General features: G+C 36.6%; 1 long non-coding RNA gene across 1 annotated transcript; it reads left to right on the forward strand.

Annotated features, from left to right (window-relative positions):
- Positions 1-19,333: 19,333 nt before the first annotated feature.
- LOC131383273 (uncharacterized) lies at positions 19,334-50,130 on the forward strand. The gene is made up of 3 exons (XR_009213172.1): positions 19,334-19,543; positions 20,580-20,819; positions 49,997-50,130. It is a non-coding gene; the product is annotated as an uncharacterized LOC131383273 (long non-coding RNA).
- The last annotated feature ends 21,959 nt before the right edge of the window (positions 50,131-72,089 follow it).

Consider the following 72,089-nt stretch of genomic DNA (forward strand, 5'->3'; position numbering starts at 1 on the left):
GAGGGTAGAATTTCAAAATCAAGGTGTCAGCAGCATCATCTCCCTCAAGCATGTGTGGGAGACTCCTATTTAGTCTCTTCTTGCTTCAGGTGTTTGCAGCAACCCTTGTCATTCCTTGGCTTGCAGATGCAATACTCCATTCTCTGCCTCCATCATGACATGTCTGTCTCCTTTGTGTAAGTCTTTACATGATCTTCATCTTTTTTTCTGTATGTGTCTGTCTCTGTGTTCAAATTTCTCCTTCTTAAAAAGCCCTAAGTCATATTGGATTAGGGCCCATACTAGTGACCTCATTTTAGCTTAATTATATCTACAAAGATCCTGTTTCCAAAAAGGTCACATTCAAAGGTACTGTAGGCTTCAATATATCTTTTGGGGGACACAATTCAATCTATAACTGACCCACTGAGAATGTGACAACTAAAAAGCAATATAAAGAACAGCCACGTGGACAGCAGGAGAGATGGCAGCATTCACTGTCAACTAACGGGGTGGCCTAGAGAAACCTTCTAGAAAACCACTTTGCAATCTGAGTGCACAGATTATTGTCAGAAATAGGAAAAGTGGCACTAAGTGAGTTTAGAAATTATGTAGTATCCATATTATTCGGGGCTTTTAAATCTTACTAAGAGCTTGAGAGTTACCATGAGTGCGATAGGTTCACCAATGGATTCTTTTGATAGGTTTTAACATAGGAATGATGTGACCCAATTCAGCATTATGAAATTCACTTTTTGTTTCTATATGGAGAGGCTGGACCTGATGATTCCAAGAGAAGAGGTAAAAAGAGGTGGACATATTCAAGGTACCATTTAGAGACAGAATCAACAGAAATTTCTGCTGCTCAGATTGAAGAGATAAGGGGAATATTAAAATAAATCCTGTTTCTGGTTTGAATAAATGAGTGAATGATGTTGTTATTTATTGACATAGAGAAAGGTGACAGTAAAGACACAATAGGAAAGAGAAAAGACAATTTGGCCAGGCATGGTGTCTCATGCCTTTAATCCCAGAACTTTGGAAGGCCAAGGCAAGAGGATGGTTTGTATTCAGGAATTCAAACTAGCCTGAGCAACACAGCAAGACCTCACTTCTAAAAAACATTAAAAAATTAGGTGGGTATGGTGGTGCACACCTGTTGGCCCAGCTACTCAGGAGGCTGAGATAGGAGGATTCCTTGAGGCTGGGAGGTCAAGCCATGTTCTTACCACTGCATTCCAGCCTGGGCAACAGACTAAGACCTTGTCTCATTAAAAAATAAAACAAAACAAAAACAAGCAAACAAACAAAAAAGCAATGAGTTGTGCTTTCAACATGTAATGTCAGAACTATATGTGAAATACCCAGGTGATGATTCCAGGTATATATTTGGTATGTTTGTTTTCAGCTCAGAGAAGTGCTAGGCCAGAGGTATAGGTGTGGAAAACTTCAGCACAAAGACACTGTTTATATCCAAGAAAACTGACAAGGTTTTTTTTTTTTTTTTAGGTCTTGAAAAAAGTTTCAAAAAATTCTAATATTTATGGATGGGGTAGGGTAGAAGAAGCCAAAAAGCCAAAAAAAGAATAAGGATCAGTGAATTTAGAAGAAAAATATAGAGTGGATGGTGAGACAGGAGGATGTTTCAATATGAATGTAAGAATTCACTGTCAAACACTACTGAGAAGTCGAATGAGATGGTGAGAATAAACTGGACTTGGCAACTTGGTGGTTGTTAATGACTTTGAAGAGTGGTCAGAGTAGAATAAGAGCACTTAGAGGTAGGGAATGAATTGGAGATGAATTAGGGAGAATAAGGGAGAGAATAAATTTTGCTAGAAAGGGAACGCAAATAATGCAGAAGTAGTTGGAGACAGATATGAGGGCAAGAGATGTTTTTATTATTGCAGATGGTATATACTAGAGGATATTTCTTTACTTATGGGATGATTTGGAAAAAAAGTGGGAGGCAAACGACACTGAAGAGACAGCAGCCAGGAGAAGGGTGAACTATTGACAGAGAGGCATGGGATCCAGTGAGCATTTCTTGTGAGAGAAAAACTCCTTTCATTGTGGAAGATGAAAGGAAGACATTTTGGTGAGTTTTAGGTTTAGTGCTGGAAGGTAAAGACACCTGAGAGCTTTTATTCTTAACAACCAAGTATGAGAAATGATCACTCATTGAGGGCAAGTACATTACGGAATGGAAACGAGAGGGTACGGGGGAATGAGATAGAAATTATACTATGACACGGCTCAATTCTCAATGTCTTTTGCTTGCCCCTTTTCTTCTTCTGCCACTTAAATGCACTATGATTAAGGTCTTATTAAATATCTGTGGGTCGGGCATGGTGGATCACCCCTGTAATCCTAGCACTTTGGGAGGCTGAGGTGGGTGGATTCATTGAGCTCAGGATTTTGAGACCAGCCTGGACTACACGGCGAAATCTCATCTCTACAAAAAAATACAAAAATTAATCAGATATGGTGGTGCATGCTTGTAGTCCATCTACTGGGGAGGCTGATGGGGAAGGATGGCTTGATTGCAGGAGCTTGATGCTGCAGTGAGCTGTGATAACACCACTGCACTCCAGCCTGGGCAACAGAGTGAGACCCTGTCTCAAAAAAAAAAAATCTGTGTTTCCTTTAATGAGAAATAACATCTATTCCTTTGGAAAGTCAAATATTTTCTCACCATCACTTTTTTGAATAAACTAACACATCTTTATAACCCAATATAGATTGCCTGCTTAATATCTCCATTCGGTGTTCTGATGGTATCTTATTGTCAAAAATGTTCAGGAGTGAACTTTTTAAATAGATTATTTTCTCCTTCCAACTTCACAATTATGCTAATTATGGCGATTTTAAAAATTGTGCATTATAATGTTATATTATGAATTGTAATGAATAATATTGTATTAACTATTAATGGCATCCTCGTTCTTCCAGTTTTTTCAGAAGCACCTTTGATCTTTAATGCTCTCTTTCTCTATTTGGGCAGCAGTCATGCCACCTGGGTCCTGTTCTCACAACGGTTTTCTCCTCTCTTCCCATGCTGACCATCTTTGATGCTTTAGTGATAATTTTCTTTTCACTGCATAATTGCAAAATGCTCCCAAATAATTTTTTGCCTCCTTTCTCTCATCCCAGCACATCACTGTAAATAATGCTATCAAGTAGCCAATGAACATGTGAAAATATATTTAATTTTGCAAGTAATCAAACAGATGCAAGTTAAAGCAATGATAATAGATTGGTTTCTTTATAAAAACAGTAAATAATGTTTAACCAAACTATTGTTGAAAGTATATCCATATTACATAAAGATGTATATATAACATCTTTGTGTGTATATATATATATATATATATCTGTGTTTACTTATAGAAGCCTAGAAAAAATCAAAGAGTTGTAGCACATTGATTAAAAAATGGCTACAATTTTGTTACTATTTTCTGAGTCCATACCTGTGATGATTTATTATAGGTGTCAACTTGACTGGATGAAGAAATATCTAGAAATCTGATAAATCATTATTTGGGGGTATGTCTGTGAGGGTGTTCCCAGAGGAGATTCGCATATGAATCTGGGAGGACTAGGTAAAGAAGAGCCACCGTCGATGTGGGAAGGCACTATCCAATCTGCAGGGGATGCAGAGAGAACAAAAACAGAAAAAAAGGCAAATATGTCTGTCTTCTGGAGCTGAGTTACTCTTTCTCTGCTATCTTGGAAAACTCTAGGCTTCTCAGCCTTTGGAGTCCAGAACTTACACACCAGTGTCCATCATCTCCCAGGTTCTCAGGTTTTTGTCCTTGGGCTGAGAATTACAGTACTGACTTGCCTGATTATGAGGTTTTTCGTACTTGGACTGAGCCAAGCATCTCAGGGTCTGTAGCTTGCACATGCCTGTCCATGGGACTTCTCAGCCTCCATAATTGCATGAGCGAATTCCCCTAATAAATCCTCTATCTATCTATCTATCTATCTATCTATCTATCTATCTATCTATCTATCTATCTCCTATTTGTTCTGTCTCTCTGGAGTACCCGAATACAATATTCTTTGAAATGTGGCTTTGCATCTTCTCCCATGAAGAGATCAAGACTTGAAGTCAATTTCCCCAGGTCTTAAATCTGGGCTGGTCATCCAACTTGCTTTGTGCTGATACACCAGTCATGGGTCTAGACCTCAAGGGCCATTGCATACTTCTGTCTTCCCTTTTTGAACTGGATTGCTGGCATGTTAACAAGCCCAGGACAACCCATTGGAGGAGGAGAGACCATGTGTGAGGAGCCTGTGGTACCCTAGAAGTCGGCCAGCCTACCCAGAAGCAAAAGTACCCAGCTGGACACAGAAGCATGAGAAAGCCCACCAGAGAAGCAGAAGAGTCCCACTGAGCCCAGTCTAAAGGGACAACCCACACGCGCGTGAACCGAATAAATGGTTGTTATTTTAAGCCACAAAGTTTTGGAATGATTATAGCAATCGTGGACAGATACGGGGACATACACAAATGAAAGATTGAATACATCTGAGAAGTAGAAATATAGGCCTGTGTGTTTTTTAATATCATTTTGCTTTACTGTGTTTTCTAAATTATTCAAGAAATAATGAGTTATTTTGTAATTCACAATAAAATTTACCTGCTACCAAAATCAAATTTATCATTCTTAATGTACAGAATCTGGATGCAGGCAGACCTAATTGAATATCTTTATTTATTTTTAAATAGAGCTGTGTGAACTTAGCAACATTAGCCTCTATGAACTTTATTTTTTATAATTCAACTTATAAACATGATAATATCTGCCTCACAGGGCTGTTGTGAAGACTGCAAAAATAAGCCAGTAGAATATTCAGAGTAGGGTGTATCCTTAAATTTGCTGCTTGCCCCTACTAGAAATTAAATTTTAAGTTCTCTATCTCTCTACTACCTTGAAGAGTGCCTGCATATAATATGATAGCTCTTCACTTAATCTTTGTTTAATGAATGAACAAATGAATGAATAAATAAATGAAGAAATGATAAGAAAGGTGAAATTTTAATTGATCTACTCTGCTACTATAGTAAAACTGACCCTATATATATTATGTGTAAAAGAGGGTTGGGCAGTGTTAGAGACAGCCACAAGTACTGTGCTATTTCTCCCATTGAGAGGTTGAGTCTAACTCCTATTCTTGAATTTGGGCTCACCTCAGTAACTTGTTTCACCAATACAACAGAGCAGAAGCGATATTCTAAGATTTTGAGTGTAGGTCATAAGGTGCCTTGCAGATTTCTGCGAGGTTACTTGAATTGCTGTCTCCAGGACCTCTGAGCTGCCATGTAAGAAGTTGGAAAGTCCTAAGACTGCTGTCCTAGAGATGACATTTGTGTACACTCTGCCGGACAGCACAGCTGAACCTAGGTTTCAGCTGTCACTGAAAAAGCACCAGATATGTGAATGACAGCTCTTCGATCCTCTTAAGTAGCTCATTCGCCAGCTAAATTCCATCAAGCAAAGCAATTATCATCACTTGAAACAGAAAAATCACCCAAAATAGCTCTGCCCAAATTTCTGACCCACAAAATTAAAAGACAATGACACGATCACTATGTTTAGCTACAGAGTTTCAAGGAAATTTGTTATAGAGCAAATAGACACCAGGAACAAGCAGTCGGTGTTTCCAGTGATAAAGCTGGTTCAAATATTACATGGTAATTGAAAACATAAAGCCACTTTTTGTTCAAACCGTGAAAAGACTAACACCACTTTGGGAGATATACCCAATCTCCAAAAGGAAGAGTATGCAGTCCAAGGAAGGATATTAGTTTTGAATCTCCAATCTGCACCTCCTGACTTTAGGTGTGCTATAGTCATTCAAGAGGCATTGGTTGGTCACAGAGTGATAAGCAGAGATTAAGCGTAAGAGAGCACAATGTAATTCACAGTAGTCCATATGGAGCCATCAACTTGTAGAGCATTTGCTCCTACAGGGATTTAGAAGGCTTACTGGAGGGACATAGGGGTTAATAAATATTTTAGCTAGGCCTGGAAGTTCTAATCACTAAGCAGGGTAACACAACCTAATCCTGAATTGAGCCTACTTTCATGTTGTCTTAGCTCGTCACTCCCCAGCTACAGAAAACTGCCACTGAATATAATAACTAAAAGAGTTCAAGCCAACACTTTCATTTCTGCTATTTGAGAAAGAAGTATGGAGAAAAACATATTTCCAGTTTCTGGATCATGAATTAAAGGATATATGTGTTCAGGAAGGTTACCATGAATCCTAAGGGACAGGTTGTAATTGACTAAATAAACAAACAATTGCACAAACAAATTGACCAGAAAAGGCCAATGTAAACTGGTTATGAACTACAGAGAGTTCACAGGAAATTCAGTTGCCTTCTTTTCATTGAAAATATATTAATTCAGCGTCTAGGCTGGTACAACTCAATTTTCTAGCCATCTAATGCTCCTGGCTCTTCTTCATTTCAAACTAAGCATGCCATACATATCCTAGTTCTCATACACTGAACTCGAAAACTCATTCCTAATCTTTCTTCCTTATTAATGCTTCCCGTTAGAAATAAAAAGAGACATATGAATACATAAAATTGAATCCAACATCTTCATGACACAAATACACAAGGGGAAAATGGTCTGGGAATAAAGCTACATAATAAAAATGTGGCATGCAGAGATTTTTTATAGAGTTGAACATACTCCCTCTACAGATGATATCATCCTTTACTATATCCTTTTCTTTTAGGACATAAAAGGTCAAACATCTTATGATTGGTGTAGGATATTTTTAATCTGTGTCAAAATGGCACTGAGTTTAAAAGCTAGCTAGAAAATGAGGAAATGACTATTAAAAAGAGAATGAAAATTTTTAACCTTTTCTAAATAGTGCAGTGGAATCTTAGTAATTATTTGAAAGCAAAGTCATTGAAATATTTTACTTGAAGCATAGGAAATATCCTAAATGCAATTAACACATACAAAATATTATATCTTCAGAAATGTATGCTAGTTATCACATTGTAGGGCTGCTTGCGTTTTAAAGCATGGAAATCGGTAGGGAGTTAGAGAGTTCTAATTTCCCATCGTATCAAAAGTCTTATTTTAGAAACAATGGCAGAATCTGCTGAATCGACTCATTTGAATTTCCTTTCTTTTAATTGTTCTTACAAGTAGACATATTCTTAGATATATTATACAATTACAATTGAAATTAAATTAAAAAATTAACCCAACATTAACAAATCTGAACACTCCTTTATTTCTTACAAAACTTGGTATATAATTCTCTTTTTTGACTTTTTGTTGTGGAATTTTACATTCCAAAAGCAAATCTAGGCAACAAACAAGCAAATGGCAAATACGAATAATGGTAGTTGTAATAATGGCTATGAGGAGATAAAGGTATAAGATATTGAAAAGAAAGTGCCCTAATTCAGGTAGTATTGTCAGAGCAATTCAGGGAGGCTGACATTTAAACTGAGCCCTTAAGGAAGTGAAGCTGTTGGTCATGTAGACTGTAGAAATGGTGCATTCCAGGCAAAAGGAGTAGAGGCAGGAGTAGAGGCTAGAAAAGGTTGACTTGCTTTAGGAGCTGAAAGAAATTCAGTGAGGCAGATAGGGCAGAGTGGGAAGGTGGGGTGGCTGAAGAGGGAGTTCACATGGTAGTAATAATCAGAAAATCCAGGGCCTTGTAGGATGGCAAGAGGTCTTCCTTTTATTCTTGATGATACAGAAAACCACTGAAAGTTTTGAAACCGTTGAGTTGTGTAATCGGATTCATGCTTTTAAAATATATTATTTGCTCTACGTAGTGAGTGAATTGGTTAAGGGTGGAAGCAAACTCAGTGAAATGGTTGTGAATAAATGGAAAAGAAATTAGCTTGGCTTGAAATAAGATCGTTGCAGCAGGCATAGAAGGAATATTGAATCAAAAGACTGAAGGGAGAACTGACAGGACTTGCTGTTGGATCTGTTAGAAGGAATAGGAGGATGGTGAGAAAAAGTGAGAATCCAAAGACACCAAAGTTTCTACTTGAGAAAATGGAAGATGGTACCATTTACTTAGATGGTGAAGATTCAGGAAGCACAAATTTGGGGTGAGTAAAGAATTCTCTTTTCAATATTTTATGTGAGACTCCTTTGGCTGGTGGCATCAAATTAAGCAGTTAGATATGTGTCTCTTTCTACTTAATAGGATAAAGTCAGAATCAGCAAAACTTACTTCAGTTCAACAATTTCTTTTTAGAAGTTTTCATTACACAAAGTACTCTGCAAGGCATTTGCATTACGGAAGATTATCATTGCCTTGGGTGAGGGATGGACATTATTACTGCTAAATAGAGGAAAACGTATTTTGTGACTGAATAATTCTGAACATGTTGGGGCATTCACAATAACAGAATTCACTGAGGAAATACATTTGATCTGAATCTTGAAGGATAGAAATTTGTTTTGGGGCATTGGTGGGGAGGTATAGATGGCAAAGAGGGATAAGAAAATTCCACCTTGCAGGGGCAGCAGAAGCGATGGCACGGACGGAATAAATAACTTCCAAGTGCTTTTATCATAGCTAAATCAGGTACCAGTTCTATAGTTGAGAACAAAGGCAGACTCAGACCCTGTCCTTAAGGAGCTTATAATTTAGTGAAACAAATTGGAATTCACCACTTTTAAAAAGTGTTATCACTGTTACCAACCCCCCTTCCCTCAAATATTCAAGGCAGTGTGCAAGTATAATACAGGAAAAACCAAGCCAAGTTTGTATTTGGGCATTACCTCTCTGAGAAAGTGAGGTTTCACATGAAAACCGTATACAATGCCTAAATTGGATCTAGGCAAAGAAGAAAATAAGATTGCAATATCACCTTGATTATACCTAGGCAGATGAATTGGAAGAAGGGAAACTCATGTGGGAACGCAAGTTTGCAGGCCACAGAAGTGTTCTGAACAGAAGATGATGATGTATAAGAGTGGAGGCAGTGATGATTGAAGGAAGTATCAGAAATGAAAGGATATTTAGGAATTAAAACTGGTAAGACTCAATGATTCACTGTGGGAAGTAAGGAGGATGGAAAAATAGAGGTTACTTAAGCTTCCTGACTTAAGTAACTCAGAAGATGATGCCAGCTATTGAACTATCTGGAACACTGGGGAAGAGGTAGGTTTGCAGTGGGCATGGGAAAGATGACTCACGCCCTTTGGAGCATTTTAAATAGCAGTGCTTTGAGAGTCTTCAGGTAGACTGTGATAATCTGTTAATTAGACTGGAGGCCTCATGAAACCAATGACCACATCTGTGTTGTTCAGTGCTATATCCCCAGTGTCTGTCACAGCACTCGCTCTCTGGTCGGCTCTCAGGAATATGTCTCATTACGAATTATTAATGAAACAAATTAATATGTCTCATTAATTCCAAATGAGCTGCTCTAAGTTATTTTAGGAAACATCTGGCGTCAAATACTTACAGTGCAAATAATGATACTAATAACTTTGCTAATTTAAAATATCCTTTATTGAGGGAAAGTTTGCAGTGTGCACATGAAAGCTCTGAAGAACAAGGTTCCTATTTATTTATTTATTATTTTATTTATTTATTTATTTATTTTTGACATGGAGTTTCGCTCTTGCTTCCCTGGCTGGAGTACAATGGCGTGACCTCAGCTCATTGCAACCTCCGCCTCCCGGGTTCAAGCGATTCTCCTGCTTCAGCCTCTGGTGTAGCTGGGATTACAGGCATGCACCACCACGCCTGGCTGATTTTGTACTTTTAGTAGAGACAGAGTTTTCCATGTTGGTCAGGCTGGTCTCAAACTCCTGACCTTGTAATCCCCCAACCTCAGCCTTCCAAAGTGCTGGGATTATAGGCGTGAGCCACTGCATCCGGCCAAGATTCCTTTTTATGTGTTAGTATTTTATGACTTAAACTACTAAGAAGGCTGAGCCACATTAGTGCCTATGATAATTATTCTACTGAGTGATTCATGGACCATGATTCCTGGTAGAACTAGTAGTATCCTGAGAAAAATAATTATCTGTGTTCCCTTTATAGAGATTTAAGGTGAACAATAATGTATAATAAGCTTCACAAAATCCTGTAGTATAAACTCCTCCTTAACATTGTTTTTCTACACCAATTTAAGCTTCAAGTTTTCTTATCGCCTCTCCTTTTTTTCCCTCTAGAGTATACTGCAAAGCTATTTCTGTGAAATACTAATTTGTAATTCACTATCCTACAGCATTGCTGTATGATACTCATCTAAAACTGCTACATGGTGAGAAATACGGACTTGAAAAGTAACTTTTATATCTGAGATTCATCAATATCATCATCAAAGTCAGATTTCCAAGTGTGAATATTATGGATGGTGAGTTTTTAAGATGGAAAGGAAAAAAGCCTATAAATATTAACTAATTATTTCATCTTTGTAATATTTTAAAAGATCACACTTCAAATCTCCTTTTTGGGGAGCTATCAAATAAAGACACATGTATTTCTGTGAATATCACATTCCAAATATTGCTTGTTGTTGGGCAGATATTTCACAACAGGGAATTTTCAAAACTCAAAGTCATACCTTTAGACATTGCACAACAAAGTAGAATGTGCCAAATTACCCAGAAACAATTTGGATAGCTGGCAAACACGGCTGCCTGCTGGTTTGTGAACAGTGTAGGTAATTTGCCACTCAACTCTCCTCCATTTGCCTCAATAAATTGTAGGGTACTTAGAACCCTACTATCTGTTATCCAGCTGTCTACATTTCTCTGCTCTGTCAGTGTCTGACAATAGAAAGGCTTCATCTTGTCTGTCTTTCTCTTGCAGCTGGCAGGGAAGATATAAAAGAAATAGACTGACTTTGGAGTGGGAGGGGAATTACAATTAGCATGTAAAATAGAACATAGTTAGCTAGGAGAAAAAGGTAATAAGCCCAAAATAAAAATAGAAAAGAACATTAAGAAGGAGGAAAAATCCCACCAGATGACCCAGCAGGATGATCAAGCCTCGTATTTTCTAATCAACATATTCATAAACCAGATATTTACAAAATGTCATTGACAGCTACTTAGCCCAAACATATCGACATTGCTCACCATACTATTTCAACACTAATCTTCTGTTTAAGTGGAATTGAATTCTTTCAAGTGAGTATAAGTTTGAATAGTTAGAATTAGTCCAATTGTTTTTGAAAATGACAGGTCAAAGAATGTAACTTGCATTTTCTTCTTTTATCCAGATGAATAACCTACACAATCAAATTTAAATGTTTATTGTACCCAATTTAAGACACCATCTCCTTCCAAAAAATGTTTCTCCTATATAATAAAGGATTATCTTCTTAAATCTTTAGCAAAATACATAGAGCTTTTGAGATGTGTACCTGACATTAGACATAAAAAATGGCAATGAGTGAAAATAATGAGAAATACACACTAGTATTAATACAGAAATTTGTAGCTATAATTGCATTCACTGAAAACAATTTTTTTATTGTTTTCTGAAAAGATTTGGAGACTGTGGCAAAAACTAAAATGATGAAGATACGACTGCAATATAAAGTACAGAGAATAAAGCTTTTAATAATAAAGGAGCTCGGTTCAAATTCTAGTTTTACCCTTTAGTAGTTGTATAGTTTTACAGAATCATTTAACTTCTCTACACTTGAGTGTTCTACTATAAAATGGAAATGACATACACATATTACTGGATGGTTATAAAGATTAATAGAGACTGTTAATAATGGCCTTTATTAATAACGGGTTTTTGAATATTATTGATTGTTATTTAGCTACCCTTATTCAGAAATAAGTAATCAAGTAAGAAAATGAGCAAAAAATGCCAAAAATGAAAAATAATTAAAAGGAGTATTTTTATTTGTCTCCCAGATGATAACAGAGTTTTGAGGAACCTAATATCTCCCTCCTAACAGATCCATTGTTTAGACCTTAGAGAAAATCTTTTCCGATTTTTTTTCCACAAATCTCACTGTTGTGTACTCCAAGTTTTAAATAATCAATATAAAAGTGTACCATTCTGTATTCTCTTAGTACTTCCTGGCTCCCTTTAGTGTAGAAGTTTATCATGTGCTACTGTAATATTCATGACTATCCACAAAATTTCTATGAACAACTGGAAGGCTGTAAAATAGTTTTATTTATCCCTGTCCTTGGAGCACAGCAGCTATTCAAAAATATGTTTTCTGCGTAATAATACAAAAGATACCATATTCAGAGGTTTTCACACACTATTCAGAGTACGAAACAATCACAGTCAGCTCTATTAGGCTGTGAGGGGGGCGGTGGAGGTGGTGACAAAGATGGGCTTGCATGGAGGAACAAAAAATAAAGCTGTGCCCTTGACTTCCAGATTTTACTAATCTGGGAAAAAAGGGAAAAATTAAAATAATGTATAACACAAACACCATTTTAGAGAAGCAGCATGTGTCCCAAAGGACACATGGATTTTATTGTTTCCATAAAACATTTTTGACAACTTATAATGATATCAATACAATTCAGAGGCAGCCACTAAGAACTATAAAGAAGAAAAAAAATAAAAAGTACTGGCTGAGTGAGATTGCCACATTTGAGCATATGTAATACTTCTGAATTTTCTACTAAAAGGTGGAAAGAAAAACTACATAGGATGAGAGAACTTCTCTTGCCCAGAAAGCATATTAATCCATGAGGGAAAAGTAATGTTTTCCTGGCCCTGATTTCTGAGATGAATCAGTCATGGAAGTATTACTGTGGGTTTTGGGTAATAAATACACACAGGGTAGAAGTTTTCAATAAATACAGACTTGTTCCATGCAATTGTTCCTTTTATTGACTCAAGGTATAAACAAAAATACTAGGGCAAAGTCAGGAACCAGCAGTTCTAGAGATCCAAGAGGCAAGGATAGGGAGTATAGCTTTCCGGTAACCTTGTTACAGACATATGGTGTAGAAAAAAATTTTGACCATCTTTCTCTAGCTGAGATCCCTACATTATGTCATTATTTGCTTCATGAGCAAATGAGTTGCATGTTTAAACTTTTAGAGAAAATGCATTATAAATTTTATTCTATACGCTAATTATCTCAATCAACATTCAGACTAGAACCCCAAATATTTTTAAATATAGGTCTGGAATAAGACACTAAAGCTTAAAACAATTAGCATGCGTAGAAATAAATGGTATTCAAATAGAAAGGGAGTAAGTCAAATTGCAATCATGTCATCTGTTTGCAGATGACATGATTGTATATTTAGAAAACCCCATCATCTCAGCCCCAAAACCCCTTAAGCTGATAAACAACTTCAGCAAAGTTTCAGGATGCAAAATCAATGTCCAAAAATCACAAGCGTTCCTATACACCAATAATAGACAAGCAGAGAGCCATGTCATGAGTGAACTCCCATTCACAATTGCTACAAAGAGAATAAAATACCTAGGAATAAAGTTTACAAGGGGCATGAAGGACCTTTTCAAGGAGAACTACAAACCACTATTCAAGAAAGTAAGAGAGGACACAAACAAATGGAAAATAATTCCATGCTCATGGATAGGAAGAATCAATATCGTGAAAACGGCCATACTGCCCAAAGTAATTTATAGATTCAATGCTCTTCCCATCAAGCTACTATTGAATTTCTTCACAGAACTAGAAAAAACCTACTTTAAATTTTATATGGAACCAAAAAAGAGCCCATATAGCCAAGACAATCCTAAGCAAAAAGAACAAACCTGGAGGCATCATGTTATCTGACTTCAAACTATACTACAAGGCTACCGTAACCAAAACAGCATGATACTGGTACCAAAACAGATATATAGACCAATGGAACAGAACAGAGGCCTCAGAAATAACACCACACATCTACAACCATCTGATCTTTGACAAACCTGAGAAAAACAAGGAATGGGGAAATGATTCCCTATTTAATAAATGATCCTGGGAAAACTGACTAGCCATATGCAGATAACAGAAACTGGACCCTTTCCTTACACCTTATACAAAAATAGCTCAAGATGGATTAAATACTTAAATATAAAGCCTAAAACCATAAAAACCCTAAAAGAATACCTAGGCAATACCATTCAGGACACAGACATGGGCAAAGACGTCATGACTAAAATGCCAAAAGCAATTGCAACAAAAGACAAAATTGACAAATGAGATCTAATTAAACCAAAGAGCTTCTGCTCAGCAAAATAAACTATCATCAGAGTGAACAGGCAACCTACAGAATGGGAGAAAATTTTTGCAGTGGTTCCATCTGACAAAGGACTAAAATCCAGAATCTACAAAAAACTTAAACAAATTTACAAGAAAAAAGCAAACAACCCTATCAAAAATCAGGCAAAGGATATGAACAGAAACTTCTCAAAAGAAGACAGTTATTCGGCCAACAACCATGTGAAAAAAAGCTTATCATCACTGGCCATTAGAGAAACGCAAATCAAAACCACAATGAGATACCACGTCATGCCAGTTAGAATGGTGATTGTTAAAAAGTCTGGAACAACAGATGCTGGCGAGGATGCGGAGAAATAGGAATGCTTTCACGCTGTTGTTGGGAGTGTAAATTAGTTCAACCATTGTGGAAGACAGTGTGGCGATTCCTCAAGGATCTAGAACCAGAAATACTATTTGACCCAGCAATCCCATTACTGGGTATATACGCAAAGGAATATAAATCATTCTACTAAGACGACGCATGAAAACATATGTTTACTGCAACACTATTTATGATAGCAAAGACTTGGAACCAACCCAAATGCCCATCAATGATAGAATGGATAAAGAAAATGTGGTACATATATACCATGGAATACTATGCAGCCATAAAAAAAGAATGAGCTCATGTCCTTTTCAGGGACATGGATGAAGCTGGAAACCATCATCCTCAGCAAAGGAACACAGGAACAGAAAACCAGACTGCATGTTCTCATTCATAAGTGGGAGTTGAACAATAAGAACACATGGACATAGGGAGTGGAATATCACACACTGGGGCCTGTCAGGGGTGGGGGGCAAAGGGAGGGAGAGCATTAGGATAAATACCTAATGCATGTGGGGCTTAAAACCTAGATGATGGGTTGACAGGTGCAGCAAACCAAACCACCATGGCACATGTATACCTATGTAATAAAACTGCAATTTCAGCACATGTATCCCAGAACTTCAAGTAAAATAATAAAAAATAAAAATATAAAAATAAAAAGTAAAAATAAAAGAAGATTAGCATGTATTTTATGTATGTTAGATAGACTTATCTGAATTTGATACATAAGTATGTGTGTATGTATACGTATATACATACACACATATATACACACACATATATATACTCACACACATATATATTACCATTAAATCCTTACAACAGCTTATGAAGATGAATAAACGTAGATTCAAAGAATTTTGTATCTTGTCCAAAGTCACAAAGCTAGTTATGCTCGAAATGAAATGTACATAATTCTCTACTGTAATGCCCATCACCTTACACCATGTGGTCATATTTCCTTTGATGAATTTTACATAGTTGGGTCAGAGACAGCGTGCTCTAATATCAGACATTTTGTGATTTTTTTTTACTGAGCTCCAGTCATCCTACCTTTGCTTGAAGCTTTATATATATATATATATATATATATATATATATACACATATATATGTATATATATATATATGTTTACATGTTTCACTGACCTTTTTTCTCAACTGCAGTTTGCACATTAATTCAGGTGGTCGATTTTTAAAATTTAACTTATTATATTTTTCCATGGCAAAATTTCCATTTATAACACAGCTTTTATTTTTGTAGCCAGAATTTCTATTTTTTAAATTGTTTCCAGAGTGGTCACTTTTACCTCATGAAGTGTGGCTAAAAGTCATGATCTGATCATTACAGAATCTTGGTTATTTCAGATTAGCATCTGTTTATTTTAATGTCTTTTCCCCTGAGATTTTGTTACTTCTTTTCTTAGTTGTATGTTCAGTAATTTTGGATTGTACAGTGAACGTTTAGAATATTGTGTTTGAGAATCTAGGTCCTGTTAAATTTCTGTGAAGAGCGTTGGTTTGTTTGTTCAAGCACGTAATCCGCTGATTAAGCCCAGATTGCAAGGTTTGCGTTGTCTTTTATGGGCAGTGGTTTTCTTTTCTTTTTTTTTTTTTTCTGCTTTTTCTTTTCTTTTTCTTTCTGTTTTTTTATTATACTTTTAAGTTTTAGGGTACATGTGCACAACGTGCAGGTTTGTTACGTATGTATACATGTGCCATGTTGGTGTGCTGCACCCATTAACTAGTCATTTAGCATTAGGTGTATCTCCTAATGCTGTCCCTCCCCCGCTCCCCCCACCACACAACAGTCCCCGGAGTGTGATGTTCCCCTTCCTGTGTCCATGTGTTCTCATTGTTCAATTCCCACCTATGAGTGAGAACATGCGGTGTTTGGTTTTTACGCAGCCATAAAAAATGATGAGTTCATGTCCTTTGTAGGGACATGGATGAAGCTGGAAACCATCATTCTCAGCAAACTATCGCATGGGCAGTGGTTTTCCATAGCAGTTTAAAGTTTTGCTGTGTGGTTTGGGCCTGCTCATTATCTGAAAAGCTCTGGAGTTGGCCTGGAATTTGGATGGAGTCATATATTCCTTCTCTTCTTGAAGACTTGGGAATGTTCTTCACAAGTACAGCTTAGGGCTGAGTTTAGGACTTAGGTTGGTATATATGCAAAATTTAGGGATTCTCTTCACTAGACATCTCTTCTTCTGAGTTTATGCCTCACTTTCTGGATTCTAGAATCCCTTTTGCTGAGTCATCAGCCAAAAATAATAGGGTTCTTTAAGATATTTAGCTTTCTATATTCTTATGAAGCTCTGAACAACTAAAGACAGCAGTAAGATGAGAGAAAGAGAAATAATAATTTTCTCCCCACCCTCATTCTTTTTGCACAACAGGACCTCTTTTGCTGATTCTCCTACCTAAAAAAAAAAAAGGGATTTTTCTTTTGGGTCTTATGCATGTGCACCTACCACCCTGGCATAATGTAGCTACATCACTGGGGTAGGTTTCAGGGCAGTTCTGGGAGAGAAAAAAGAGGAAAAATAAATGAGGACATACTCCATAATCTACAGCTCACACAGGCCCTTCTTCCTGGTCCTTTGACTGGATTTTGCTGACCATAATCATTACAAAGTTCCTGGTTTGGCCTGCCCTTAGTTTAAAGACATAAAGGAAAAACAAACAACAACAAAAAAAAACAAAACAACTCATCAATATGGCTCTTCGAGTTTTGACTTCCCTTTCCCATCTGACTGCGATTATTTTTCAGAATCCTCAGAGGTTTTTTCTTCTTCTTCTTTTCTGTTTGTTGGTTTTTTTTTGGGAGAAGGAGATTTGGGGTCCAGAGTTTTTAGTTATAATCAGTGGAAGAGAAGCTACAGTGGGCTTACTTAATTAGAAAATTTGTTAAAATCTCAAATTTTATACCAGAAATTGTGACGATAATGAGACTATGACCTAGGAAAGTTTAAGGGCAAGCGTCTCTGATAATCTAAACTATCAAGGTTCCTGGGAAGAGAGGGAGATCTTATATCAGACTATGGCATGAATTAAGTTTGGATCTTTACCAGACATCTCTGAAGGCAGTTATCTCATCTGTTTAATGGTATAGTAACCCTTGCCTCTGTGGGTTTTAATGTGTAATAAATGAATGTGCATACAGCACGTATCAGCAATGCCTGGCATACAGAAGGTGCTTAACAATGATCACTATATTAGCATAGAACATTTAAGTTTAGAATAGCCACATACTAATTGTTCACCAGGGTATTTTGAACTTACAAAGTTCAAAATGAATAGCTACAAAAATACCTACCTTAATTTCAATAGCATTATTTGGCATAATCTAAGTGATATATGTATGTATGATTATTCTGGTATCCAATCACCTTAAATTATTTTTAATATTTAATTATTTACAGCAGTTCTATAGGCCTAAGAACCATTACTATTCTCATTTTTCAAGTGCAGATAAACATCTTAGATGAGACAAGTAACCTGCTCCAAATCAACCTCACGAATGAAAAAGCTGGCTTGAGAGCCGAAACAGGTACCCTGATGCATTTTGCCTGTATTTGTTTCACTGTAATGATGTCTAATTTGCCTAGTATAAAATTATTGGCCAGTATCATTTGCTTTTTGAGGAAACACCAAAAACTGGAAGGTAGGGCCTTGTCAACAGTATGTTTTGGGCTTCTAGACAGAAAAACACATTTAATATTAAGTGGCCTCAATTTGTAGCTGCACGTAAAAAGTTATTCTAAATTAATTTTTCTACATTTAATTCAACTATTTTAAAGGAAGTCAGAATGTAAGACTAAGATGAATGGAAAAGCCTGTATAGCAAAGGGATTTTAAAAGGGAATTGGAAAATGCCAGTTTTGGTTGTGTTATTTTACCATTCTATTAACTGCATATATGTGAAGATTCCAGGAAAACAAACCCTGTATTACCCATGCTAAATAAGAAGTTATCTTTAAAATGGCTGAAGAAAATGGAATATGTGGGAATGAGTAAAAATTTTTAAAAAAAATCCTTAACAATGGCCAGGCACAGTGGCTCACGCCTGTAATCCCAGCACTTTGGGAGGCTGAGGTGGGCACATCACAAGGTCAGGAGATCGAGACCATCCTGGCTAACACGGTAAAACCCCACCTCTACTAAAAATAGAAAAAAAAATTAGCCGGGCGTGGTGGCGGCACCTGTGTCCCAGCTACTCGGGAGGCTGAGGCAGGAGAATGGCCTGAACCCGGGAGGCGGAGTTTGCAGTGAGCTGAGATCGCGCCACTGCACTCCAGCCTGGGCGACAGAGCAAGACTCTGTCTCAAAAGAAAAAAAAAAAAAAAAAATCCTTAACAATAACGAAACTATCTAATCTGGTAAGAGGCATAAAGTCATTATTTAGGAGATTACTAGCTTTAGTCAAACAAAATCCACTGTCACTGTACATCAATAAATTATGATTTATTATCAATGATTTATTATTCTCAATGATTATGACCACCTGTAATGCAATATAGTCAGATTCAGTGGCAAAGAGATATATTATTTCCTGTATTGTATATTTTCTATACCTGGATAAAAAGCTTTCATATTTTGGGAGGAAGGTTTATTTTTCTCCTATTGAAGTACATGATCAAGGGCCTTTCATTAGGCAAGGAACTAGGATGACGTTATTGATAGATTCTCATACCGCAAAGACATAGAAGTTCTTCCTGTTACTTAAAGCCCCACTCATGCTACCCTTCATATCACAGCTATATACAAAATGTTGTGCCTCCATTATTATTGTCAGTGGGTGCTGGAAATTCATCTGCCAATTTTCATAGCTTGTGTTTGAAAGAGCACTCCAGGCAGATGTAAGACACTTCTTTGATTATCCAGTTGGCTGATGGCAAGCAACCTGTGTATTTACCGTGAGCCTCAGTTTTCTCATCGATAAAGTGGGAAGAAGAAATGAACCAGAGGAACAGCAGAATCTTGAAGATACTTTCCAAGGTAACTTCTAAAAAGAAAATTTATGTTTTTTTAATTTCTTCTAGCAGCATACATCGTATAGTAGATCACATGCTACCTTCTTAGGAACTTTTCGAGTTTTAAAGAGAATGGATTATGCACCTTAATTTTAGATAGTACTACAAGGAATCATTAAGTGCACCTTTTAAAAGTTAGGAAATCAATGAAAATAAATAATCAATATAAACTCCTTGAAAACAAAGACACAAATTTATACACATTTGTATATCTCAGTGCTTAGCAATGTCCTATACATACTAGATAGGCAATCAATATTCACAATTCCCATTAAGGCAGGTTATTATTCTTCTGATCTCTTAAGGATTCCACAATTTTTACATTGCATTACACTTATATTTTATTTATCATAATTATATTTTATAAGACATTAAGAAGACAACATTAAGATGATAATGATAATACTAGTATCTACGTTTTTAGTTAAGAGGCTTGTGTTAATCTTGAAGAGTGTTGTTTAGTATAATTAACCTCTCAAGGTACTGCAAATAAAGGAATACAGGTCCGTTTTATGAGGATATGTGGATTTGTAAGGGATGATGAGACCTAAATGGAATAAACAAAGTTGTAGCCCCCAAACTCCATTTTCTATCATTTGGAATACAGAGAGAAAATACTGATACCTAAGAAGAACGGACAATGACAATCCAATAAAACTAGAGATTAACAGAAAAGAGAATAAATGAAAAAAAAGTCAGGCATAATTGACAAAAGAGAAAACGGATTAGACAGAAGGAAAAATAAACAAACGAAAATACAGGATAAAAAACATTCTTTCAACAATATCGTCACCTCTAAGAATATTACCTTTGAAGTTCAATATGTGGTAGGTCAAAGAGATTATGTACTCTTACTTGAAATAAGGGTAAAGGTATCATGTGTAATAGTTTGAGGGTTTGACATTGAAATGACAAAGGTTTACTCTAAATGCCATTGTAATAATTTCTTATTCAGGAACAGTGACCTTACCTCACTCTAACTTGCATCTCTTTCTCCCTAGGTTTCTTTCCTTCAGCAGTTAATGAGTAGTTTGGCAATACAAAAATAGACAAAGGAAACAGAAAACAGCATTAGTCCAAGTTGACTGGATCATCTACTTTGCCTAAAACTGTTACCACTGAATGAGCAGGGCCCACAGCCGCTACCAGTGCTTCCAAGAGATTTGGAGCCTCCGTTAATAGACTCCCAGTGCACCAGGAATGATTACCTTACACGCTGATGCAGAGAGTAGCAATTCTAGGTAAACCGGCAAAAAGTGAACAGAAATCCTAACAAATTATACATGCCAACCTATTGTTTCCTTTAGAACACAAATCTACAGTTATTAAGCAATATTTTAATTTTTAGATTTCAAATAAAATATGTAAAGAAAGTCAACCTTTTCAGAAATTCCATGATCTTTAGGTAAAAAATCTAAGTACTATAATAAAAGAACTGTAAAGTGAAGGAGACAAATAGGTGCTAATTTATAAGCGAAGTTCTTTGAGGGATTTCCATGTTTGAGGTTGCTATTTTTTAGGAGTTTTCAAATTAGAGGAAGGGCAGAGAAGTAAGCATGCATGCATGATGCGCAGGATATGACAGTATAAATACCACAATAGAAGGATGCACAAGATAACACGGACACCAAAGAAGATAAATTTAATCCAGAGGGACATTGTCTAGGGACACGGTCAAGGGAAGGCTTAACAGAACGGCTGGTTCCTCTTCTGGGTTTAGAAAAGGAAGAGGAGCTTAATAGTCCAAACAATAGCACCAAGGTTAGCTCAGGGAGAGCAAACTACTTGAGCAAAGAACAGAGATGTGAGCAAACTGAGTGATTCAGAAAATTGCAATCAATTCAATAAAACTCAAGTGTAACACCGGGTGGGTTGCCTTACTCCTGTAATCCCAGCACTTTAGGAGGCTGAGGCAGGCTGATCACATGAGGTCAGGAGTTCCAGATCAGCCTGGTCAACATGGTGAAATCCCGTCTCTACTAAAAATACAAAAATTAGCTGGGCGTGGTGGCACAGACCTGTAATCCCAGCTACTTGAGAGGCTGAGGTGGGAGAATCACTTGAACCTGGGAGGCGGACCAGTGAGCCAAGATCGTGCCACTGCACTCCAGCCTGGGCCACAGAGTGAGACTCCGTCTTAAAAACAAACAAAAACAAACAAACAAACAAAAACTCAAGTGTAATTTGTGAAGGGGCACAATGACCAGTGAGATTTAGGACTTAATAAGTGCACATGTCAGGCCAACTTAAAGCTTCAAGTGGGAAATCAGAAGAATTTTATAGAGGGAAGCCAGCTAAGGCAGCCGAGGTTGAGGAATTATATTTATTTATTCAAACAAGATTTCCTTAGAACAAGAGTCAAAAATGAATGTCATCCTTGAATGTACGCTCTAGTGTATTCTCACACATATTATACTGGGATTTTTTTTTTTTTTTTGATATGTGAGTTAGCCTTGGGGATCCATCTGAAATTTAACTGGAAATTATAACTGAACGGGGCTATAATTGAATCTCAACTGCCTGAATTTTGGAGTTAGGTAGCTGGATAGTTAGGCTAAATTAGGATTTATTTAGAGGTTGAGGTAATTCGTTGTAGAGAAATGGGAAAGAAAATAGAAAAACGCTGTGAAATTAGAATGCGACGGCTAAATCAAAGAACCATAAATTAGATGATGATGATGATGATGATGATGATGGAAAAGGTGGCCTGAGAATAAGAAAATGAGCCGAACATGGCAGCTAAAATGAACACATTGCAGCCTAAGATTTAAGAAACTGGCCTTTCAAACTGTAATGGGATCATCCCTGTCCTATGTATTGGGACACTTTAAAAAATTCACAATTCATATTAAAAATATAAAAAGGATACCAAAGCCAAACCAAAAACATGTACACGTGTATCTCATTTGATTGTACATGATTTTATTGCTCTTTGCAGATATTGTGCTTTTCACAAATTGAAGGTTGTGGCAACTTTGTGTCCAACAAGTCTATTGGCTCTATTTTTTTTCAATAATACGTGCTTATTTTGTGTCTCTGTGCCACATTTTGGTAATTCTTACAGTACCTCAAATATGTTTACTATTATTGTATCTGTTGTGGTGATCTGCAATCAGTGATCACTGATGTTACTGTTGGAATGGTTTGGGAATGCCCCAAACCACTCCTTATAAGACAGCAAACTTGATGAATGAATTGTGTTCTAACTATTCCACTGAATACTTGCTGCTTCACCTTGCATTTTTTTTTTTTTTATACTTTAGGGTTTTAGGGTACATGTGCACAATGTGCAGGTTTGTTACATATGTATCCATGTGCCATGTTGATTTCCTGCACCCATTAACTCGTCATTTAGCATTAGGTGTATCTCCTAATGCTGTCCCTCCCCCTTCCCCCCACCCCACAACAGTCCCCGGAGTGTGATGTTCCCCTTCCTGTGTCCATGAGTTCTCTTTGTTCAATTCCCGCCTATGAGTGAGAACATGCGGTGTTTGGTTTTTTGTCCTTGCGATAGTTTACTGAGAATGATGTTTTCCAGTTTCATCCATGTCCCTACAAAGGACACGAACTCATCATTTTTATGGCTGCATAGTATTCCATGGTGTATATGTGCCACATTTTCTTAATCCAGTCTATCGTTGTTGGACATTTGGGTTGGCTCCAACTCTTTGCTATTGTGAATAGTGCTGCAATAAACATACGTGTGCATGTGTCTTTATAGCAGCATGATTTATAGTCCTTTGGGTATATACCCAGTAATGGGATGGCTGGGTCAAATGGTATTTCTAGTTAGAGATCCCTGAGGAATCGCCACACTGACTTCCACAATGGTTGAACTAGTTTACAGTCCCACCAACAGTGTAAAAGCGTTCCTATTTCTCCACATCCTCTCCAGCACCTGTTGTTTCCTGATTTTTTAATGATGGCCATTCTAACTGGTGTGAGATGGTATCTCACTGTGGTTTTGATTTGCATTTCTCTGATGGCCAGTGATGATGAGCATTTCTTCATGTGTTTTTTGGCTGCATAAATGTCTTCTTTTGAGAAGTGTCTGTTCATGTCCTCTGCCCACTTTTTGATGGGGTTGTTTGTTTTTTTCTTGTAAATTTGTTTGAGTTCATCAAGGACTTCATGTCTAAAACACCAAAAGCAATGGCAACAAAAGCAAAAATTGACAAATGGGATCTCATTAAACTAAAGAGCTTCTGCACAGCAAAAGAAACTATCATCAGAGTGAACAGGCAACCTACAGAATGGGAGAAAATTTTTGCAACCTACTCATCTGACAAAGGGCTAATATCCAGAATCACCTTGCATTTTTATGTTATGGAGACGGCTTCTTTCCTTCAACCGCATGAGCTAATTTCTGCTAGCTTCTGGCTGTTTCCCATTCTTTCTCCTCCTCCAGCCTCCCTATTCTCTGAGATACGACAATATTGAAATTTGGCCCATTAAGAACCCTATAATGGTCTCTACGTGTTCAAGGGAAAGGAAGAGATGCATGACTCCTGCTTTAAATCAAAAGCTAAAAATGATTAAGCTCAGTAAGGAAGGCATATCAACAGCCACGGGAGGCTAAAAGCTAGGCTACTTGCACCAAACAGCTATTCGAGTTGTGAATACAAAGGAAAAGTTCTCGAAGAAAATTTAAAGTCCAGTGAACAAATGAATGTTAAAAAAGACAAACAGTCTCATTGCTAATATGGAGAAAGTTTTATTGGTCTGGATAGAAAATCAAACAAGCCACAACATTTCCTTAAGCCGAAGCCTAATCCAGAGCAAGGCCCTCTCTTCAATTCTCTAAAAGCTGAAAGAGATGAGGAAGCTACAGAAAAAAAAAGAAGGGAAGCTAGCAGCAATTAGCTCATGAGGTTGAAGGAAAGAAGCCGTCTCCATAACATAGATATGCAAGGTGAAGCAGCAAGTGCGGATGTAGAAGCTGCTGTAAGTTATCTAGCAACTCTAGCTGAGAAAACGATGAAGATGTTTACACTAAACAACAGATTTTCGATGGAGACAAAACAGCCTTATATTGGAAGAAGATTCCATCTAGTACTTTCATAGATACAGAAATTTCAGTCAATGTCTGGCTTCAAAGCTTCAGCTTTATTTTTTTCCTTGGTAAAAAATAATATATGAAACTGTATGTTGTCAGATATAGTTTATACATTTCTTTTCTTGGCAAAGCTTTGACTATTTCTAAGGAGACTATGCAGCTCCGTGAGTACATGGCACAGGGGGCTGGGTCCATGGCCAGTCCTAGCTTGGCTTTGGATTGGTTTTGTCCACGGTCCCCTCTGTGGCATGGTTCCAGCATCCCGCAGGGGCAGCCCCAGCCAGGCCCCAGGCATTTCTTGGTAGGGGCTAAAGCAGCTGGTGACTTTCAGTTGAATTCAGTGCTCACTGACCATTTCAAAGACCCCAGGGCCTTAAAAATTATGCAAATATTCTCTGCCCGTGCCCTGTAAATGGATCAACAGAGCCTGGATGATGGTATATCTGTTTACTGCGTAATTTACTGAATATTTGAACCCCACTCTTGAGACATTCTGCTCAGCAAAAAAGATCTCCTTCAATATGACTGCTTGATAATGCCCTTGGTCATCCAAGAACTCTAACAAAGATGTAGAAGGACATTAATGCTGTTTTCACACCTGCTAACACAACGTCCATTCTGCAGCCATAGGTCAAGGAATGATTTTACTTTCAAGCCTTATTATTTAATAATGTGTTTCATAAGGCTATAGTTGCCATAAATAATGAGTCCTTTAATGGATCTGGGCAAAGAAAACTGAAACCCTCCTGAAAAGAATTCACCATTCTAGATGTCATCAAGCACATTTGTGATTCACGGGAGGAGGTAAAAATATCAACATTAACAGGAGTTTGGGAGAAGTTGATTTCAAGACTGCAGTGGAGGAAATAACTGCAGATGTGGCAGAAATACCAAGAAAACTAGAGTTAGAAGTGAAGCCTGAAGATGTGACTGAATTGCTGCAACCTCATGATACACGTTTAATGCATGAGAAGTTGTCTCTTATGGATGAGCAAAGAGAGTGGTCTATTCATGGTGAAAATGCTGTACACATTGTTGAAATGACAACAGAGAGTTTAGAATATTATGTAAACTTAGTTGACAAAGCAGAGGCAGGTTTGAGGGGATTGACTCCACTTTTTAAAGAAATTCTGCTGTGGGGAAAATGTTATCAAACAGCATTGCATGAGACAGAGAAACCTTTTGTGAAAGAAGGAGTCGATTAATGTGGTAAATGCCATTGTTATCCTATTTTAAGAAATTGCCACAGCCACCCCAGCCTGCAGCAACTACTACCCTGACCAGTCAGCTGACATCATCAAGGTATGATCCTCCACCATGAAAAGATCACAACCCACTGACGGCTCAGTTAATCATTAACACTTTTTTCAAAAAAAAAAATTTAATTATGGGATGTGGACTTTTACACATAATGCTATTGCACACTTAGTAGGCTGTAGTATATTGTAAACATTGTTTTGATATGCATTGAAAAAAACAATAATTTCTTGTGACTCGCTTTATTGCAATAGTCACTTTATTATAGTCATCTGAAACCAAACCTGCAATACTTCTGATGTATGCCTATATATGTATGTATATACATATAATACAAATATATTCATATACAATATAACATTATATAAATATAATATATAATACTTAGTTATATATTGTATATACAATATATAATATAGGTCAATCGCACATACAAATATCCGTATAAAATACTATCATATTAATTTCAATACCACGTTATAATAACATTTTGTCACTGTTAAGTAGGCTTACAATAAGAATTAAGGTATTCTCAGTATTAGAAAATCTCCATTATATAAATAAGTTAAAATTCTCTAACCTAACAAATATAATCTTTTGGAACAAGTAGCTAATATTATATTGACTGATGAAAAACTAGAGGATTCATCATAAAATTTGAAGGTAGAATATGGTGGGCCCTGTTCACCATATTCTTTAATAGTTTGAATATTAGATTTCCTAGGCAAAGTTATCAGATGCAAAGAACAATGATAAATATGATAAAACAATTATTATTTTCACTTGTTATGATCCTTCATGAAGAAAGACTCAAAATGTTTTAGGCTAATGGGAGATTTCAGTAACCCTGATAGATTCTTTTTCTCTTATGTTCAAGTCCTGTGGCAAAAGTTTGTCACCCAGTAATCCATTCTAAATAATTAGTCGCAAATGTGGCAAGGTAAAAATAGGCAAGCATGTTTTTTATAGCACTATAAAAACAAAAAACTAAAATAATCTGGACATCCAGTGATAAGAAAAAGAGATAACTATCAAAATATTTTGTCCATATAATAATATGAAGGAGTAGTATAGGGATGTCTAATAAGAAAAATATCAATATACAAAAGTGTACACATGTCCCAATTTCGGAATCGACATGTACTTATTGTTGAAAAAAGATGGGCATACTCTAAAATATGAATAGTTACATTTTATTTGCAGTATAGACTTATAAATGATTCCTGTATTTCCCTATATCTCTACAATGAGGAAATAACATAATAAAACAAAATAGGCTGGTCCCAGGGGCTCATGCCTATAATCTCAGCACCTTGGGAGGCTGAGGCAGGAAGATTGCTCATGGCAAAGAGTTGGAGATTAACCTGGGCAACATACGGAGACTCCATCTCTACAGAAAACAAACACACAAAAATTAGCTGGGCGTGGTGGACTACATCTGTAGTCCCAGTGACTCAGCAGGAGACGGGAGGATCACTTGAGCCCAGGAGTTTGATGTTACAGTGGGCTATGATCATGCCACTGAACTCCAGCCTGAGTGAAGAGCAAGACCCTGTCTCCTGAAAATAAATGAAATAAAACACAACAAAGTAGTATGCTCATGCCAAAGAGGCTAGTTAAATCAAAGCTACTTCACTTCCAAGTTCTTGCTCGTCACGGATATGCGGTATGAACAGTATGTTACTTTATGCATTGGTAGTCCCCACGTCTAGCACAATGCCTGATACCAATAAATATATTGAAGCTATCAAGGAAGAAACCAATTATGCCAAAATCTCTCTGCATAACTTCTGTCCAAATTAGTTAAAACCCTACTTTTTTCAGTCATGACTCATGGTAGCAAGAACTCAAGGCTATCAAAACTAAAGATTGTACATAATGTTACTTAACTACACAAACTACATGGCCACATATGTTTCAATTAAACTGAGATAAAAATTCAGATGGAGACTTTTAAAAAATTTCAAAGGTCACCCTTTCATTTAACATGCTCAAATGCACATGCAGTATGACGTGACAGATTCTGTAACAGATATGGATGAGAATCATCCTCTTGTGGAATTCAGAGTTGAAGAGAAGAGACAGAGGCAGGTAAAAGACATGGTGAAATGGAATAAATTTTACAGCAGAGTAAGAACCCAGGGCATCATGGGAAACATGTGAACATAGGGAAAACTTGTATGCTGCAATTTAGATAAAAGACAAAAAATGCCTAATATGCCTGAGGGACTCAGGAAAGGTTTATAAAATAGACCTCTGAGTAAAAGAAAGGGTCTGTCAGAGAGCCAGCGTGCCACAATTCTCTAATGACCCTGAGAGCACCCTCTTAGCAGGGCTCCTTCATGTGACTCACTGGTTTGGAGACATTGGTGATTTAACCTGGAATTCTCAATACTTTAGCTCACATTCAGATATTGTACTGTCGATCTATCTCACTTTATTTTTACCAATGATGTGTTTTAGGATTTTTCTTAAATCCATATATAAATGTTCAACAATAAGCACAATAGAAAATAAAATAATTCCCTAAGACAGAAAAATAGCTCGAGAATAAACAGATTAAGAAAGTTTATAAAGAGTAGTTCTTTTTTCCTTCACAGGGTTCAAATTTGATTAGAAACTTTAATGTATTCAACTAAATTTGCTATTTGACTTTTTCACCCCCTTCTGTCATCAGAGTCACTGTATTTTTTTTTTTAAACTAAGTGGTCTTGATTAAGAATGAGGAGTAACTTTAGTAACACCCAAAAAAGGAATTGAATTCTGCTTTACAGAAAGATATAGCATCGGAGCAACTGATGTCTCTCAGAAGAAATACAAGCTTTAGCGTGCTTTCCTGTAGGTTTACAAAGTTCATTAACTGTTCTGTTGGTGTTAGTTATGAGGTAGCCTGACTGGTTCAAACTACATGAAAAAAAATCATGTAACATGTCAGAATCTTTACAAGAAAACTTTCATAATGAAATAGAAATATGAGGGGTCTTGAAAACATTCATGAAAAATTCACCCGAACTGTGAATTTCATGAGAAATCTGTGTGAATTTCATGGGTTTTTTTGTTCCAAAATAAACTTGTGCTAACTTACTATAACATATCTGAACAGGTGTAGCTTCAGGCGCTAAGGCTAAGACCTCAGTTTGAAAAAAGCCCCTATCATAGCAACATGAATTCTGCTAAAACTAAAGCAAGAACAAACATCAAATTTATGATGAGGCTTAGGTGGAAGAATAGTAAAACCACTGATCCTTTACGAAAAGTTTATGAGAACAATGCCCCGAAGAAATCAGCAGTTTACAAATGGATAATTCATTTTAAGAAGGGATGACACAGCGATGAAGACGAAGCTTGCAGCAGCAGACCATCCACAACAATTTGTGAGGAAAAAATCATCTTGTTCCTGTCCTAATGGGGATGACCAAAAATCAAAAGCAAAAACAATTGCCAACATCACAGACGTCTCAATTACTTCAGCTTACACAATTCTGACTGAAATTAATATTAAAGTTGAGCAAAGTTTCCACTCAGTGGGTGCCAAAACTATTGCAACCAGATAGATCACCTGCAGATAGGAGCAGAGCTTTCAATGGATATTTTAAACAAGGGGAATCAAGTTCTGAAGCATTTCTTTGAAGAGTAACAAGAGAAGAGCAATGGCTACCGAGAGATGAAAGTGACCCAGCCAAAGTGAAGGGAACCGATCAACAGCAAAGCCCGTACCAACGTTTTTTTACGATGCTCAAGCCATTTTGCTTGTTGACTTTCTGCAGGGCCAGAAGATAACATGTGCTTATTATGAGAGTGTTTGAAGAAAGTTAGCCAATGCTTTACAGAAAAACACCTTGGAAAGCTTCACCAGGGAGTCTTTCTCCACCACAATGACGTTCCTGGCTCATTCCTTTCATCAAGTACAGGCAATTTTGTAAGAGTTTGGATGGAAAATTATTAGGCCTCCACCTACAGTCCTGACTCGGATCCTTCTGACATCTTTTTTGTTTCTTAATCTTTAAAGGGCACCATTTTTCTTTAGTTAACAATCTAAAGACTGCATTCCTATTGCAAAGGCTCAATTCCTATTTCTTTAGGGATGGACTAAAGAACTAGGGTGGCTGAAAAGTGTTGTGAACTTGATAGAGCTTACGCTGAGAAATAACATTTTTACTTGCATTTTCCACAAAATTTTTGAAGTCCCCTTGTATATATAAGACAGTAGCAAACCTAGACCAAACTGTACATACGTTTGTTGTGGAATTCGCATTGGTGGCTTACACTTCTCGAAGACAGCTGTCCCCAGTTCAGTCCCATGTTTCACACAAGCCCTTTAATAAAACTCTTAATCTTCTATCTAAACTGAAGGATACCACAAGTAGCAGTCCAAAAAAAATTTAAAATGTGTGGATTTTAATCTTTATTGTTTTCTTTTGCCTCAATTTTGTTCCAAAACATCTAATGAGTTAATAGGTGCAATATTATTACTAGCTTTAGAAAAAAAGAATGTTTGAAGTGACTACTGGTCCTTTGTATTTTCAAGAGAACTGTTTCTTTCTGTCCAAGGATGTGTTTCATGGGCTTGTATGAAAGGAGTTGCAGCAATTCTGCTTGGCGCCTATAAAAATACAGCACTCCCAACTGAATAACAGTTAAACAGCATTATGACAGTTAAACAGCATTATGACTCTCTCTTTCACGAAACAAAATCCAAATTCTTTACCTTTTATTAAGTTAACTGGTTGTAAATGTTAGATAAAATGGTAACCATGCAAGTAAGGAGGGACATTTTCAAATTCACCACACATCCCACTTTCACCTTCAAAAACATGATAGTAATCTTAAGGGAGCAATGGTTTAAATACCCATAAGCATTCTGCACCTCTAATTCTTTTAATTCATTCTTTAAGTCTAATTTGGCAGTTCTCAAGTTTCACTGTGCCTAAGAATTATTATACAGAATTTTACATATGAACAATCTGTAACACTATATTTTATGGTAAAGATGATAAGTAATCTGACTTTATAATATAACTGTATAATAGAATGCCCCATGATAGTGTGACTCAGGAAATTAGCCTTATCAGGAAAAGAATCCCAGAGTCTGTAAACAAGGGTAGCTTGCTTGATATAAGTCTTTCTCACCAAACTGCCAGCTTCCAGAAAGGAAGGGGGACAATGCAGGGCTACTTCTCTCAAGCCAGCTCAATATATGAATGCTCCCATCATCCATCTGCCAGCAAACTCTCAACCACTGCCTGCCATCTCCCTCCCCCAACCCCACCCCTATTCATTGTTCAGTGTGTATACAAAATAAATCATCCACACTTGCTCAGCAGATTGGATTATGTATCAAATAGATTCAAAGAGGACTAGTGGAGATAGTACCTGTGCAGTATTATATGAGTTTGTGAAGTTTTTTTTTAGGGGTATAGTATCACCAAATATGCGGACTTTGGTCTGTTGAAATATTCTTTACTTTAATTTGGAGACTGCTGGCCTGGAGATTGGATCATGAAAACACAAGCCTATAGTTAGAGAGAGGATTTTCCTGACTCTTAAAGCTAATGAGGGCCTAGGATAAGGCAAGAACAGAGAGAATGGAGAGAAAGAAAGTTAAGTAGGCAGGATGGACCAGTTTGGGTGGCTGGTTGGATAGACGGTAGTAGGAGCAGAGATGTAAAATAGGTGGCTCCCAGCTTTCTGGCTTAGGTGACTCTGGGAATACTTCTGCTGTCCTAGATAGAGAGCATATGGCATAATGGTAGACTAAACCACTCTGAATATAAAGCAAACCTCTCACCTGTGAAGTTATTGGTTCCCAAGTTCCTGAGACCAGTAAGATATTTTGGTTGAGAGAACTTCTTAGAGAGATTACTAATATATACAAATTAAAGGCATTTTCTGATCTGGAGGAAAGAGAATGAATTTCCTATCTGATATGGTAATTTTGAGACTCTGCCAAGTCTCAAGGTCTAGAAGGAGAGAAGATGTGAACATTCTGGTACACAGTGAAATGCCTTTTGAGAGAATTTAAAACTTAGAAATGGTAGTTAAATCTATGAGAGTGGAACAAGGCATTCTTCACCAAAACAAACAGCCAACGCTGCAAAGAAAAGAGTATTTATAAATTAGTAAGCTCAATGTCACTGCTTTTTTTTATAACACTGTGGACTCCTGGAAATTTAGTTCTGTTTTTTCCACAAAAGGCAGATATCAAAATGAACCTGGGGCAGAGAATGTGCCTAATCAACCCCTAAAGCATTTGCAGCCCACCCGTAAATGATAATCACCACTTCTCACACATTAGGTAGAAATCCCACAAATATTCAGAAATATATGTCTGTCTATAATTAGCACAGAGTACATGTTATTTGAAATGAGAATTGCAATCAATTCTTGATTATATACTCACGGATTACACGCATTGTGGCTTACTTGGCTACAATAAATACTTTCATTTTTTCACATTTAACTGACTTGTTGACACATAATACTCCATTTAGACTTAGTTTGCTTCCCGGCCGAAGTGACCCACAAATCTCTTAGGTGCCCCCCCCCAAAAAAAGCTCTCTATAAACAAAAATACAGTATTACCTCAGAAAAGTTTGAACTGAAAAGTTAGAAGGTTCAAATAATCAGCCAAGTATTATTAACAAATTTTATTTTTAAAAGTTCGAGTGGATGCAGGACCTTACTGGTAAGCTGAGAAGACACTGAAGAAATCTTACAGAGTGGGGGGAGGTAGCTACCTAAGCCAAGAAAAATGACCATTCCTTGAACTCTGAGAATATCAGTTCTCTCTGTTCATAAATAAGAATTTTGCATATCCACACACATATCCACACACATACTTTAATTACAACTGTTTCATTTACTTTTATTGTTATTTTTTGAGACGGAGTCTCACTCTTGTTGCCCAGGCTGGAGTGCAATGGCACCATCTCGGCTCACTGCAACCTCTGCCTCCCGGGTTCAAGCAATTCTCCTGCCTCAGCCTCCCGAGTGGCTGGGATTACAGGCATCACCACCACGCCTGGCTAATGTTTTGTATTTTTAGTAGAGATGAGGTTTTGCCATGTTGGCAGGCTGGTCTCCAACTCCTGACTTCAGGTGATCTGCCCACCTTGGCCTCCCACAGTGCTGGGATTACAGACGCGAGCCACTGCACCCAGCAACTGTTTCTTCTAAAGTTCGTTAATTCTGTAATTGTGGGGTATCATTTGTTAAGGCTGTTATTGATTCTGGCATTGACAAACACAATTGTACCTTTTGCCTCCTTTCCTTACATTTAGCACAGAGAAGGTTTCAACTCATTTTTACATGCCTTGATATATATGATGACAGAAACTGATTTATATTTATAAATTCCAATTCTGGGGTCCGATTCAGAAAGGATCTGTGTAATGCGGAGTCCATAACATATCTACAAATACACCAATTTTGTTCCAGTTTGTACTATATGGCTTCCTTTGCAGTCTGATAAATAACTTTAACGTGTAGGCTAGACAAATAACCTTTGAAATGCTTTTTTTTTTCTGTCACTCTAAGCACATGGAAGAAATCTTCCCCTTACTTTCTTATTACTTTGTATTTTCAGTGTATGGTTCTGTTACAAGAATACGGCTGCTTTCTTAAAAGCTCATCTCGTTCTACAATACGTAATACAGCACTTATGATGTTCTGATTCAGAGAAAGTAATCCTGAAGGGCATTGAAACTAGTAGGGGGAAATCATAAGGTAGGCAAAAAAAAATACTGTCAAAAATGATAGATTTGAAATTTAGAATCTTAGAGAAGAAGCAGGCAGCGAGTAGTAAAATCAGTATGTCTTCTGGATGAAAAAATATATATAACCAACTAGTTTCTTTGACAGGAAAAGGTAGAAAGGAAAATTGCCTACAGACAAAGGGGATGAAGAAATCACATGAAGTACTTTTACAATTAACCTTGCCTTGCAATACATTTAAGTGCCAGTAATACCATTTGCATGCATCTTTGTTAACGTTTCAGAGGATTACAGGTATTCTTTACATTGAATATTTATAAAATGCGCTTTAGAATCATATTATGGTAAAACAGACAAAGAAAACCACCCAAAAAATACACATGGCTTAATGAATTAGTTAAAGACTTGCAAACTTGCACCTGAAGCTCATGTCAAGAAAGAACGTTGTTACCCATCCTAGAAAACGCTTTCACAGACCAAATCTCGATCACATCTCCTCTCCCTCCAAAAGCAGCCCCTGTTGTGACTTTTCTTGTAATCCCTTCTTGTTTTATTTGTTAAATAGATTTATCGGCCGGGCGCGGTGGCTCACGCTTGTAATCCCAGCACTTTGGGAGGCCGAGGCGGGTGGATGACGAGGTCAGGAGATCGAGACCACGGTGAAACCCCGTCTCTACTAAAAATACAAAAAATTAGCCGGGCGTGGTGGCGGGCGCCTGTAGTCCCAGCTACTCGGGAGGCTGAGGCAGGAGAATGGCGTGAACCCGGGAGGCAGAGCTTGCAGTGAGCAGAGATCGCGACACTGCACTCCAGCCTGGGCGACAGAGCGAGACTCCATCTCAAAAAAAAAAAAATAGATTTATCACCTAAATGTACTTGCACAAACATTATAATTTAATTTTCCCCATTGTAAACCTTGTTCTATCTTTTAGGTCTGCTTCTCTCCATTTTTTTCTTTTCCAGTAGCATTTTTGATAGTCTGTATTTTGCTGATTTGCATTCTCATGGTTCTCTGCATATCTGGCAGATTGGAGCCTGGATCCACCAACTGGATCAGATTGAGGTTCAGTCTCTTTTCTGAGAATATAGTTGGCGTTGTGTTCTTTCATCAGTAGGTACATAATGTTAAATTGTCTTTCCTTTAGTGATATCAAAGCCATCAATATTTGGGCCTATTTTTTATTAGTTCATTGGGGATTGCAAAACAGCGACATTCTAATTTTGACATTTATTTTTAATGTATTACCTGTGATATTTTTACAAAGGGACACTTCTTAGGTACTATTGGGTTAATGGTGCTGTTCATATAGAAAAACAGGACAAATATTTCCCTTTATCTGCCAGTTTTTCAGATATCTTTAATATGGCATTTTCAATCATCCAATTCAGATTTTTTATCTGTGTTCTCAATCAAGTGTGACTTTTCAAGCTGTGAATCATGACACTGAAATAACCACAATATATATTTGTTCAGAAAGTATAAATTCAACCAAAAAGTCAACAGTTGCTGAAAAGAAAATCAGTATGTTCGTGTCATTACCCTTAAAATATATATTTGTCTGCCTGGAACATATGTCTATTTGTTTTAAAATAAAGAAGATGGTTAAACATCATAATATTTCCAGAATGTTTAAAGACTAGTTGCAATTTAGTGGCGTAATTTACTTTTAGTGGTCATAGTTGCTGATTCTCTTTTTATATATAATAGAAAGCAGAGTACATTGAAAAAATGTAATCAAATATACTCAAATCTCAACTCCTCCACTACTCCTCAATAATAATTCAATCTGGAAATGGCTAAGCTGACAAAGGAATTTCTAAATAGTTATCTTGTCATTGGCAAGGAGAATCTTCTCTCGAATCTGTTTATTTTATCCACCTTTAGAGCACCTTGAAATCCTTTTGGTATTTTATTAGTCTGTACTTGTGCTCTTGTGAACTTTTCTATCTAATCTTTCAAGGTAGTGTAATCATCTTAAAAATCCCTGAATTTTTCACTGACTCATCCCACAAATGCCTTCATGGCTGCACAAACATATTAGTTTTAGCCTGATGACTCAAAATAATATATTAATGAATATTAGCTTTTTTTTTCAAAGATGAAGAATCTCAGCAATGAAAAAGAAGGCATGCCAAACTTGAATCACATTCCTTTTCTGAGGAAGCTGCTGTTACTTTTAAACAAGGTTACCAAAGCACGGTTCTGATTTGGAAATATCTGTTCATGTATCTCCAACTTCCCCCTTAAAACATTTCATATTATCTCCTTTTGACTTAGCACACAATATTGGCATATGTTTTTCTGATTGCATTTATGTGTCCAGTTCACCTAGGAATGTGTATTAGGTACCTGACAAGAAGAGGAATCTGTTAAAGAACTTCTTGAAATATGTTACAGGCTCAAAGTACTATCGATATATCTATATGCTCCTGTGGAGGCACCAGCTCCCTCTGCAGTTGTGTTGGGGCTACTCAATCCGGTTCTTGATGACAAGATGTGGATAAAAGCGATGCAAATCATTTTCAGGCCTGGTGCTTACAATCATCTTGCTTAAATCCCAAGATCTCCCTGTAGGGACTTTAGAAGCTTGAGTTCTAGATGACATAGCTAAAAGATGGAATTTGAATAATGTTTTGAAGAAGGACAAACTAATCCACATTGGGCTCCATGTGAGGGAAAAATAATCCCATTTTATGTTAAGCCATGAGGACTGTAAGGTTTGTCTTTTGTAGCATGTACCTACTCATCCCAACTAAAACAAAGAAGATATTTGAATATGTATGATTTTTATTTTAAAAAAACCATCCAGGATAAATTTTGGTTTAGGGTTCTTTTCTTGGTTATGTTTTCATAACATCTCCAAAACCAAAAGACCAAAACAAAACCACCAACACAACAACAACAACAAAAAACCTCAATGATTTTCCCTAATTAATGTTTGTGCATCCATTCACTTGATTATCCTTAAGATGAAACTAAAGTCAAACATAAGTCATTTCTGCTGGTATGAAAAGAGCAAGTTTCAAGGCACAGGTAGAAGAGGGTTTGAATTTCATTTTTGTGTTTTACCAGCTGTGAAGCTATGGAAAATTACTTAACCTCTCCGGGATGCAGCTTGCTCCACACGCTGTAAAGAAAAATGTTTCCTCAAACGTGTGAGTCCTGTCAAGAGTATAATAATAGACATTATTGCTTTCCCTTACTTTACATACTATTTACTCTTGAATTAGGTTTTCATGGGACTAAAATCCACAAGAGATTTATTTATTTACTATTATATTAATTTACTCATAGTTAACTAACAACACATTGTAAGAACTCAGGTTGCATTATCATATTATAATCATCACTGGCCAAAGACTGACATGTTAAATTAATAGCAGTTGTTCCATTTCTGGAATTTAGAAGAAGGCAGATCTAAATTTAAATACTGACTTTGTTAAATTATACTGGTAATTGACATTGATTTTGGAGTCTCAATTTTTTCCAAATGTAAAATGGAAACAATAAAAAGCAATATTTATCTGAATAATTGTACTGAGTGAATAAAATGTGATTAGAAGCTCTGGTGACTTCCTGAAATACAAGAGAAGTTAGTTCCCTTCCTAAAATTTTAAAGGTATTTATAATTTCAAAGATCTTCATATACCTTCTTTGATTAACACAATGTTAGACAATGCCAATTTGTAAGAATTCACTGGGGGCTTAAACGATAAACTGATTCCTCACAGAAGAATTGCAAAGAGAACTCTAATAAAATATTTTATACTATTTTAATTCGTAAACATTAACACAAACGCACACATTAGAAGGACAATCCCCAAATCCCTACCTACAATTGAAAAAAATACGTATATTAAATAAATGTGTACTCACAAAATCTCCATAGAATTCCTCTGAAAGATTTACTAGTTCATATCAAATATTCCATTTAATGTTCTGTTCTATATACTCCATCAATCTTCTGATTGACTGAATTTGACGCTCTATTAATGCATCCTACAAAGTTTTAATGGAGTTTAATGGAACTCATCCAAATCTATAATAGCATTTTCCCCCTAAATTAACTTATAACCGACAAGTTAATGAAATGAATGCAGCTGCCATTTACCCAGAGAGGGTCAAAGTGCAGGACCTATCACTAGGGAGACAGCCTGATGGCTTAGCTCCCTCAGTTCAGCCCTGGGGCATCATAACCCTGGAAGTGCATTAAGGATGTTGCTAAACACCACACATGGCCTTTACCAACAATACTGGCCACCAAAGAAGTTAAACAGCCTTTTAAAGCTCATTAGAAAAATTTAGTAGTTTCACAAATGGAACCAAACTTTTCAAGATCAGTAGTGATGTCTTATGCTTATTTTAATATTGGCATAGTATTTTATGTCTAGTGAGACATTTGATAATGTTTATTGGATGAATCAATACTCATGTTTTTATTTTTCAAAGTAGCAACTAAATAATCAAAATGAGAATTCACAATTAACTGCATTAAACTATATTTCCTTCCGATGATGACGATGATGATGATAGATAATAATAACAAAGACAGAAATGGATGGGTTGCTCAGGAAAGGTTTTGTCCCCTCTCTTGAGTTCCGTAAAAGAAGTAATCCAGTGTTTGGAAAATGGATCATGTGAGGAAAGGCTATGGAACTGAATTTATTTACAACAGAGAACAGAAGGCTCACAAAGCATATAGTTGAGGTTCTGGAGTCTGGGGGATTTACAATTTTCAACTATATAAAGCAATAGCATATGGGAGGTGTTAAGCAGCTGTTCTATTTCTGCTCAGGAAGTTGACAGTTTAGGAGCCCCAGCCAGCAGAAATAGGACCAATGGATCAAAGTCATAGCCTGGCAAATATTAGCTCATCATATAAAAAGCGCATTCTTAAAATTAGAGCTGTTGGAAATTGAAATAGACTGCCCAAGGAGACAGCATGCCCTGGTGGCTGTGGTGCCTCCCTGAGCAGCCTTGGCACATCTCTATTACACATATCCCATTTTAGAGTGGACAGAAAAAAGGGACAGGACGAGAGAGAGGGGGAAGCAGAGAGAGAGAAAGATTTCCATATGAGCATGATAGGAAACTAGCATAATCTCTGCTAGGGATGAGAGACTATCATTTATGAAGATTCCTTAATGGACTGTTTTAGTTATATGAATGAGGGCCTCAAGAAGTAGTCTGGGATGGCGATTAATTTTATGATAAGGTCACAAGGATTTTGAAGAGGAAAGGAACAGGGAAGATGCAGGAAAGCCCAGGGGACCCGACAACACGGTAGGGTTGGGGACCTTGGAAAAACATGGCCTTAAATGTTGAGTAGATGGTGTATGCCTTTCAATTCAAAGCAGGTTTCTATTCTATGGTGTGCTACATTGTACTATTCATCAACTCAACAAACATTTTGTGGCCATCTATCACAAGCATGTAGGAAGAAGCCCCCACCCTTTTGGACTTCAGTTCTAATTTTAGAAAAATGCTACAAATAAACCAATTAGTATAAAAATAAGATTACAAGTAATGGGAAAGTGCTGTGAAGAAATAATAAAAGTTGGAAAAAGATTAGAGTGTGATTGGGGATGAAGTGGTATTTTAGCATCTGGTCAGGGAAGGTCTCCCTGATGATGTGATATTTGAGCGAATATTAAGGAAAGTAAGAATTAGCCATGTGGTGACCTAGGGATGTATGTTGTAGACGGAAGTCAGCAACTATAAATGCCCTGAGGTGGGAATGGGCTAAATGTGTTCAAGATCAAAGGGATCAAGGTGTGTGTTTTAGACAAATGTGTGTTTTAGACAGATGACGTGTGTTTTAGACAGATGACGCGTGTTTTAGACAGATGACGCGTTTTAGACAGATGTGTGCTTTAGACAGATGTGTGCTTTAGACAGATGTGTGTTTTAGACAGATGTGTGTTTTAGACAGATGATGTGTTTTAGACAGATGCGTGTTTTAGACAGATGTGTGCTTTAGACAGATGATGTGTGTTTTAGAAAGATGCATGTTTTAGACAGATGCGTGCTTCAGACAGATGATGTGTTTTAGACAGATGTGTGCTTTAGACAGATGTGTGCTTTAGACAGATGATGTGTGCTTCAGACAGATGTGTGCTTCAGACAGATGATGTGTGTTTTAGACAGATGTGTGCTTCAGACAGATGACGTGTGTTTTAGACAGATGTGTGCTTTAGACAGATGTGTTTTAGACAGATGATGTGTTTTAGACAGATGTGTGCTTTAGACAGATGTGTGCTTTAGACAGATGTATGCTTTAGACAGATGTGTGTTTTAGACAGATGTGTGCTTTAGACAGGTGATGTGTTTTAGACAGATGTGTGCTTCAGACAGATGATGTGTGTTTTAGACAGATGCATGTTTTAGACAGATGTGTGTTTCAGACAGATGATGTGTTTTAGACAGATGTGTGCTTTAGACAGATGCATGTTTTAGACAGGACTGACAGCAAGGGCAAAGGCCCAGAGCTGGAAATGGGTAACCTGGTTTAGATCAAACGGATCAAGGAGAAAAAGGTGAGCACTGAAATCACAGACCTGCAAAGCTAACCGGTCTTGCGTTGTGTTCTAAGTTTGGGGCTTAAGTAGGACGTCATAATGTTCTGATAGACATTTTTAAAGGACTACCCCTTCTTAGAAAGGGTCTGCAAGTTTGGATTAGGAGAGATTTGGTGAAGGTGGAAATTGCTTGTCGTACCCAGCTTGTATTTTAAAGCAGTTGATCAGTCTTGTTGATGTCCTAGATATATGGTGGAAGAAAATGAAAGGAATCAGTTTTTATCACAAAAAAAAACTGAGTGAGTGAGAATGCCACTTATAGAGGTGAGAAAAACTGAGGCTTAAGGGGACAGGGAATCAAGAGTTCTGTTCTGGATGAGTTATAACTAGAGCTCAGGACTGAGAGAGATAAATATGGATGTCATTAGCATATACATGGTTTATTCAGAATAAAACTATGTGACTGAATGAGATAATTTAGAAAGTAACTATAGATGGAATAGTGAAAAGAAAGACAAGCACTGCACCCTACAGAAATATAGCTTTAAACACCAAAAAAGGAAAAGTGGAGGAAACAACAAAAGCAGATTGGGAAAGCCACGGAGATAGGAGGACAGGAAGGAAAATGAAGTGTCCTGTAATTCAAGGGAAGGGTGAACTCATAAGAAGGGAAGAATTGATTCCTAATTTTCTTATTACAATAAGGCAGCAAGTTCAAACACAGTGAGGCTGAGAATCAAACACTGGGACTTGGAGGTTCTTAACGACCGAAGAGGGAGGCTCCAGAAGGTTGGTGGGAAGGGGTCTGACTGGGATAGGCCCAGAAAGCATTTTGGATTTTTTTTGGGAGAAATTTTACTATAAAAGGGAGCAGACGAATGCAGGACTGTAATGAATGGCAAAAGATGCTTTAATTTGTTTAAGTTTGGAGACATTATAGCATCCTGGCATGCCAGAGTACTTAGACCATATACAGGAAAGCAGCATGATTTAGGAGAGATCCAAGGTAATCAATGGGGGAAAATTATCCCACTAAATGACAGGGGATGAGATAGATGGTGTGTATCAAGGGGGGTTGTCTTCAGTAGAAACAGAAGCAGCACATCAATAGAAAGGCAGGTAGTTGAGAGCTGGTTTATTTTATTTTATTATTTTTAAGGGGGTAGTATATTTTTGGATTCCTTCTATCCTCTCAGTTAAGTCAGAAATGAGATTATGAAATGTGAGTGAAACCATTCCTAAAAACTTTATAAAATTAATCAAGGAGGAAGGGAAGGAGAGAAATGAAAGTGAACAGAGCTTGCAGCACACTCAGCATTAATCATTAGGCCAGCTTTCTCTCTGACATGCTTCCTCATGGGTATTTGGTGCCTATTATCCTGGAATCCTGTAGACCCCAGATAACAGTTCCCCTTAACTGTTCTATAGACAACAACGTGAACATTATGAAACGTTAAGTTTTTCATTTGAGATATTCTCTCAGGTCACACATACCAGCGAAACTACTGATGTCAGCTGGTCTGAAAGACCCCACGAGAAGCTGAATCCCCAGAGAATGCAGTCTCCATATCATGATGATTTCATCCCCCTTCCCCTGACCAATCAATGACCCCAATTTTCTAATGTCCCATAATACTCCAGCCCAAAACTCCTCAGGGAGACGCACTGAGGGTCCTTCCCACTTCCTGTCTTGGCTGCCTTGCAATCATTACAATTTTTCTCTGCTGCAAAACCTGCTGTCTCAGTGTATTGTTATGTTACAGAACATATATGTTATGGAAGCAGCTATTGTAGGCCGCAAACTTAAGTACTTTGAGTAGAGTTGAGGGTTGCTGAATGGTTCACAAGATTAAAGGTGTAAAGCAGTAATCTCTGAAACTGTTTTTGCCAATTATATGAAGATAAATAAGGACGTATTTACACTTTATAAAGATTGTAATATAAGAAACAAAATATGCATATGCACACACACCCTTTACTTATTAAAATTAAGATAATTATTGATTCCTTAATTATTAAAAATTATAAACAATATATAGTAACATTTATAAAATGTTGAATATGTTCATTACATTTACTTATTTTTAAATTAACATTACCTCTATGTAACCTAAAACTTAAGTATCATAGATACATGGCTTATTACAAACTCAACATATATCAATGTACTCTAATTATTATTTTCTACTCAATTTTTATTATTTTATTTTTGTTCTCAAGAAATTTTTTTTTTCCTTTAACTTTTCTTGAGTTCGGGGTACACGTGCAGGTTTGTTATTTGGGTAAATTTATGTCATTGGGGTTTGTTGTACAGATTATTTTATCACCTACGTGTTAAACCTAGAACTCGGTTATTTTTCCTGATCTTCTCCCACCTCCCAATCTCTACCCTCTGGAAGGCCCCATTGTGTGTTTTTCCCTCTATACAGGGTATATGTGTTTGTGTTTGTGTGTGTGTGTGTGTGTGGGTGTGTGTGGTGGAGGGGAGGGGTGGGTATCCTAATATCATTTTAGAATTCTATCATTACCACAGAGTTATCGTGGGCAGTGGGTGTCTGTGGTAATGATAGAATTCTAAAATATTAGGATACCCACCTCTCCCCTCCACCAGACACACACACACCCTATGTCATCCTATGCTTTTAAGTGAGAATGGGGACTATTAATATAATGGAATGTTACTCCTATAATTGAGTTAACCTGCAAAGCAAAGTTGAAGGGATTTTGCAGAGGTATTTCAAAGCTCCAGTAAATTGACTTTAAGATAATCAAAATGGGATTATCCTGAAAGGACTGATGTAATCTAGTGAGTTATTTAAAAGAGGTCAGAGAGATTCGAAGTAGCGGAGACACTCTCTAGATTAGAGACATAGAGAGGAAAAAGGATTTGTTTAGAGCGGGAAGTATGAGGACCTTGAGAAATGGGCAGAGATATAGGGGACTTTGCTGATAACACACCCTAATTTCCTGAGAGAATTCTTGAAGGAGAAACAATTAAATAAAATAGCCACACAAGGGATGGAAATTGTGAGTCCCTACAACAAACATAATACAACATTTGAGGACTGTGATAATGAATTTAAAATAAAAGCAATCAGTTTTGTTGAGTAATTGTTTTAAAGAGTGTTTTGCTGTTGGGGTGTGGTTCTGGAGAAGGTAGGGGTTTAGATAGATCTAGTGTTAGAGTTTTGCCAACAAGTCAGATGCAGGAGAAAGAGACAAGCAAATAGGGTGTAAATGTAAGGGATTAATTACAAATGCTATGGAATCTAAACTGTGTATGATACAGACCAGAATTAAAGTTGATGAACAGCGGGAAAGAAATAGTGGAATCAATGAAATTAAGGTTTCAGTTAGTTCACCCCTCACTGCGACCATTTCCTCAAACTATTGTTCATAAATTCCATAGACGCAAAAATGCAAAGATTAGTATGTGAAAGTAAAATACAGACAGGTGATATTTGTGAATGAAAAAGGATACTGAAATTTGGAAATTGCCTATTTTTGTAAGAACCAAACAATTCAGATTTGTCTAATTAGTTTGAAAAACTAAAATTGTTCGAATACAACATTTTACTTCAGTTAGAAGAAATATAAACTTCTACCTAAAGAAATATATAGAAATAAAAAATTGAGTCCTTTTTCTAAGGAGTTACATATAGGTAAATATTTGTCTGTATCTCCATGTATCTCTCTCATATGCATAGATATAGATAATCCTTCTTGTTTAATGTATAAAATGTTATGGTATAATAGTCTAGTAATTTCTCTTTTACATACATTAATTTATGTATTTTTGTATAAAAGATAGCTCATCACAAGTATCAAGACAAAGTGGAGAATAGTTAATTTACGGAAGTCATGATTATAATGAGACCTGTCTCCTCCCAAGCTTTTGCATATCTGGAAAATATGTCAGTGGATGTTCAATTTACCATATTTGTAGCTGATGACAACATTTCAGTTCACAGCATGGATTAAATATTGGTGAGACCGTGTTTCTTTTATGCCTTTATTTCTAAATTAGTCATTTATTAAAACCTATTTTTTGAAGATTTATCAGAGCTTAGAAATTGCTATTTCTATCTCATAGAATAGAAAAAATAAGTCAGATTCCAAGGTTAGAAGGTCTTTTTTGCCTACTGCATTGGGAGAACCAATTTTCATCAACTCTCCAAATAAAAACCTTGTGATTTCAAAGCCATTTTTTTCTCTTCTTTACAAGTTACAAAATCAAAGTACCTCAAATCATCTACCACAGGAATTGCATGACTGCTTTGATTTTAAAAATAAAGAAATTCTTGAATAAAAGTGTACAGTAGACAATGCCTTTTTTTTTTTAATTTTTAAGCCACAGCTGTATAACAAGGTCATTTTCACTAAGTCAAAATGCACTAACATTACTACTTTTGAAAGCCATCTTTTAGCTGCAGATAATGGTCATCTCGACGAGGAAAGTGATGGGCATGAGGGTTTCTTGAATGCCATGGAACTTTAGGGAAATGTACATATATTCAATATTTCGTGTCTAATTTCAAGAAAGCCCCAGGACCCAGGTGAAGTTCGTCCATATTCCACAAGCTAAAACCCTGACGATGAAAACATGACTGCTCTTCAGTCTGGGGTAGCTGAACTGTGAAGGAAATTAACTGCAGATATGACAATAAACAAGACCACCCATGGAATTGCTCATTATCTTTTGCATAATCTAAGAATCTCCAACATGCACATGAATGTTAAAAGTCCACTTGTGTCTAAAACCTGTAATTAATTCACATAGGGACGTATAACCCATCTGAGTGAAATGGCTTACCTCGGTTTCTTTCTACGTATCTAACTGAAATGAGCTCAAGGGCTTAGTGATAAATATAGATCTATTTTTTTTGTACTTTTCAGAGACAAGTTCTTTTAAAACCTGATGAATTCTTCCCTCTTGCTATAATGTATTCACAAATGAAGGTTCATGAAATTCATAAATAGCTAAAATACTTCAAATATTGAGGCCTACCATTTTTTTCTCAAGATCTTTAACACATTCCTCCCTCTACTTTCAATTTACAGATAATTAGGAATGCCTTTTAAAGTCTAGAACAGTTTTGTTTGTGTGTGTGTGCATGAGTGTATTAGTGTTAATAATTGCTTTGACTTCTCCACCACTTGTGATGACTAATTTTATGTGTCAAATTAGCTGCGCCACAATGTGCCCAAATATTTGGTTAAACATCATTCTGGGGTGTCTGTGGGGTGTTTCTGGCTGAGATTAACCTTTGACTCAGTAGACTGAGTAAAGCTGATTGTCCTCCACAATGTGGGGGGACCTCATCCCATTGGTTAAAGACCTGAATAGAAAAAAAAGGCAGAATAAGAGAGAATTTTGTCTCTGATTGACTGAGCTGAGACACTGTTCTCCTGCCTTAAAGTGGGACTAACGCCACAAAATCTCCTGGCCCCAAGGCCTTCAAACTCAGATGGGAACTGTACCATCAACTCTCCTAGGTCTCCGGGTTGTCGACTGAGGATCTTGGGACTTAGCCTCGGTAACTGTGTGACCCAGTCCTTTAAAATGTATTGATAATCCATCTCTTGATCTACCAATCTATCTATATTATTGGTTCTGTTTCTCTGAAGAGTCTTGACTGATACAGATTTGGGGAGTGGTTTTAGGAAAATGGGTTTTAAGGCTGAGGTTTTTTAATTGACTTTGGGGTTTCATAAATTGATTAGATTTAAAGACACTAGTGACCCTTTTTCTGTTAGTAGAGAGAGTATTGCTAGCTCATGGCATGATCTACCAACAGAGATACACAAAATATCTTTATCGGATAATCCTTATCAAGGAACTGGGTGGTTGTGCATATAATTCTTGTAAAAATATTTATGGAAAACTAATAAATATAATAAGGTTGGCTGATTGTTCCTAATGTCATTGGACAAAATGGTGACAGACAAGGATGGGGCTAGGGATTTAAATTCCCAGCTAAGTCAGGCATGGTAGCTCATACCTGTAATCCCAACACTTTCGGAGGCAGAGGAGAGAGGACTCCTTGAGGCAGGGATTTCGTGACCAGCCTGGGCAACCTATTGAGACTCTGTCTCTACAAATAATAATAATAATAATAAATAGCTGAATATAGTGATGCATGCATACAGTCCCAGCTACTTGAGAGGCTGAGGTGGGAAAATCACTTGAGCCAGGGAGTTCGAGGATGCTGTGAGCTGATTGTGCCATTGAACTCCAGCCTGGGTGACAAGGCAAGATCCTATCTCAAATACATACATACATACATACATACATACATACATACATTCCCATCCAGAGCACATTATAAATGACATGAAAATTTATTTCTTAACTCAACCACTATTTATTTTATTTTTATTTTTGTGGGTACATAGTAAGTGTGTATGTTTATGGGGCATGCGAGATGTTTTGATACAGGCCTGCAATGTGAAATAAACACATCACATGGAGAATAGGTATTCATCCCTCAAGCATCTATTCTTTGTGCTACAAGCAATCCACTTATACTCTTCAAGTTATTTAAAACTGTACGACCGAGTTATTGCTGACTATAGTCACCCTATTGTGGTATCGAATAGTAGGTCTTATTCATTCTTTCATTAACCATCCCCACTAGTCCCCCATTACCCTTCCCAGCCTCTGGTAACCATCTTTCTACTCTCTATGTCCATAAGTTAAATTTTTTTGATTTTTTAGATCCCACAAATATCTGAGGACATCTGATGTCTGTCTTTCTGTGCCTGGCTTTTTTCACTTGACATAATGATCTCCAGTTCCATCCGTGTTGTTGAAATGACTGGATCTCATTCCTTTTTGTGGCTGCATAGTACTCCATTGTGTATATGTACCACATTTTCTTTATCCATTCATCTATTGATGGTCATTTAGGTTCAAATTTTAGCTACTGTAAACAGCGCTGCCGCAAACGTAGGAGTGCAGATGTCTCTTTGATAAGCTGATTTCCTTTCTTGTGTGTATACACCCAGCAGTGGGATTGCCGGATCATATGATAGCTCAGCTTTCAGTTTTTTTGAAGAAACTCCAAACTGTTCTCCACAGTGTCAACCACTATTTATTTATTGCATAGTGTACCCGAAACAATTGGTTTTATTCTTCTGTCTTAAGTTGTAGGAATGCTATTACATGCCACTTGACAACCATTCAATAGGATTGGACATTCTGTAACTTATTTTTTAGTATCCCTTTCCTGAACATTTTACTGGATCTGTTATTGCATTTGTATCTTATGTGTCTGACCCCCTCAGCCACTAAACTATTGACACTCTTCCTATTTAGGTATTATTTTACTGCTTAAAACTGTTGACCTTCTTAGTCATTCATTTAACTAATGTGCATTAGTGCCTACTATGAAATAGTTACACTTTTAGGGTCTGGGGATAAAAAAGTTGGCAAAATTAACAATGCCTGTGCCCTCAGTTTACATTCTAGTGGAGCTTACATTTCAACAAGCGTAATTAACATTGACCTCTTTGATTTAGTTGTGTCTAACATATTTTAGGAAAAAATTAGATTAGATGCAGCCACATTCCTCCTATGCGCCCCCCAAACCAATCTTCAAATACTTATTTAGCCACAGCGGATCTCTAGACTGGGACTCAGGTCCTCACTTAGCCCTAAATATCTAGCACATAATACTGGTTATCACATGAAGCCTAAATAATTATCTTAAATTCCAAAGTTGGAAGTAACTGGATATAACTTAACTTGCTTTCCAAATTATTTTCCACTAATTATTTTTGCTACCTTGTATTTTTACTCAATGTTACTCATTGTTCTTTGCTAGGTTTTTTAAATTATGTGTCTTTAATCCTTTTTAAATTTTTCATTAAAAAATTCTATTCAGTGGGTACAGTGCAGGTTTGTTACATGGGTGTATTGTGTGACGCTGAGGTTTGAGTCAAGTTTTTTTCTCACACATTTCCCTGTGATTAGAATGTCTTTCATTCTTAACTTTGGCTGTCAGTATTATACCCATTTTTTAAGATTCAAATTGGCTAACGCTTCTTCCATGAATCATTTTATGTTCAGCAAAGCCAGAATGTCATTTTTAATGTCTGATATATATATATCAGACATTAAATATATATATGTATATATGTATATACAGAGAGAGAGAGACAGAGAGCATGGTAGCTCATACCTATAAACCCAGGCACATATATTATATATATATATATATGTATGTAAAAAGACATCTGTGTGTGTGTGTGTATATATATATATGCCTTTGTGTGTGTGTGTACAATTTTCTTTTTTTTTTTTTTTTTTTTTTTGGGTGACAGAGCGAGACTCCGTCACCCAGGCTGGAGTGCAGTGGCGCAATCTCGGCTCACTGCAAGCTCCGCCTCCCGGGTTCACGCCATTCTCCTGCCTCAGCCTCTCCGAGTAGCTGGGACTACAGGCGCCCGCCACCACGCCCGGCTAATTTTTTGTATTTTTAGTAGAGACGGGGTTTCACCGTGGTCTCGATCTCAATTTTCTAAGTTATATGCCTCATCAACTTTCCAAGTTAAATCTGAGTGTTTACCATATTTTTGGTAACAGTCATATCTCTCCCATTAGAATATAATAGTCATTATTAATCATTGTTTCTCTTTCAGTACATCTCATGTAGTCCTTGAAAAAATCACATACAATATAGATGTGATATTATAATAAAAAATATTAATTCACTGACTTGCCTCTTCCTCTCCCACCCCTCAAAGGATAATGGGCATCTGGAAGCATTGAAACATAATAGGAGAAACAATAAAATTGGGAATTCATAAATCAAAGTGTTCTCCCTAGGATTGCCATTAATTAGCTTTATAACTTTGGACCCACTTTTTAACATGTAGAATTAGGGAAGAAGATATCCTATTTAATAGGGAGCACTCTGAAAAAAGGCACAGTTAATTACTACTGACAGGATGTATATAATGAGGAGGTTTGGCAGGTAGACTACAAAGTGATAGGATTTCAGCTTACCACCGAAGTTACTAATTAGTGTAACCTCAGCAATTTCACTATTTTGACCCTACATACACTTCAGTACAATGAAGATAATAACAAGATAGCGTGAGGATTAAATCAGTTAATAAAAATCAGGCAAATGAAATAGTGCTTGGCTCAGATTACCCTAGCTGTTATCTTCCTTAAGCCTTATTTATTCATTTTTACCCACAAAACTGAAAACATGTAGTTGATTTTAGACAATATTATTTCTAAGGCTCCTGTACTTGAACGAATGATATAAAAAAGAGATCAGGTTACTCCAAATATGTTATATTCAAGTTAGTCATAATTGGTCTATGTAAAACTCTTCAGCTTTCATGTAGGTTCTTCAAATTGAGGGACATTCTGAAGCTTACTTTTACTTGATTAATGAATGCCAGCTCATAGAGTCAAAAGCTGCCTAGTTAAAGGCACAAACATGGCCCATATATATTATTATTTGTGGTAAAACCAAAATGATGCAGTATGTTGCCTATTTATACCAATTTCATTTATCAAATAGATTAGAATGAAGTTTGATAAGACAGGTATATGGCATTTTGCTCCTTAATAACTACGAAGAAGTATCAGTGATGGTAGTTTTACGATAACCTCTTAAGACTTACATCTAAGCTGATGTTGGGAAGAATATGGCCATTCCCATTAGTTCTAATGTGAGATTGGAAACGCAACTTCACAATGTTTTACCTGACATTTTTCGTGTTAAATGTAAAGGAGAGGTAAGAAATAATATTGGTTCCTCGATGCAGACAATGCTTCAGGGGGTCTTTATATTTTTATAACTATATATTTCAAGATGTATTCTAAAGGTTTTATAACTGCTTTTTACTTCACAGGAGCTTGATGCTGGAAGGGACCCACAGAAGTCATCATCCTGCCTTAAGGCAGAGTGTACCTAAACCCTCCTAGAGGACGAAGATGAATTTAAGAACTCTCTCTACTCCACTGCAGGACCTCCTCGCCCTACCCACCAAGCTCTGCGAGCTTAAGATACAAAGATAAATTTAAATGCGGAAAACAGTCCTCCCTAGAAAAGCTTGGTTTCAATATTTCACTGCCTGCTTTTAATCATCATCAGTAGATTCAGAGATTTGGTTCTTATTCTCCTTTTTTATTCATAGTTATCCAAATTAAGTTTAAATACTTGTACATTTTGTATTTGTTGGTATCTGAGCAGTGTTGTCCTCAAATTTTATCCCTTTGAAAAAAAGGAAATTGTTGCTTAGCAATAAGGAAAGACAAAGGCTTACAAATGCAAAGCATATTATAGTCAAGCATAAGAAGTTATACTAAATGATGATATCTAAAGGAATGCTTGATTGTGGCAACTCAATGAGAAAAGAACTGTTTCCTATTAGCTTTAACAGCAGGGTTTGTTATCATTTAAGAACACGCTCTAATACATTTAGTGTTTTGTGCTACATTTAACAAGATTAAGTGAACACACACAGTTTCAACTCAAATCTTTACTGGAAATCAGAGGCAAGCCTCATTTCTTGCCAAAATATTCTCTTGTGGCTCCTTCTTGGAGCAAATTCCATAGAAGTAAATCTGTTTACCCAGGTGTGCCACTGATCAGTTGAAGGATTTTCCCTTCAGGTAACTCTTTACTGAACTTTGAAAACATTACCTAAAAATTCTAAGAAATTGAAATGTCTGAAAGATGCTATTAAAGATTATAATTTGTAATAAAACATAAATGGCATTGTGAACACAGTCAACTATTAAAAGGAAATTTGAAGGATGAGCTGTCAAAGTTCTTACATGACTTCACTGTAATACTACAAATAATTAGATTCTGTGGACAAGTAGTATATACTATACAGCGTACCTAAAAATCATAAAATGTCTCATTGTCCCATACCTTAATTATTCTCTCTTGATTGAAAAAATTGAACTGCATGATGTAAGCTTCAAGGAACACTTTAAAATAGGTGCTTAGGTCTTAACTTTCAGAAAATCTTATTGAAAATGCTAACGTGCCATTCTGTTCCACACATCAAGTTCCCTTTTATAGTAAAACACATTTCTAGTTTCTTCCATTTCATATTATATTATAAGGTATTTCTCTTTTCATTTGTATGGCAAGCAAAAAGCATGTGCATTTAGAATCTATATCAATACAATATAGATTTATATTTAATATTTTTATATTTTATTCTTCTAGCTCAAATTAACCAGATATTTGTAGCTTGTTTTTTTAATTTTTCACATTTAAGAGTAACCAAATATGACCATATGAAGCACGACATAAAAGCGCTTTTCTCTATTACTATTTGTCTCACAGGTAGTTTAAAAATCCGCAGTGATTTGGGCATCACATTTTTATGGGTTTCTGGCATTTTTATTGGATTATAGTTTTCTTTAAAAGACTAAAAACGTTTCTTTTTATCAATCATCAAGAGCCAAGGACATGATGACAAAGTCATGGTTATGCTTTCGTGGTAGGTAGAATAAGTGTCCCCATGATGTCTAAGTACTAATCTCCTGACTTGTGAACATATTACCTTATGTGGCAAAGGATATTTTGCAGATGTAATTAAGAATACTGACCTTGAGATGGGAAGATGATCCTGGATTTCCCAAATAGGTTCAATCTAATTACACAAACCCCTAAAACTGGAGAACACTTTGTGGGTTTGGTTAGAAAAAAAAAAAAAAAAAATATATATATATATATATATATAAAACAGAAGAATTAGAGATATACAATATTAAAAGCACTTGACTTGTAATTGTTGGCTTTGAAGATGGAGGTAGGGGACATTGAATCAAGGAATGAGGCAGCCTCTTGAAACTGAGGAAAGGATAATAAAGATTCTGTCCCATATTCTCCAGAAAGAAGAGCAACTTTGCCAACATTTTGATCTTAAAACACTTTACCCTTTTTAGGAAAAAAAAAAAAAAGTGCAGTTGATTGTCAGCACTCATTTAATTTTACATAAACATGACTCTTTGAGGCTGAAACAAATCTAATTTTCAATGTGAAATTAAAGTATAAAAACTATTCTTGGAGTTATTTCTAAACAGAACATCAGAATCGTCTGAATTATTACAATCGTCTATTTTGGAAAAATTGGATTCATCGAATGAATGTTTGGTCCACAACTGTATGAGAACAATGTTAACATCAGGCATAGAAATGGTACGTTTTCTAGGATTCCACATTTTTGGCAACCAAGAATTACTACATTTTGTAAATGGAAATACCAGTACTGAAAACAGATTGCTATAAATAAAATGCTGTCTTTTGTTTCCAAAGTCGATACACTGGAGTGATACAAAAATATTAATAAAAGTGAGATATTTCCTGGCAAAGTTATCTCAGGGTAAACGGACAGTAGCCATAAGCCCTGCCAGCAAGTATTCTTGGGGCAAAAGAATATAAGGTTGAACCCTAAACTTCTGACCTCCAGAACTGTGTATTAATTCGTGTAATTTAAGCCACTGAATTTGTGGTATTTTTTTTCTTGCAGCAATAGAAAACTAACACAAAATCTGAAGGTTTTGCATTTTCCCTTTAATTGTTAAAGATACTCCACCTCCTCCCAATGATAATCCACTTAACATGTTTTCTATAGACCTGATTCCCCTCTTACATTCCAGACTTTGGAAGCTCTTATGAAACTGACTTCTATACGTCATCATTTTTGTGAAGGTGACTGGAAAGTTAGAATGTGATTTGTGACTTATTTTTTGTACAGTTATAAGATTTCTGCATTTATTTTGACACTAAATTCACTCTTTAGCTGTTGTTTTTACAGCCTCCTTTTCCCCTTGTTCTTTTTTTTCTCAACCACTCATATTAGTTGTCTATATTTTATTAAATATTTTGAAGTTGCCATGAATCCTTCACAGGCTATAAATAAGTGCAAAGTTAAATACTTACGAATGGAAAAACTTGCAAGCAAGATATGTAGACAGACAGACACTCTGCTGTGCACTCCTATACTATACCCCAGTGTGTTGGCAACACTTTAGACATTCCTCTTTCCTTATCACACGTCCAAGCTTTCCCCAAGTCCAGAAAATCACAAAAGAAGTGAGAAGGAAGGGTTTATCCATTTTTCAATCATTATCAAGTTTTTTTCCCATTCATTTTTGTTACCAACAGCAATTTCTGAACACTGTTCATTTTAAGTCATTTTTTGTCAATAAAAATTATTTAGACAGAAGCATGATTCTAAATGACAGGAGGGAGCTTTATCAGAATTCCAAAAAGGCAGAAACAAGATTGAACTTTTTCTTACAGCACTGTCAGCTTCAGAGATTGAGAAGCTAGTATGTGAATGCTACGTAAGCCATCAGCGAGTATTATGCCAATAATACCTTCCAAAAATGCTGTCAAGAGAGTATTAAACCCAATGGATACACAAGAACACTAAAACTCAGAATATTTAAATTTATTTTCAAGCTGTCTACGATGTCAGATGACGAAGTGTAAACTTGTTTGTTCCTTTACAGTGATTTTTAAAAGTGAATTGTTTCAGTACCAAACAAAATGTCAGATATCTATTTTAAGCTTTATGTTACAGATTTTTTTTTGGTAAATAATATTGCCCTGTAGTTAAATAAACATTTGTAAGTGTAATGCAAGTTTGTAATACTCGTGAAGTAGTATTTCCTCTTCAGCATACGCAAAACTCATCTCTGGAATTTGTCATATGGTAAATATATTTTTTGTTGTTCAAACGAAAAAATTGTAAAGTGCTATTTAGATGTCCTTACCAAATGGGAATTGCACATAGTTGCTCTGAAAAAGGAAATTTGAAGTCATGAGACCTGAGTTCTATTCTTGGCTCAGCTACTGACAAGATGGTAACTTTCCAAGTTAGAAAATATTTTGGATCACAGACCTGTTTTCTGAAAATAGTAGAACAGTCGCGACTTCCTCATGGGCTGATTCCTTTAGGGTAATTGTGATACACTGAACATGTTTGTGTCCCAGCCCATAACATCTTTCCCTTTATTGAACAAAATTACATGTTGAGTGGATTAAGGAATTACCAAAAGATCTTCATAAAGCATCTTGTGAAATTATAACAAATTATACAAAAGTAGCACACAAGTTCTACCTGCATAAATATCCTCCTCAACCATTAAAGAGAATGGTAAAGCAAGAGAGGGCATTGCATAGTGGCCTTGGAAAAGGTACTGATCTGTTTTCACCCTAGGTTTCCTCATATGTCAAGAGGGCCCTCTATCAGTACCTTGACGGGTGTATTAAAAGGCTAATTATTCCCTAAATTTCACAACCTCTTTGTGCTCAGGGAGCACAAAGCTGGATCAGATTCCCCTGCCCCTCTTGTGTGACCCGTCATGTGACTGCGTTCTGGCCAATGAGATGCAAGGGGGACCGAAGTGTATCCCAGAATCTTGCCCCACACACTCCTTCTTGCTCTCTGCCCCTTCCTACCAGCTGGAGGGGAACTCCAAGGAAGACCTCAAAAGCTAGTTCAGAGATGGCAGAGCCACTGGCCCCGTAAGGTCCTAAATGACTGTGAGTAAAGCCTTCCTGTTACTGTGGCATTGCTGAAAATCATTATGTGGTCAACAATCAAATAAGCACCTTCATATTGTTGAAACATATGCCTGGGTCAGTTTGTTACCATGGCTTAGTCTACCCTACTTATTTTTTTTGTGAGGTTTAGAGACCATATAGGTGCTTCTCAAAAATATTTTTTATTATACTCATTTTACTAGTTTTCTGCCTAATAAATTACCACAAACAGCAGCTTAAAATAAAGGATCTTTATTATCTCACGGATTCCATGGGTCAGGAATCCAGACATGTCTTAGCTTGGTCCTTTCGTAAGGGGTCTCAAGGCTGCACGCTAAGTGTCAGCTAGGGCTGGGGTCTCCTATGAAGCTTATGATCTTTTTCTAAGCTCAGGCCATTCCACACAGGTGAAAACCTCAAGGCTGCTTTTTTATTCAGCAGGGGAGAGATTCTCTGATCTCCAGATCTTCTTTTCAAGGGTTTTCCTGATTAGGTCAGCCTACCCAAAATAACCTCTGGTTATCAATACATCTGCAAAACCCCTTCCCTTTCGCCACAGAACATAGTCACAGGGGTGTTGGTCAGAAGCACTCGTAAGTCCACTTACTCTCAACATGAGAATACATTACAGGCGGGTGACTCACTGAGGGTCATCATTGGGTGTGTCTGCCCCAGTTTTCTGTATTTACGGTGGTTATCAGAGAGAGAGAGAGGAAAAAAAAGCATCTTCACTTGGGAATTAGAAAGAAAAGAGAGTGCCATGAGAAATTCCTAGTGTCTTTTAGTAATTTAATTAAGTTACATCAGAAGTATAAGGCTATCTAAACCAGCTCTGAAACAGTTGAAGACTGAAAATTTTTGAAAATTGCAACAACTTATACTAGTGAATAAAAATAATTTTACTAAAACAGAAAAAGTACACAAATCCCATAAACAATGTACTATGAAATGACAAGCCTAAGAATAAAGGACAGTGAAATAAATTTCAATTGTATTTTGTTTCATTTGTATTTTCTGTCGTGATGGCTAATATTGAGTGTCAACTTGATTGAAGGATGCAAAGTATTGTTCCTGGGTGTGTCTGTGAGGGTGTTGTCAAAGGAGATTAACGTTTGAGTTAGTGGATGGGAAAGGCAGATCCACCCTGGATCTGGGTGGGCACCGTCTAATCAGCTGCCAGTGCAGCTAGAATAAAGGCAGACAGAAGAAGGCGGAAGGACTAGACTGACTGAGTCTTCTGGCCTCCATCTTTCTGCCGTGCTGGGTGCTTCCTGCCTTCGAACATCAGACTCCAACTCGAAGTTCTGCAGCTTTCGGACTCTTGGATTACACCAGTGACTTGCCAGAGGCTCTTGGGTCTTCAGCCACAGACTGAAGGGGGCACTGTTGGCTTCCCTGCTTCTGCGGTTTGGGACTCAAGACTGGCTTCCTGGCTGCTCGGCCTGCAGATGGCCTGTTGTGGGACTTCACTTTGTGATCATGCGTCAATTCTCCCAGTAAACTTCTCTTCATATATTCATCTATTCTATTAGCTCTGTCCCTTTAGAGACGAATAGACTGATACATTTATTAGTCTTTAGAGACTAATACATGTAGTATTATTTTCTAGAGAAAATATATATTTGAGTGTGAAAGTAAAGGGTAAATTTGATTGTTTTTTTCACAATACTTTGTCTTTTGGGAAGAACACAATCCAAACAAATGGAATCTTACCTAGAATTTGGTTGTATAATTTCCTTCTTATATTTTCTAAACTACTGGCCTTTCCAACATTAATTTTATACCCTGGGCTAAGAAGTTTAACTAGGTCATATTTTGCTGTTTTAGAGAGGTGCCTGTTTGTTAATTTATATAACTTAGTTTTATTTTACAAACACTGAAGAGGTTACCTTTACTATGTTCCCGGTATTATTTAAATACATTCGACAAATATAGAAAAATGAACTCATTTCCCAAAAGGCGCTTTTTGAGTCAAGACTGTTTGCAGCCCCACTTTATAGATGAGGGAACAGAGGCCAAGACAGTCCGACGGTCACAGCCAGACCGTCTCCAGCATCCATGATTTGAAGCCATTCACTTTGCGCTTTCTTCCCATGGCTCACTTGCTTCCACTACTGTGTGTGACTTACCTCTGCTACTGTCCTTTTTCTAACCTTGTCTCTTCTTGTTCACATATAAGAAAAAGAGCACAAAGTCCTGTTTTCTATAATTTCCAGGAAATCTTTTGTGGCTTCTCATTTCACATAAGAGAACTGACATTAATCTCACGAAATATTGGAAATGTAAATGTGTTACATGTTTTAGAAGAAGCTGCATAATAAGAGAGAATCTGAGGTGTTTAGAAAAGAGTTAACACAGCAGGACTTAACTGCTGCCTTCAGAAAGGCCTGCTTGCAAGGCTAGTCCTGGGTGGCATCTGGGAACTTGAGTTTTGTGAGTGTTCCTGTCATTCCCTAGTTGATGAATGTGATTTACTGTGCCTAAGCCATTTGAACAAAATGTGTTTATGCTGAACATCTGCTTCCCCCCCAACCCATAGTCTGGAATTTTGGCAGATGTTAGGCAGAGGGCGCCTATCTGACTAGGCCCAGTGAAAACCTTGGGCGCTAAATCTCTTGTTTCTGCAACACCGCAGTAAAGAGCTGCCCTGTAGCACGTCTCTCCTGTTGTCACAATTTGATCCTAGAAGAATGAAGCACATTCCGTGTAACTCCAATGGGAAAGAACTTTTGAAAACTTGTCTTGGGGTTTTGCCCCATGTGCCTCTTCCCTGTGCGGATTTTGTTTTGTATCCTTTTGCTGCAATAAATCTTAGCCACGAGTATGACTATACACTGAGTCCTGCAATTCTTCCTGGTGAATCACTGAACTTTGGGGCTGTCATGGGGATTCTCCACACAGAAGGCTATAGGAGTTTGCACAAGGCTCAAAATTGTCATAACTGCTATTATTTCATTATTTTTAGCTTTGCTAGTAATATTTGGTTATGTGTCACCATGATTTAATTTTCCTAATTTGAGTCACTGTAATCAATGAGAACATTTTATTTGATAGATGATTGTGAAATAAACAGTTAATCATTACAACTTAGAGAACTTTGTGCTTATAATCCACACATTGGCAATAATATGATCTTACTCCAATCATGCTTGGAAGAATGCTAAATGCTCACTTGGTTTTATATCAAAACTGTTATAAAATCAAAGAAAATGTATCAATAGTCATCCTCTGTTTGTATTACAGTGCTGAGTAACAATGAGCAATAAAATCACATCTGCTCTTCTTGTATTCTCTTCCAGACTGAACTCTCAGAAATCCCAGCTGCTGACAGGTCTCAGTTGATTCCCGCCCAAGGAACAAACCTTGCCAAAGGGAACTTCTCCCTCAGCACCTGCTGTGGTTCAGCCTCTTGCTCTGGGAGATCCTGCTTGACTCCGTTCCTTATGGGCACCGTCTCAGTTCACTCCTCTATAACTTCTTGTGAGCAAACCTCAATCTCACATTAGTTTTTCAAGAAACTTGACCTAAGGAAAAGTCGTAACATGTAAAGCGTCCGTTAACTTTCTAAAGGAAACAGCCTATCTGGCCGGTCACAATGCCTTTCTGATTATAAAACAAGTTATAACTTAAGGATTAACAAGCTGAGGTTTGATCTTCGTTTCATAAATTCCACTGGAATGAATGGAGACTATGCTGCTATCTAATTGCATACAGCAGGTGAAGTTTTCAATTTCAAGCAGTTATAATTCAAGCACTTATGTAAAAGGAATAGTGAAAACTACTTTTTAAATTTTAGCACAAAAGATGTAACATACTATACAAATTAATTCTATCAGTCTCTATAAATGTAACAATTGTGGTCCAGAAAATTTCTATCAATTACTAAGATAAGTTTCTCATTTGAAAGATTGTGAATCTCTTCTTCTCAGGGTTATTTGATCACAAGTATTTTTGAAGTGCTTTTCATACGTCCATCACTGAATGTGCTGGGGGCAATGAGGGAAGCATTTAATATAGGATGTCTTCACAAAGAGCTTGAAATCAGAATGGGTTTAAGGAGGTATATTCATCATTAATATTGAAAAATAGAACTGTTTTCAACAGTGTGATTTACTAATTGCCAGATACTTACTGTTGGTTGCTTAAATCTTTCTGCCTACAGAATGCTAATTGTTTTAGAACATGAATAAATTGTTATTAATTCCCACCAATGACAATAATTCTCTTCCTATTGAATGATAGTTGATTTTTCCAGGTTTTTTTCTTATTAGTAATGGCTATGTGGCCTGCTTATGGTTAATAAGATGTAAGAAGATATCAGTGGGGGTTGGTGGTGCTACCTCTTTGCTAATCTTCCTTCCCTGAATACAGACATGATAATATGATATCTGGCATGACATCAGTGATATGTGTGTGAGTGTATGTGTGCATGTATGTACTAAGTTCTGTAAATTTACATAAATGATATAATATCCTAGGGACTGTACAACTTCTTTCTCTCTTCACTCAACAATGTTTTTAAATTTCTCAGTGTTTTTTTGGAGAAATATTTTCCTTTTAACTGAAAACTATGCCATCACATGAAATTATAGCATAAACAAAAGCATTGTATTATTTGTTTTACCGTTACAAATAAAGCTGCAAAAAATATCCCAAGCTGATGTTGCAGTAAATATCCAAATGCAAGTCTTGCTCTCGTGGCTACAAGTTTCTAGCATGGGATTTCTGGTGGATACTTTGAATATTTTTTTCTAGATACTGACAATTTACTCTGCAGAGCTTATAAGAAAAAGCATATCTACCACCCGGTATACATGAAAATTCCCATCCCTCCACGTCCTTTTCAAAATTGATAAGATCCAACTTTTACTTTTTAATCTGGAGGTTGAAGATGGTAATTCACTGTCTTAAATATATTCCCCAATGACTAGCAGTTGAAAACCTTCTCGTATGTTTTTTATTAACTTTCTTTGAGTTTATGCTATTTTTATACTTCAGATCCATCAGGTGATTCAGCCTAAGAGAAAACTTTCAACTAAAATATATCAAAATGATCTAGAGCTATAGGCATAAGATATGAAAATATCCTGGTGCCAGGACGGGAATCGAGATGTAACTCCCTGAAAATTGGTGCCAAGCAGAAGTGAATCAATATTCTAGAAGAACTCCAAGCATGTGAGGAATTGCCTCAGTCATCAAGATTACTGACTCTAGAGGCACATCTTCTAATGATTTAGGTCCCTCTTCTCTGCTATCATGAAAGAAGCATGTTTTTTAGCACATAAACCCTTTCATTTACATAAGTTAGAAGAGTCACAATGCCTTAGTGGGGATGTTGAATCATTTTTCAAATGGGAATAATAAGAGCTCTCTTTTCTAAACTTAGTTTAGTCCTAAGTGTAGAGTTACATATGGGAAAACACCCATTGTTTTCTAAAGCACTATACAATAAAAGGCATTATCCTTACTAACTAGGGTTATTGGAGTTAAATTCTAGGAGATTGTATAGTGCATTTCAATTGGCCTCCAACTTTAAAGACACATTTGAATATAAAAAGTGAACACATTTATTTTGAGTATGAATACCAAAGCAAAATCCATCTTGCAATTCTTCTATATAAAATGAAAGTTTAATATCCTTAGAGTGCATGTCATCTCATTCACTACTGTACAGCAGCAAATTGTTTGCTTTTTACTTTAGTGTTGTAACACTAGAGAATATATTTCACATCACTCGAACAGAGGCTTTGCTCATCAATAGATTAAAGTGTGACCTACATTACCCTTGCCAAAGTCACAGAACTTGCAGCTATGGAAATCACAGTTCCAAACTTTAGTGAGAAAAATGTCCCCAGATCTTCGGTTTCTTTTTTTTTCTTAAATGACAAACTCCTTTACTTTGTTCTATGTTTATTCATAGAGTATAACCTCACAGCAATGGATTTATCCATATCTGTAAATTCCCTAAAGTCCAGAAGACCAGTAGCTACAAAAAATTATTCACAAGTTACTGCTCTACACGCGAACTCATGAGTCACAAATATAATTCTCACTCCTCCTTTTATTGTGAAGAAAAGGAGAAAAATGATTTCCAAGGAGCACCATACATCTACATTTGAAGCATTAAATGAATGTCATTAAATCCTTTTAAAAAAATACAATATAATAGCAACTATTGAAAAAAGCAGCAGTTTATGTTCTTGACTAACTGTCAATGATTGAGGAAGTTTTTGCTGGAATTACCCAGCCAAAGGAGCCATATGTAAATTTCTAAGATGAATAAAAGTCTCTTCCAGAGAATTCATATAAACACACACATACACACACACACACACACACACACACACACACACACACACACTCACATCATACCTTTGGGGATAATCTATCCTTCAGGGAAAGAATGTGCCCGTTAATCAACTTTTTTTAGATACAGTGACTAGTTATTAAATATCTTTTCAGCTAGGCAAGATCATTTCCTAAAAGGTTTCCCCAAAGTATCTTTTGAATCAGAAAACAGTTACTATAAATTAATATAATTCCATTGGTCTGAGAGGGAAGAATTATGTGCCCCTCCTTGAAAGACTAGAAGCTGAGCCACCCTTTGTTTAAGATCATTCACTTCATACCCTCTTTTTCGTAAGAGAAACTTGAAGAGCTCCTTGCTGTAAAGGCCACATTTTCTACAAAGCATAACTAGTCAAATGCAGGGCCCATAACTGTGTATGAATGGTACTCATTTCAGTGTTGCTGCTTTACGTGATCCTTAGAAGAACATTCTTCAGGTGGGGCGCGGTGGCTCATGCCTGTAATCCCAACAGTTTGGGAGGCCGAGGTGGGCAGATCACGAGGTCAGGAGTTCAAGACCAGCTTGGCCAATGTAATGGAATCCCGTCTCTACTAAAAATACAAAAATTAGCTGGGTATGGTGGCGGGTGCCTGTAGTCCCAGCTACTCGGGAGGCTGAGGCAGGAGAATTGCTTGAACTCAGGAGTCAGAGGTTGCAGTGAGCCGAGATCGCGCCACTGCACTCCAGCTTGGACAACAGGGTGGGACTTTGTCTCAAAAAAAAATTGTCTTCAAGAACATACAGTTCTTTAAAGTGATTATTTTACCTTATGTATTTTTCAAAGTATTCAGGCATTTTGCTTCATAGATACTTCGTAAAACAGGTTTCTTATTGACATAATAAAGTAATTATACCTATAAGAAGTTATAGCCTATAAGTGCTTTTTTTTTTGAGACAGAGTCTGGCTCTGTCGCCCAGGCTGGAGTGCAGGGGCGCGATCTCGGCTCACTGCAAGCTCTGCCTCCCGGGTTCATGCCATTCTCCTGCCTCAGCCTCTCCGAGTAGCTGGGACTACAGGCGCCGCCATCACGCCCGGCTAATTTTTTGTATTTTTAGTAGAGACGGGGTTTCACCGTGGTCTCGATCTCCTGACCTCGTGATCCGCCCGCCTCGGCCTCCCAAAGTGCTGGGATTACAGGCGTGAGCCACCGTGCCCGGCCTATAAGTGTTATAACTTACAAGAAGTTGTGTTATCACCTGTAAATGTAGAATTCACTGTTTGATAAGTGAGATGGTTCACAGATTTTTTTTTGTTGTTGATTGCAATTTACTATCTTTATAGTATATGTGTATATATATATATATATATATTTTTTTTTTTTTCTCAAACCATATAGAGAAAGCATACAGCTATTTGGTTGAAAGATAATTAATATTCATTTGTTTTCTATATAAAGGTGTCCAACTATACCACAGACATAAAATTGTTCAAAATATTTTATATTTTAGAAAAGTGTGTAAGCTAGATAAGTTATATTCTATCCTAGAGTCTATTTGCTTTCAGTTATGCCATTTGGGGACAAATTATAACAAAAAATTTAGACTTCTATTAAGAAACACTTATCCTACAAAATGAGCTATGATTATTAATATGGTAGCTCTCAAGGAATGAAATGGAACACACCTTTGTGAAAAGTTAGAGTGCAAATTTTCCAGCTTCTAGAAGTGGTCTCCCAAATCAGCGCTGGTGGAGTTGTATCTGGTATCGTGGTTGACGTAAATTGGTTAATCCAAAACTTCCCAAAGGCTTACAGACTGTCCCGCAAGGAATATGAAATCACAGTAGTGGGTCACCTTTAAGGGAAAGCTTTGCTTCAATTCCTGGGCATCTAAGAACTCTCATTATAACTCATATTATTTGATGATAGAATTTGACAACAAAGTCCCCTATATCTTACCCTTAATAATACACCAGGCATTATCTGGAGGTAAATATGAAAAGGACATGTGTTTGGCCATCTCACAACAAGACATTAAGCAGAAATTCAGTCTCAAACAAATCTTGTAGTTTTTTCAAATTAATGAAATCATATTAATAGAAATTAATATGCTTCAATCATTCCAGGTACTAAACTTAAACACATGTTATTTTATAACTGTAAATACAAGGCAGGTATTAATGCTTAATAATAATGAATATCCAGTAGTAGATCTAAATTTAGGGATTATTTGCACATGATACTGTATTCCCTCAAAAGTAAGGAGAATGTAGTTTCTAATTCCATAGAATATAGGAATTCTATTTTTATTTCTATATTTCTCATTTAAACTGGGCTTAATAGGAGTCATGAAGGCAATGCCTCAGATAAATGTGTTGATAAATTTTAAATCTTTTCTTGCTTTAAGGAACATGTTTTGAAGAACAGCTCTTGCACTAATTACAATGTCATGTTTCTTGACACTAATCCAGGTGGTTTTTTAAACAAAGAAACAATTATTATGTTATAACAACAATTATGTATACCTTTACAATTATTGTAAAGGTATACCTCATTAAGAAGTCATTGAATACTTTTCTTTCACTAAATAAGCTTTATGCTATCAGGTCCAACCATGAATATATAAGCTTATACATTTCAGGATAAAATAAGGACTCCTAAGAAGCCATCCAAAATCAAAAGTGGAAAAAATAAAAGCAAACTGACTTCTATTGACACTCCTCTCAGATTAATGTTTGTTTTAAAGGTAATTGCACTTTACACTTGAAAGCAAAGAGTTTGACCTGATTTACTCCTGTTTTCTTGTTACCAAATACTGACAATGCTATTTTTCCCCTTTAAAATTATTTTGATGCAGCCGGGTGCAGTGGCTCATGCCTATAATCCTAGCACTTTGGGAGGCTGAGGAGGGTGGATCACCTGAGATCAGAGGTCAGAGAAATGGTGAAACCTCATCTCTACTAAAAATACAAAAATTAGCTAGGTGTGGTGGCACGTGCCTGTCATCCCAGCTATTTGGGAGGCTGAGACAGGAGAGTTGCTTGAATCCAGGAAGCGGAGTTTGCAGTGAGCTGAGATCATGCCCTTGCACTCCAGCCTGGGTGACAAAGCAAGACTCCATCTCAAATAATAATAATAATAAATAAAATTATTTTGATGCTCTAAGACACTGTTATTTGTGATAAACCATTTAGTTTAATTGAATACCTAAGCTTATGAGAGAGAAAAATCAGAAATCTGTTGATGCAATGGAGTATGGGGCCCAGAAAGACATCATAATCTTAACTTTAAAATGTTTCTGTGTTTGCCTCTCAAGAGAAGACATATGTGTGGCCAACAAACATTTGAAAAAAAAAAAGCCTCAGCATCACTAATTATCAGAGAAATGCAAATCCAAACCACAATGAGATAACACCACAGACCAGTCAGAAGGGCTATTGTTAAAAAGTCAAAAAACAACAGATGCTGGTAAGGCTGCAAAGAAAAGGGAATGCTTATACACTGCTGGTGAGAATGTAAATTGGTCCAATCACTGTGGAAAGTAGTCTGAAGATTTCTCAAAGAACTTAAAACAGAGCTACCATTTGACCCAGTAATCCCATGACTGGTATATACTCAGAGGAAAATAAATCACTCTACCAAAATGACACATGTGCTCATGTGTTCACTGTTGTGCTACCCACAATAGCAAAGACATGGAATCAACCCAGCTGCCCACCAATGGTAGATTGGTTAAAGAAATTGTGGTACATACACACCATGGAATACTACACAGCCATAAAAAAGAATGAAATCATGCCCTTTGCAGCAACATGGATAGAGTTGCAGGCCATAGTCCTAAACAAATGAATGTAGGAACAGAAAACCAAACACCACATGTTCTCACTTACAGGTGATAGCTAAACACTGAACACACATGAACATAGACACAAGAATAACAGACACTGCAATCTGCTAGAAGGTGGAGGGAGGGAGTGGATGGGTTGAAAAAGTACCTATCAAGTATTATGCTCAGTACCTGGGTGATGTGATCCATACCCCAAACCTCATCATCACAGAATATTCCCATGTAACAAACCTGCATATGTACCCTCTGTATCTGAAAGTTGAAATATTTTTAAAAAATTAAAATAATGTTGCTACGTTTGGACTGGTAAATTTTATTACAAATAGTTACTTCAAAAATTCCTCTTCAGATCAGAAAAAAATATATGTAATATTAGACACTGGATTATATTTTTGAAACATTTTTGTAGATTAATTTGAGAAGAGTTCATTGTAACTTTATTGAATTACCATGAAGTATTTATTACACTCTCATTGCATAGAAGTCCAACTGACACTTTTGAACATTCATACTACTTATTAAAAGGCTACAGAAATGGAGAAAAGAAAAAGATGTCGAGAAAAAACATTTTTACATTGTCTCTGGTGCCTCATTGATATTATATCAACTGGTGAGTGTAAAAATTTATGGTAAGTGTTCTGGTCACTAATTAATGGGTAGGACAAGCTTTGAGCTTGCCCTGATGTATTTATGTCAAGCAATCTCACCATAACAATTGTTTCTAAAAGGAAACTTTAGGACATAAAGGAGTATAGAGTACTAGATGGAGTCATAATGAGATAAAAAATCCTGGTGAAACTCAGTAATCCACTGTAAATGACACTCTAGCTAAAACACATAAAGATTCCTTGAAATCAGGAAATAATATGGCAGAAACTTTAATTAGACAGAAATAAGCTATTCAAAACCTGAACAATATTAACCGGATTTCCTGGATATTTTCGAATTTTTTCATTAGGTAATTTTCTGTAATTCAAGAACAGTAACTTTTATATTTAAGCACTCTGATTCTCTTATTCATCTTCCTTGACATTAATACTGGTGGTTTTTAAAACAAAGACCTCATTATTTTCAAGATAAACCTCATTACAAAGTTAGTGATTACTTTCCTTCACTAAACGAGTTGTTTTGCTAACAAGTACAACAGCGAATATATAAGCTTAAACACTTTAGTATAAAACAAGGATTTCTAAGAAGTCATTCAAAAAGAAAAAAAAAAGGGAAAGTGGAGAAAAAGCCAGGTCATTTAAAACTGGGAAACACACATCACCTCCACTCCATAGATACAATGTGAAGCAGTAGGGGTCAAGGTGCAGGAAGAAAAGGTGTAAGAAGAAGCTAATAGACCAGAGAGTGTGAACTAAGCACCAAGTGCATTAGAAAAAGGAAGTAAAAATGAACCTCTTCAAGGTGAGGGGCACAAGAGAAGAAAACTCTGAATCCTTGTTTTGCAACAGTGGGAACAAAAATACAATATACTAACTAGTGACAGGAAAGTCCCAAACGTAGTTCAGGTTTGAGAAGCAGAGGAAACCAGCAAAATAAATAATTAATAAGCGAGTGATATTTCCATAAACCAGTTAACCAGTTTGTTATTTGCAGAAAATCAGCAAAAAAGAAAAAACATCCCATGAAGTCGCTCAACTTATTGGTTAGAGAGAATTAAAGAAAAACTTACATACGAGAAACTTACATACGAGAAACTCATTAATAGTAGAAAAATTTTAATTAGTCTTGAACATAGCTTTGACATCTACATTAACAATCATGAAAATATTATTCCTTCAATAACGACTAATAAAAACATTTGAATAGGATATGTAAAGTGACTGTTTTCAAAGGAGTAAAAAATAGGGAAAAATACATGGAAAATGCAAAATTCCCCACAGAAAAGATGTTGCTGGGGAGCAGATAAATATTGTGACAATATATTTTCACCACGAATTAAAAAGAGTATTTGCTTCAATTAATCAAGAATGCCAGGCAAGAGCTCAGGGAAGATATGGCAAACCAGTCGAGAGAGATTTAAAAACTGAGCTGTGAAAGTTCCATAAAAATGAAAGAAAATATGAAAACAGGCTGGGCACGGTGGCTCACGCCTGTAATCCCAACACTTTGGGAGGCCGAGGTGGGCAGATCAGGAGGTCAGGAGATTGAGACCATCCTGGCTAACGTGGTGAAACCCCGTCTCTACTAAAAGTACACAAAATTAGTTGGACGTGGTGGCAATCCAGGGTTGAAATCAATTTTTGTAGGTAAAGATTAATTTAGATCACAAAACATCAGACAAATTGAAGAAGGGTATTTTTATTGTTACAAATCACATTGAACAAATGAATATATACGTCCATCATGCTACAGCATCAACAACCATAAAGCAGAGAGAACACGTAGGGAGAAACAGATAAATACATTAGTCTTTTTATCCATGACAAGGAAAAAGGCAAAAATAAGTAAGGACTTAGAAGACTTAAATAACATAACTAATAAACTTCTAATTATGTGTACCAAAGTCTGTATCTTGAAAGAGAACCCACTGTGCTTTCAAGTATCCATGAATTATTTACAAAATTCGTCATATTTTAGGTCACAAAGAAAAAAATCAATAAATGCCAAAAATTCAAAAAATGCATTTTTCTATCACTCTGCAAATATTAACAACAACAAATAAAACCATCTGGAAATAAAAACTGAAATCTCTCTCCTTGAGTCATAGAAAAATCCTATTCAAGACTGAAAAATATCAAGAAAAGTAAAAATACAGAGAACCCAAAATATTTTTCTAGACACAATCTGCCAATCACCTTCTGAGAATCTGATCTTGTTTCACTTATTTACATTTGGTTAAATTTGAGGTCCAAGAGCCTAACAGCCACAGAGAAAATAAAGAAAAGAGCTGAATCAACATTCGTGTTGGACTGACTCTAAATGTTTTCTTTCCACGTTAGTCATCAATGCCTTTCGGAGCGTTAGAGCCATTTTTTCTTCATCTATAAAATGAGGAAGCTGAGTTACAAAACAACAACTAGTGTTTTTGTGTGGCTTACAGTAGGGCATGCAGTGTTTCTGCATGTAATGCATGCTTTCCATGCATTCATGTTTAACCTTCATGTCAACTGTATGGGATAAATACTAGTATCATGACTAATTTAAAAGAACATACATTGAGGAATAGGGAATTTAAATAATATCTTCACGTTACATAGCTACTAACTACACAGTCAAGTAAAAATCTGAATTCAGAGAGTCTGTTTGGCTGTAGACTTAGGCACATTTTAGAGACTGTCTGCCTCAAAGGTACTCTCTAGCTCTGGAATTCTGTTAAGACACATACCTTGGTATTCATGGCATGAATGTTTTAAATAATTCACCACAGAGCGAAGTATGGCTTTCCGTGAATTATAGGTGGATAAAAAGAATAACTATTCAGATGAGTTTTTCTCCAGGGTAAATAAAGAGTAAAATGCCAGCATCCAATCACACAGCACAACATACTCAATTGTTAATGAAACAAAAGAATTGTTTCAGTACTGTAGGCAGCACATGTCCCAAATAAGCTTTTTTAACCAACACAGATGGCGTAGGTTTGATCCAGAACTGTTACATAAACACGTTAGCTTATAAATGAAATTGTCCAACCTCAGTGACAAATAGCTGTACATCTGCTTAATAATCATTCCTGTACCAATTTTAGCAGAGAGCACTGTAATTATTTTCCCTGATTACAAAGAATTTGGAAATGAATCACACAGATGCTTTGCTATGTACAGTTAGACAATTATTTTCCTCCCCCTTCCTTACTACTCAGTGATATTTCTTTATTATGTTGGACCTAAAAATTGAACTAGGAAAGGTAAATGTTAGCCAATATACCAAAGATGGTAATCTCCCAAATTGCTACTACTGGAAAAATAATTCTACCATATGGACTCTATTCGATTGATTGTGAAATCGCTGTCCTCATTAAATGGTATGCATGACCCTTAGTGGTATAACCACCATTTTCCTCTTTTAGAGACCCAATAATTGCATTGCCTGTCTTTCATCCTTGGAATACAAATCTTGTCTAATAATAAAATGTTCCATCTTATTCTTGGCCCATCTCATCTATTGCTGCTACGCTCCCTTCAATTAGACTCCACGAAAAAAATTTTAATTATTTATTATGTGGCTATCAATCTAGTAGATACTATAGGGGATAAAAATAAGACATAATATTGGACAGTAAGTATTTATACTGCAGGCAAGTATTGTTCTGTATTTGTAGAAGGAACTCATACAACAATACCTTACACAGCTTAGAAGAATTGTTATAGAAGCTTTTCAGGGGTTCATATGGACAAGATAATTTGTTTGACAGATTCAAAGAAGGGTAGAATCTGAGCTTGGTAAATTTTCTTCTGGCATTGCTTTTACAATTGCATTATTGAATAATAGATTCTTAGATGGCCAACAAATATATAAGGAGTACTTTCTATATGACTGATATGTGGCAAGATCTTTAAGGCAGAGTGGTCCTTGTTATCTTGGAATCTTAGAGATGAAAGAGACATTAAACCACTCATGATTAAACTAAGTACCTCAAATGAGAATTTAAAAGTACATGAAAGTCTGTATAAAAATACAGTACTTTAGGCCATATAGAAACCAATAGAAGTAACTGAGTTATGTTTATTAAAGAACAGTCATGTGCTTAATATCAGGATAAGCAGATTGTACGGTAGAGTAAGTAAGCATTATTGAATTCTGCAAACATAAATTTGAACCTTGCCCTACCACTCACAACCTGTGATCTGACAGTGATAAAGATCAACATTAAAAGAAGAAAAGCCGCCAGGCGTGGTGGCTCATGCCTGTAATCCCAGCACTTTGGGAGGCCGAGGTGGGCGGATCACCTGAGGTCAGGAGTTCAAGATCAGCCTGGACAACATGGCGAAATTCCGTCTCTACTAAACATACAAAAATTAGCCAGTCATGATGGTGTATGCCTGGAATCACAGCTACTCTACTCAGGAAGCTAAGGCAGGAGAATGGCTTGAACCCGGGAGGCAGAGTTTGCAGTGAGCTGAGATCATACCACCGCACTCCAGCCTGGGTGGCAGAGTGAGACTCTGTCAAAAAGAAAGAAAGACATAGAGAAAAAGAGAGAGAGAGAGAGAGAGAAAGAGAGAGAGAGAGAGAGAAAGAGTGAAAGAGAGAGAGAGAGGGACAGACGGACAGAGGGAGGGGAGGGGAGGGGAAGGAAGGAAGGAAGGAAGGAGAGAGAGAGAGAGAGAGAGAGAGAAAGGAAAGCAAGAAAGGTAAGTCATGTGTGGTCAGTCTTTGAAAACTCCTGTTCTAATACTCTATGACTGATGAGACCTACTCAAGATTCTCGGAGTGTATCTGCGTAAAATAAAGTAGGTTCCTATTTTGAATGTCATTTTTTTCTATGATAGTATGACATTTCACAAATGTTAAAAGTACAACTTCTTTTATATTTATTTATTTTTATTATACTTTAAGTTCTAGGGTACATGTGCCCTAGAAGTATAATAAAAAATACAACTTCTTGTAAGAAAGTTAACCCTAAGCTCGCCTCTGAATTCCTGAGAATATCATATCAATAATTATATAAAACCATTCCATTAATATTTTACTGGACCACTAAATAATTATAATACATTATTAATTAATGTGATTCTGACACGATACCTTCGGGTGAGTAAAAATTTAGGAATAGTCATAATCTTACTGGTATTCTGGCCATAAAGTCAAGAGTTTTTTGTTAACTAAGTGAGCGATGGTAAAAAAAAAAAAATTACAAAAGTTATTCACAGTGAACATAATGTTCTATTGTTTTTGTTTGAACTGAACAGCAAACACACCATTATAAATAGTGCAATACCAGTTCATTTCACCCATCGAAAATTGATTTGGTGCATGAACGAACAGCGAATTCATCTATTACTTTAGAAAAGCAAGGTTATAAATGCCATTTATTCATGAATAAAAACAACCTTCCTACTTTACATAAGCAATTTAACACAGCTCATTTCATTCAGGTGTACATGATGAGAAACAATTTATATACAATACTTTTCTCTGTAACTGCTACGTCCTCATATTGCATTCATTTCCCAAGAGTAGTTGTTTAAAGAAAGCAACTGAAGAAGATCTTTACCTACAGCTAGATGATTTTCTGTAAGAAAAACACTGCTAACATAAAGTTTTGCCCTATATGGTGAAAGAGCCAAGAGCCCTGACATTCTTCAACAGCACAGAAACCAGCACAGATTTTAGTTAAGTGGTGCCCATTTTGTTAATACTGTTACTGATGGTAGTACTAGAAGTGTTCATGATAATAGTAGCACTAATATTTGTACTTGACATCTTTTGAAGGAAATCATAAATTGCTAAGATTAGAAAAGATTCACATTTTTCAGAAACATATATAGTCTGTATGTGGAAAAGTTAAGAGAAACAAGCAACATAACTTCCCAGAAATGAATAAATGGAATATTTCCTTCTTTACTGTATTCTTCGTGTGTGTCACATATCTGTCTGGGCCAAGCGTGATCCAATAATAACGGAGGTTCTGCTGCAATCCTTGGTGTTTTTACTGTGCTTCCTCATGTTAACACTTTTGAAGGGAAAGAATTTGAGAATCTCACTTCCATCATATGTTAATCAATCCTTCCTCATTTGGAGACACAGTACATGACCTTTCCATACAAGTATCAGAATAATATGAAGACAATTCTTTAGTGAGCTATTTTCAAAGTAGGTATATGAATTTGGGTGTTAATAGATAACAGTCGGGCACATGGCTGCAAATTACTGATAAAGTTTGCTGAGCAGTGCTCCAAGTAGCATTTCATTTTGCCTACAGTGAAGACTGACCTTGTCTCTCTGTGTCCCTCTCTCAATTTGTGCCTGGTAGTCAGTAGAAAGTGAAGAATAATGTGGTCAGTTTTCTTACTCATCTTTTTTTTTCTCCTTTCAAATTGGTGTCTTTTTTTATTGTACTGTAAGTTTTAGGGTACATGTGCACAATGTGCAGGTTTGTTACATATGTATCCATGTGCCATGTTGGTGTGCTGCACCCATTAACTCGTCATTTACATTAGGTATATCTCCTAATGCTGTCCCTCCCCCTCACCCCACCCCACGACAGGCCCCTGTGTGTGATGTTCCCCTTCCTGTATCTATTTTTATAGAAAGCAAAATGTTGCTCTTTCTTGCTGCTTTTCTTCCAGGTGTCAAATAAACCTTCCCTGGCCACTGAGATGATGCCAGTTCTCTCTTTTCCTGT

This window comes from Hylobates moloch, unplaced genomic scaffold, assembly GCF_009828535.3.
Source record: "Hylobates moloch isolate HMO894 unplaced genomic scaffold, HMol_V3 SCAFFOLD_4, whole genome shotgun sequence".
NCBI lineage: Eukaryota > Metazoa > Chordata > Mammalia > Primates > Hylobatidae > Hylobates > Hylobates moloch.